The 69591-nt window shown below is 48.1% G+C and overlaps 3 protein-coding genes across 22 annotated transcripts; all 3 read left to right on the top strand.

Annotated features, from left to right (window-relative positions):
- The first annotated feature begins 19616 nt into the window (after positions 1-19616).
- FAM193B (family with sequence similarity 193 member B) lies at positions 19617-52600 on the top strand. 19 transcript variants are annotated; one of them, XM_041748652.1, is made up of 12 exons: positions 19778-19916; positions 20401-20982; positions 23071-23260; positions 34672-34914; positions 35744-35972; positions 37179-37566; positions 40866-41067; positions 41974-42213; positions 48209-49220; positions 49371-49446; positions 50243-50340; positions 52229-52600. In XM_041748652.1, exons 2-11 carry the CDS (start codon positions 20870-20872, stop codon positions 50337-50339), a joined length of 2790 nt encoding a protein of 929 aa, XP_041604586.1. In that variant the 5' UTR covers positions 19778-19916; positions 20401-20869; the 3' UTR covers position 50340; positions 52229-52600. The 19 variants fall into 19 exon arrangements, with proteins under 19 accessions (XP_041604592.1, XP_041604597.1, XP_041604596.1 ...); XM_041748653.1 differs by having other exon boundaries at positions 19781-19916; positions 20543-20982; XM_041748656.1 differs by having other exon boundaries at positions 19794-19916; positions 20800-20982.
- A 2410-nt stretch (positions 52601-55010) lies between these two features.
- Positions 55011-60378, top strand: DDX41 (DEAD-box helicase 41). Of its 2 annotated transcripts, XM_041750920.1 has the most exons (17): positions 55030-55202; positions 55284-55394; positions 55649-55808; positions 55886-55960; positions 56092-56152; positions 56274-56410; positions 56772-56844; positions 56970-57123; positions 57200-57336; positions 58147-58309; positions 58484-58615; positions 58894-58965; positions 59103-59199; positions 59338-59487; positions 59568-59639; positions 59755-59865; positions 60031-60378. In XM_041750920.1, exons 1-17 carry the CDS (start codon positions 55176-55178, stop codon positions 60165-60167), a joined length of 1869 nt encoding a protein of 622 aa, XP_041606854.1. In that variant the 5' UTR covers positions 55030-55175; the 3' UTR covers positions 60168-60378. The 2 variants fall into 2 exon arrangements, 1 of the variants encoding a protein (XP_041606854.1); XR_005987037.1 differs by lacking the exon at positions 60031-60378 and having other exon boundaries at positions 55011-55202; positions 59103-59206; positions 59755-59824.
- Positions 60379-61541: 1163 nt separating this feature from the next.
- Positions 61542-67687, top strand: DOK3 (docking protein 3). Its single transcript, XM_041749442.1, has 5 exons — positions 61542-62410; positions 63392-63697; positions 66282-66381; positions 66492-66664; positions 66782-67687. Exons 1-5 carry the CDS (start codon positions 62345-62347, stop codon positions 67478-67480), a joined length of 1344 nt encoding a protein of 447 aa, XP_041605376.1. The 5' UTR covers positions 61542-62344; the 3' UTR covers positions 67481-67687.
- The last annotated feature ends 1904 nt before the right edge of the window (positions 67688-69591 follow it).

Genomic DNA, 69591 nt, shown 5'->3' with positions numbered 1-69591 from the left:
TCTACAAGGGGAGAGAAGAAAGTTTACATGTAGAAAAGAAAAAAGAAACCAGTTGATTAAGTGTCCAAATCTCAGTTTCAGCTCAGGTTGTGGTCTCAGGGTCTCATGTCTCCGTCTCAGGATTGTGAGATAGAGCCCCACTTTGTTCTCCATGTTTGGTGCAGAATCTGCTTGAGACTCTCTCCCTCCTCCTCTGCCCCTCCCCCCTGTTCATGCACTGTTTCTCTCCCTCTCTCTAAATAAATACATAAATAAATAAATTAATAATTAATAAATAAAATATTTTTAAAAAAGAAAAGAAAAACAAAGAAACTACATTACAGCTGGTTTAGACGGTAACTTGGACCCTTGACTATTTTCTTAAGCCATACAATTAGAAAGCCAGCCCTTATTAATCTCTGAGGTATGGAAATGAAGGAGTGCTGTGCTTCCTACATTAAATAAAACTATCTTTTTGATATGCAAGAGGATTCGTGAGGGTTTCTTTGCTTTTTGTCCTGATATATGAACAATCTTTGTTCTAAATACTTTGTCCTAAATGAACAATCTTTTCAATGTCAAAATCTCCCCAAATTGGCTACTGCAAATCCAACAATCACTAGTGAAATTGTACCACTTAGAGAACCAAGCGTATAAGTTGGTGGTATTACAGTGAGAAAACATACAGGAAGTAAGTGCTTGACCTGGAGTAGGCATAGTTTTAAATGAGAAAGAAGCCATGGAACTGAATGGTCCAAAAAGATGGCGTTGCACGTGCTGCGGTAACATGATCAGGGTCCTGAGGATAAGGGGATGAGGAAAATAAAAGAAAAGTAAAGAGATGGAGACAGGCAGGATATAGTGGATGATGTCCAAGCAGTGCCAGCTTTATTCAAGGGTTTACAACATTTTATAGCATGAGCAAAACAAAGCTAGGAAGGTGTTTATTTTTAGCAGGTTTGTGAAACACTCCAAAGTTCCCCTTTCTCAGCATGCAAGACAGACTCACAGGTGCCAGAAGACCTTGGTAAATAGATAAGCTTGTTGCTCCAGATGTGCATACTTCAAAGGAATATTAGATATGGTAAACAGACCAGCAAGGACAGCACAGACCCTTATTTACATTTATGACCAGGCCAGAATAAGTTGTATCTATTGTGTTATGTGGGCGATCATGTACAAGCGAGCCCTGAGAACCATTGCTCAAGCCCTTTCTCAAGCATCTACCAACCACTCACCCTTTAGGCTCCCGAGCCTTTTGAGTGAATGAGGGATGCAAGTCCAGGCCTGGTTTGGTTCAGTTACTCCCGCTAGTCCGTGGTCGCCCACAGGATGGTACATGTGTAACTCTATTTTTCTGGAACTTAGCCAGAGGCCTAACAGTTATCACCCACCAGGGCCAGAACGAACTTCCTAAATTCAGGTGGAATAAACTGAACAAAATAGTTCTCTGCAACATAAGGAACAAAGAAGAAATCCTTTAAGGTTTTAAAATGATGACCTAAGACAAAGTATGTCCAAAGGCCATGGGGCCAGCTAGAAAACAGGTTAATCTGGTTTATGCCCATTTTTCCCTTAAAAATGTTCACCTTCAGGCAGCCCGGGTGGCTCAGCAGTTTAGCACTGGCTTCAGCCCAGGGCCTGATCCTGGAGACCTGGGATCGAGTCCCACATCAAGCTCCCTGCGTGGAACCTGCTTCTCCCTCTGCCTGTGTCTCTGCCTCTCTCTTTCTTTGTGTGTCTCTCATGAATAAATAAATAAAATCTTAAAAAAAAAAGAATTTTCATCTTCAAGAAACAATAGGTGCTGGTGAGGATGTAGAGAAAAGAAAACCCTTGCACACTGTTGGTAAGAATGCAAATTAGTGCAGCCACTATGGAAAAGAGTATGGATGTTCCATATGATCCAGGAATTCTACTACTGGGTATTATCTGAAAAAAAAAAGAAAGAAAGAAAGAAATAATTATCTCAAAAAGAGATATCCACACTCGCATGTTCACTGCAACATTATCTACAACAGCCAAGACATGGAAACAACCTAAGTGTCCATCAATGGATGAATAAATAAAGAAGATGTGGTATATGCATACCATGGAATATTATTCAGCCATAAAAAGGAGGAAATACTGCTATTTGCAACAATATGGATGGACCTAGAAGGCATGACGCTGAGTAAGATAAGTCACACAAAGAAAGACAAATATCGTATCATCTCACTTATATGTGGTATCTAAAAATACCAAACTTGGGAGCCTGGGTGGCTCAGTGGTTGGGCCACATTTATTTATATTTAAATATAAATAAATAAATAAATAAATAAATAAATAAATAAATATTAAAAAATAAAAATACCAAACTCATAGATAACAGAGAACAGATTGGTGTTTGCCAGAGGCAGGGGATGGGGGTAGGCAAAATGGGTGAAAGTGATCAAAAGGCACAAACTTCCAGTTATAAGATAAATAAGTCCAGGGGATATGATGTACAACATGGTGACTATAGTTAATAATACATACTTGAATACATACATACATATAGTTAATTGCATACTTGAAAGTTGCTAAGATAGTAGATCTTTTTTTAAAAAAGATTTTATTTATTTATTCATGAGAGACACAGAGAGAGAGAGAGAGGCAGAGACACAGGCAGAGGGAGAAGCAGGCTCCATGCAGGGAGCTGGACGTGGGACTCGATCCGGAACTCCAGAATCATACCCCTGGCTGAAGGCAGATGCCTAACCGCTGAGCCACCCAGGCATCCCTAAGAAAGTAGATCTTAAAAGTTCTCATCACAAGAAAAAAAATGTGCAACTATGTGCAGTGACAAATGTTAACTATTACTGTCATGGTGATCATTTTGTAATATATACATTTTTCAAGTTACTGTTGTTCATCTAAAACTAATACAATATTATACATCAATTTTATCAATTAAAAAAAAAGAATTTTCATGTTACAATATCAAAAAAAAAAAAAAAAGAATGTTTCATGGTGTCTCAAGACACCAGAGAGATAGACCACAGAATAAGTATTAGAAGGCTAGAAAACAATTTTACCAAGGAATGATACAAATCAAATCAGATAACCAAAACAATCCTAAGAGGCTTTATTCCTAGTAAAACAAAAGAAAGTCAGTGCTGAAGGGTTTCAACAAAATAGCAGAGCTCAGTGCAGCATGAGCTTGCCTCCAGCACATAGACAGGGCAATACCTCAAGCAGGTAGACACAGGCATTTCAGATGTGCACACTATTACTGATTCAAGGGTCCTGGTCCAAGGTAGTGAAGACTTCCGTTGAATCTTGGTGAATACCCATTTCTGTCAATGTGCTCCAGCCAAAGACCACCAGGAGCTCAACTGCAATTGAACAAGTTGGGTTTATTTCTTGTTGCTGTGAGGAAGAGCACACATCACAGGGAAACCATGAAGCATCTCAGTAAGAAGCAGTTGGAAATAATTTATTATGAGATGTGGGTTCATTGATAGGTGTTCGGGAGGAGGGTTCAGAGCTTTGCTCTGAATTGGAAGCAGGTATAATTCTATGACTAGGTATCTCAACATATGTTATCTATAAAACAGGATGAAAGAAAGAAAGCTAAAGTCAAGATTGTTAAAGAAACAGCAGTCATTCATATGAGCCAGGTTAGAAGATCATTTGGCCATTTTTGGAGATCTGGACAATGCTCATGTCTTTGTGGCCAAACCTGAGTAGTGAGTAGGGTCTTGTTTACTTGACCTTGTCTAATGTTGATGTTCTGTGAAATTGGTCACATTCAACAGAGCACTCCAGCCTAACTGTGAGTGCCAGGCCAGCACCCAGATGTCAAGGGCTGTTTTTCTTTCTCATAATCTGACTTAATACAATGGTATGTAAATAATTGCCCAGTTATTACTGTTTAGTAAATTAACCGATAGGTAAATTTGAATGAAACCAAAACATCTGTCATATGATTCCACTCCTATAAGTTAGCTAGAAAGTCAAACTCACAGAGACAAAGGGTAGAACAATGAGTGCAGGAGCTGAGGGGAGGGGAGAGAGAGGAGTTACTGTTTGATGGGTACAGAGCTTCAGCTTTTGTAAGATGAAAAAGTTCTGGAGATGGATGGTGGGTATGGGTGAAAAACAACATGAATGGACTTAATGCACTGAACTGTACACTTTAAAATGGCTAAAATGGGATCCCTGGGTGGCGTAGCGGTTTGGCGCCTGCCTTTGGCCCAGGGCGCGATCCTGGAGACCCGGGATCGAATCCCACGTCGGGCTCCCGGTGCATGGAGCCTGCTTCTCCCTCTGCCTGTGTCTCTGCCTCTCTCTCTATCTCTCTGTGACTATCATAAATAAATAAAAATTAAAAAAAAATAAAATAAAATGGCTAAAATGGTAAACTTATGTACGTTTTGCCATGATTTTTTAAATAAATAAATTTAAAACATCTATAAAAGTATGAGGCAACTACTATATCATACCACTGATGTAATGTTTTATTGACTCATTTTTTATTTTTAAAATAGAAATTAACAATTTAAACACAAATACCAAATTCAAAGATATTAGTCAAATTCACTAAAATATTTCATTTATGAACTACAATTTGAACAAACCAAACAACAGTGTTATATCTCTGGGACTTTTGAGTGGCTCAGTGGTCGAGCATCTGCCTTCAGCTCCAGGTGTGAACCCAGAGTCCCGGTTTTGAGTCCTGCATCAGGCTGTGTGGAGGGAGCCTGCTTCTTCCTCTGCCTATGTCTCTGCCTCTTTCTGTGTCTCTCATAAATAAATAAATAAAATCTTAAAAAAAAAAAAAAAAACAGTGTTATACCTCACTGTTATTTCTCCCTCTTACTGTTTTATTCTATCAAACGGAAATAAATGTGGTCACATGTAGGACGACAGAAATGAAATAACTCAAGTTCAGTTGGTCTTTAAAATCATTAAGCTAAGGCAGCTCCTGGTGGCACAGCGGTTTAGCGCCGCCTGCAGCCCTGAGCGTGATCCTGGAGGCTTGGGATTGAGTCCCACGTTGGGCTCCCTGCATGGAGCCTGCATCTCCCTCTGCCTGTGTCTCTGCCGCCCCCCCCCCCCTCTCTCGCTTCCTCGCTCTGTGTCTCTCATAAATAAATAAAAAATAAAATCTTTAAAAAATAAAATCATTAAGCTATCATTGTTTATTTGGAATCTTCTGTTTAAACCCAAAAATAAATACTATCACAGGGGGCTGAAGATACAGATTGCTCATGAATGTAGCTCCAACAATTCCAAACTGTTATGGTATTCCTTTTGCAAAGAAGGCTTGTGGGCTTGAGCTTGGAGGGGAGCAGGCAGGGCAGGATGGCTGTTATTGTGATGGTGTAACTGGGAGTTCTCTCAATTAACTTCCATGTAGAACACAGTGTTTCTATTTATTAGAAGATAAGTAATACAAACATGCTGATTTGAAACACATATACATATCATTAAAACAATCAATAACCACAATATTTGTTTAGAACTTAGATCTACAGATTTTTGGGGGTGGTAGTACTTTATGTGACATCATTTAGAGTTGCCAGCATGACGATGATAAAAGGCAGACTGACTTATAACTGGTGGTACTGTGTGTGTGGTTTTTTTAAAGGTTTTATTTATTGATTCATGAAAGACATAGAGAGAGAGGAGAGACACAGGCGGAGAAAGAAGCAGGCTCCATGCAGGGAGCCTGATATGGGACTCCATCCCGGAACTCCGGGATTATGCCCTGAGCCAAAGGCAGATGCTCAACAGCTGAGCCACGCAGGCATCCCAGTGTTACTGTTTTTAAATTATCTGCGGACACACCCTTCATTGACTACATTCTGGGTGGGAGCTACCATCATCCATCCTGTGGTCAGCCACCACATTTCTTGCAGAAAAAAACAGCACATGCAAAAGCCCTAAGGTGGGAGCATGGAGAGTAAGGGGCCAAGTGGTTGGAACAATGCCAGCAAAGGGGAGAGGAGGGGCTCAGAAGTAGAAGAGGATCAGGTAAGGCCTTGTAGACCATACTGAGGATTTCAGCTTTCACTCTGGCTGATGTGCAGAGGTCTAGCTGAGGATTGACATGTCCTGCGTTTATCTGAGGAGCTAGGAGAACCAGAGGACTTACCCATGGGAATTAAGGATATCACCCATATAAGGGAGGCCCAGAGAATAGGCAGTGGTTGCCAGATGAGGCAATGAGAAAATGCCTTCTCCACAACCCAAGATAGCTCTCTGAAAAGCTATCTTGGATGTAGAAATCCTCAGCCCTGGATGATGAGGCTAGAAGTGTAGTGCATTTCTACCACAAGGTACCCTCCAAGAAAAGATTTCTCGAGGGAGGTTGCCACCTTTGTAACTAATTGGAAAGACTGATCTACAGAGAAGAATGTAGCCAACTTAGTTTCCTCTCATCTCCCCAGTGGATGTCCCACCTCTAATATAGGAAATGAGAGTGGATTTTGGAATGGAGGGAAAGAAGTGCCCCAAATTCAAGGCCACCAATGTGTTCCAGCCAAACATCAGAGTCTCTGGAGGCTCTATTGGAGAAGAACTGGCTTTCCCCTCAAGGAGATGCCCAGGGTGAGCCAGATCCTGGACTTTCCCACTTTCTCTCCTTCCAAGAGCCACTGATGGTACAGAAGTGGTATCAGTCTGATGGATGGTGGCAGAACCCCCACTTCCTAAGAGAACTCCAGACCCCAGAACAGATTTTCCCATCCCTGGTGGACTCTGGCCACACATTAGAGCTCTGCAGCAACAGCAGCCAGAAAAAAACAGGGTGCTTCTGGAGATTCCTCAAGCTTTCCAGAGTCTTATACTGCAAACAAGTTTTCTAGGGTCTTATCCTGCATCCAAGACTGGCCAGGACAGCCAAGTTGTAGACCTACTATGGGAAGGAAGACATTCTTGGGATGATGAATAGGGCCCCAAGCCAATTAATAGGAACATTAAAAGAAATGCAACTTTTTTCTTTATGGGGAGAAATCTGAACTATTCCTGTCAGCATGATGTCATCCATTTAGTAGATCAGCATGATGCCCTGTAGGTCAAGGTTGCTGTGTCCTAAGTTGCTACCCACAGACTGGATATATCCTATGACAGCATGAGGTCAGATGTAAATTCCAGCCCCTAAAGTTCATTCACTCATTGTCATTCACAGGCTTTCAAGGCTTTACTTGCTACAATGATGTGCCTCTTTCTCCTGGTACTGAAGATGCCTCTTCCTTCTTCTCAAGCTGAACACAAATTTACATTTCAATAATACTTTGTGTTTGGATTGGGGGACTTCTCTTATCTTCTCCATCTTGGTAATCCAAGGATGCACAAGACAGCAGGCCTGTGGTAGCCGCCTCCAAGATGACCCCTAATGATTCTTCCTTAGTGTATTCATGGTCCTGGGTAGTCCCCTTCTCCCACTGAACAGTGCTGATCTGTGTAACCAATAGGATGCTGCAGAAATGAGAACATGAGACTTCCACGGCAGGCTCATAAAGGTGTTGCACTTCTACCTTGCTCTCACTTGGATCACTTACTTGAGGGAAGCCAGCCACCAAGTGAGGAAGACACTCTGGCAGCCCTGTGGAGAGGCTCACATGATGAGGAACCACTTCCTGCCAAGAGCCAGATGAGTGAACCATCTTGGGAGATCCTCCAGCCCCATCAAAGCCTTCAGATGATGTGGCCCTAAGGGACATCTTGACTGCACCTCACACTAGACCCTGGGCCAGAACATCCAGCTGATCTGCTCCAAATCCCTGAACCAAAGAGAAATGATATGAGATAATATGTATGTTTGTTTAAGCTTTGGTGTAGTTTATTACTAAAACAGTCCCTCTCCCCAATTAACTTCTCTGAAGAAGCCACCTTCTTACAGATCAACTTCTAACTGGTGTTACTATTTTTTAAATTCTCTACGGACACACCCTTTATTGCCTGCATCCTGAGCAGAAGCTTCCATCACATACCTCTGTGGGTGGCTACATAGAAGTCACCCTGCCTTAACTACTCTTCAAGAAGCCACATCACCTTCAAGAAGCCAATGTCTTGGGCATTGTGGATGTGAGCAATGTAGGATCCCCACTCCCCACAGACTCCAATCCCTGAATGTGGACTCCAAACCTATTGGAGTTCACATCCCTTGCAGACTACTAGTTCTTTCCTCGGCTGGCCCCATTGTAAACCAAGAAATAACAGTGGGACTAGGGAGTTGTGAGAGTGGGCTGCCCCCTAAAGACTCCCCATCTACACTCTGCCCTAATCTGAATGATTCCCTACCACTACTATATATTCTCAAGAGTGTGGATGAGACCTTTCCCCATTTCCAGTGATGCAGAAGAATTTTTCCTATGACTTCCATTTGACTCTTTCAGTAGGAAACCAGGAAGAGCATAAATCAAAAGTCACTTTGGAAAAGAAAATTACTAAAACACTAAGTTACAACATTATCATACCTATTAGAAAATTCTCTCTAGGGCAGTGGGTGGCAGGGGGCTGGAGGGGCAAACTCTGAGTCATAGTGCACTGTGGTGGAGCTATTACTGGCCAACAGAATGGTGATGACCTCATTATTGCTTCCATAATAAATTACTGTATTAGCTGACTTCTGCACGGCAGGCTATATTAGTTTCCATAGTATTTCTTATTAAAAAAAAAGATTTTATTTATTTATTCATGAGAGCCACACAGAGAGAGAGAGGCAGAGACACAGGCAGAGGGAGAAGCAGGCTCCAGGCAGGGAGCCCGATGTGGGACTCCATCCCAGGTCTCCAGGATCAGGCCCTGGGCTGAAGGCAGTGCTAAACTGCTGAGCCACCCGGGCTTCCCAGTTTCCACAGTACTTCAAGATGCCTTAGCCTTTAACTCTCTCTTGGCCAAGGCCTTGTTAGGACACCTTTGCTTACAAATACCCTATGGTATGTGTCAGGCTCTGTGCTGAAGGGCAGCAGAATATACCACCCCCAATACATGCCTCTCTGGCATAACAATTATTGAGCTCAAGTCCCCTGAAAAATAGCAGGTACAAAAAAGGAACTTTGACCTCCCTTTTACTTCCTGAAAGCAGAAGAGAAAACTCCCATGTGAAAGATGGTCTCTCTATATATATCAGGAGGAGAGAAATATTATCACCAGAAAGAAGGAGTCAAGGCCCAGAGAAATACGAACAAGTAGATTTTGTTAAAATAATTCTTTAGTGTCCTCATGTATTTTAGCTATTTTTCCACAATTGACTCTCTTTGTTCAACCTAGTATATAAACACTTTTCTCGGGATGCCTGGGTGGCTTGTGGGGGCTCCCATGCACATGTAAAAATCTACATGTTTTTCTCCTTTTAATTTGTCCTATGTCCATTTAGTTCTCTGGCCCAGCTAGAGACCCTAAGAGGATGGAGGTGAAGTTTTGCCTGCCTCCAGTGCTAAGGACTGTGATCATATATCACAGCCCCATGGGACACTATTTTTATCCCCATTCTCTACATGATAAGACTGAAACCCAGAAAAATGGAGGGTTTTCCTGAGGTCACATAGCCAGTAAGTGGCAAAATCTAAGTCTGTCTGAATCCCACATCTTTCTGCTACAATGTACAGAGGAGTGAGTCAGATGGATTCAAAGAAGAAGAAACCCTTGGACTGGCCCTCTAGTGATCAGTACAAGTTTATCAGACTCAGGAGGAATAAAGGAGAGAATACAGTGCTGAGCATATCAAGGCTGTAAGATAGGGTTGAAACCCAGGGTTCAAGGGAAACAGTCGTGAGGGAAGAGGCTGCTATAGGCAAAGGCCAGCTCACAAAGGGCCCTAAATACCAGATCTGGGGACTTGGAACTTACCCTGAGGGTGGGGGGGCCCCTTGGGTTGTTCTCAGATAGGGAAATATAGTCAGACTCAGTGTTTGAAATCAGGGGACGGGGTGCCTGGGTGGCTTAGATGGTTAAGTATCTGCCTTTGGCTAAGGTCATGGACCTGGGGTCCTGGGATCAAGCCCTAGATTGGGCTCTCTGCTCTGTGGGAAGCTTGCTTCTCCCTCTCCCTCTGCTTGCTGCTCCCCTTACTTGTGCTCTCCTCTTTTTGTCAAATAAATAAATAAAATCTTTTTTTAAAAAAATGAAATAGAAGGACAGCATGAAGGCTGAATTGGAACAGCAGTTCCCAGCATGGGTGTGGATTGGAATCATTCAGGCTACTCATAAAACACACCTGGAACTCACATTCAAAGTGTGTGAATCAGGGCAGCCCGGGTAGCTCAGCGGTTTGGCGCCTGCCTGCGGCTCAGGGTGTGATCCTGGAGTCCCGGGATTGAGTCCCACATCAAGCTCCCTGCATGGAGCCTGCTTCTCCCTCTGCCTGTGTCTCTGCCTCTCTCTCTCTCTCTGTGTGTGTGTGTCTCTCATGAATAAATAAATAACATCTTAAAAAAAAAAGTGTGTGATTCAGCAAGGCTGGAGAGAGGCCCAGGGATCTGCATTTTAACATTTTCCAAGGGATTCTGATATGAGTCATCACTTGAAGAAACACCAGTAATCCAGAGGGAGAGAAGCAGTAAGGAGACTAATGATGAGGTTGTCACCAGAGACAAATGATGAATCCTGAATTCCAACAGTGGTAAGGAAAATGGAAACAGCCTCACTGCTATGGCAGGATAATGTTTTTATAATGTTACCCTTTGTTTTGTTTTGTTTTGTTTTGTTTTCTGGTAATTCATCCACCCACCCTGTTCAAATATCTAGTCCATTATGTGTTCACTGCCCCTCGGGAGCGGTATGTGACAGGACAGAAAACAAGTCTTTCTGGTATGATGTATTGGGCTTGTTTCAATTAATACAGGAGTTGGGGTGGGAGTGGGGGGTGACAGATGAATCAAGATTGGCGATGAGTTGATATACTGTAGAAGGTGGATGATGGCTGCAAGAGATTCATTATAGAATTCTGTCTACATTTGTCTGTTTTTTAAGTTTTATTTTAAAAATTTTAAGTATTGCTATATATGGTTTCAAAAAGGCCTTAGGGACAAGGAGAGAAACCTCAGACATAGCCAAAAAGTTTCAAGAAACTTCATAAGCAAAAGGAGATAGGGAGGCTCTGCCAGAGGATACTTCTCTGCCTAAGAGAGAGAAAAACTCATCTGATATGTGTATTTGGGAAGAATGCAGTGCATCTGCTCAGTTCTCTTCTTCTTAGGATCTGCCACATCCACTGCCCCTCCAGGGGCTCCGGAGGAAGACCCACCCAGCTGAGCACTGCCATGACTGGGGGCAGGGAATGTCTAACAAGCTCAGGGGTTCAGTTGCCCACACTGAGCAAATGCTCCACCCTGGCCTTTGTCAGCAGTAAGGCAATGTACTGGCCTTCACCTGCTTCTCCTTTGCTTCATTTTCCAGTATGTTTAGAACCTTAGTCAGTAAGACTAGTGACACAGTGCCAACTACTGGGGGTCCTCCAGAGACCTCAAAATGAGGGCTTCTGAGGTCTGGAGAAAAGGGAGTGCAGAAGAGGAGGATGGACAGAAGTGATGAGAGTTCACAGAGGCTGGAGTACAGGGCAGAAAACCCAGGAGCAGAGGGGAATGTTGCCCTGGGAAGCAGCAATGCCTATCACGGAGATGGCTCTGAGGCATGTCTAGCCAAAAAAAGGACCTTAGCTAACCACAGCAAGATTCCCACAGGCAAGAGTGGCATGCAGCAGGAAGAAAGCTGGGGTCTCTACCAGACGTGTGAGAACAGCCAGGTCTCAGCAGCAACCAATGGGACCAAAGACATCTCCACGAGTATCTGTGTAGGCAGATGACATTGAGAACTAGATCCCCCAGGGACGCATGAGTGGCTCAGTGGTTGAGCATCTGCCTTTGGCTCGGGGCATGATCCCAGGGTCTGGGATCAGGTCCCACATTGGACTCCCTCCAGGAGCCTGCTTCTCCCTCTGCCTGTGTCTCTGCTTCTCTGTGTGTCTCTCATGAATAAACAAATAAAATCTTAAATAAAAAAAAAGAACTAGATCCCCCCAATACATACACACACATGTGCACACACACACACGCACAAACTCCCACCCAAATACTAGATGAAGCTCCAGAGCCTTAAACACAAGCCTCGGGGAAGGGGTAAAACCCTCAATTAGCCAAGATGAAGTTTCTGTCACTCCAGCAGAATGGGAGTTCAAAATAGAAATTAAGTTATTAAAAAAGTTTAATTATATTTCTTGCACAGGTGAATTTATGAACAGAGATTTCTCCTTGCTGGAATAGATATTTTAGAGGCAGAATCAACAAGACTTGGAAGTCAGATGGATGATAGAGTTATGAGGAGGAGGAAGCCTGTCCTTCCTTTGAGAGATTTGTTTCCCAAACACTCCAGGCTAATTCAGGTTCTTCAACACCATCTGCAAATTTTTCCCTCCTTCCCCCATGGTCTTCTCTCAGGGCCCTGTAGCATAGGTTCAATTGTTCTTGCCCACTTAGGATTAGGAACAATAACCAGCTGCTCTAATAAAGTGACCTACTTCACTAGCCATTTTCTATTTACCACCTAGAAAAAGTGTGTTAGAATTGCACCATACAGATTCTACTATAGTCACTGTAACAGTGAGGCCCATGACAGCTTGGGAAGGATCACGGCAATGTACTTCTGCTCCCAGAGTGCCTCACATTGACCTTCTGTTTCATTCTTCCTCTGTGCCAAGGCTCCACCACCTTCATGAAGGTCCAAATCTCAACCTGGGATTCAAGACCTTTCACACTGGACCCTCTCTCTCATCCTCTCCAATTTTATTCCTTCTCCTCTCTCTCTCAGGGAAAGTGGGGAGAATCAGTCCCAGGCCCTCCTCCCCAAAGGTACAAACCCATTCTCAAGTTTAGAGTGAGGAGGATTGAGGGAGAGGAAGAACACTCTCCCTCAAAAAGTGCCAAGAAAGTCCTTAGTTACACTGAGGCACAACTCCAGAACTCAAGGGGAAGAGGGGCCCTGATCTCCTTTCCTCCAGTGGAACCACTTCTCTGGACAGCCAGCCAAGATGAGGGTGGTGAGCTGGGTGGGACTCAGTAACTGCATTGGGGCAAGCTGAAGCCCATATCTGTGGAAGGCCCACTGGTGCCAACAATACCCATGTGGATGGGAAACAATGCCAAGATAGCAATCTAGTTTGCACTGCCCTTACAATTTCCCCTGCCCTCCTCTCCACTCAAACAACTAGTTAGTTCTGCTCCCACCACAATGGGTAGGAGGGGAAGTAAGTCACAGGGTAGAACTGACAAACTGAATTTTGTGTTCCACACCTGAGCCCTTACAGACCTAGGTGATGAGGTCAGTGGCCTTCACACCTTTGACTGTATGCCCCATAGAAGTAGTTTGAAAAACTTGGGCAGCCCCTGTGGCACATCGGTTTAGCGCCACTTGCAGCCTGGGGTGTGATCCTGGAGGCCCAGGATGGAGTCCCAGGTTGGGCTCCCTGCATGGAGCCTGCTTCTCCCTCTGCCTGTGTCTCTGCCTCTCTCTCTCTCTATCTGTGTGTCTCCATGAATAAATAAATAAAATATTTTTAAAAAGTAAAGATTTAAAAAAATAAAATAAACTCATTAAAAAAAAAACAAAACTCCACACCCTCTTGCACAGGACCAGCTAAATAAATTGTAGCACCCAGTGCAAAATGAAAATGTGGGCCTCTTGCTCAAACCCTATTAAGAATGTCAAGGGGAGGGGCACCTGGGTGGTCGGTTAAGTGTTTGCCTTCAGCTCAGGTCATGATCCCAGAGTCCTGGGAAGGAGCCCCACTTTGGGCTCCCTGCTCAGCAGGAGTCTGCTTTTGCTTCTCCCTCTGCCCGCCTCTCCCCCTGCTTGTTTTATCTCTCCCTCTCTCTCTCTCTCTCTCTTTCTCTCTCTCTGTCAAATAAATAAGTAAAATTTAGAAAAAAAAAAAGAATACCAAGGGAATTAAGGAGTACACCTATTATAATGAGCACTGAGTAACATACAGAATTATTGAATCACTATTTTGTACACCAAAACTACTCTAACACTGTATGTTATCTATACTGAATTAAAGTAAAAATCTTAATAAAATTTAAAGAAAGAATTTAAAGAAGACAAAGGCCAGGCATTAAGCCAAGCTCAGAGCCCTTCTGAATGTGGTGCTCCAAGTGGCTGCACAGGTGCATCCATGAAGCTGGCCCTGACTTCATACATTTTTAAGTTAGCACCTAAAAAAAAAAAAAAAAAATATATATATATATATATATATATATATATATATATATATATATCTCAGTTGCAAAAGATATAATTTCAGTATATTATATACTTGATTTAAAATTTTTTTCTTCCAGTTTTCAGAGTAGCATAATAAGCTAATTTAACATATAAGAAATATCTGTTCATGACTACTCATCAATGTTGAATGGATAAGCAAACTATGGTACTTCCACACAATGGACTACTAGCCAGCAGTAAGAAAGAATGGGCTATGGATACACTCTATAACATAGATGCATCACAATTATGCTGAGGGAAAGAAAGAACTCAGGCAAAATAGCTCATATTGTATGAAATGCAAAATATTCATAGAGACAGAAAGCAGATCAGTGGTGGCCTGGGGAAAGGGGATGGAGTGGGAGGGATGGGTTACAGTGATGGGGAGCCATGTGGCTAACATCTCACCAACGAATGTGAGTGAAAATGACATATAGTCATTTCTGGGAATTGCTCATAAAAACATCCCATGCAACCCTCACTCTATCTTCTTCCCCATCCCCTAGATCAATGGAGAACATAGATGAAAGGACAGTCACAAGATAGGAGAGGACTGGATTCCTGAATGACTGTATGAAGTAAATTCCCTTTGACAGTCATGGGACTGTGACATGAACAAGAACTAAAATATTATGTTATTAAACCCCTAACATGTTGGGATTGTTTGTTAGAGCAGTTGGCCAACCCTAACTAATACAGAGTCCAATGTAGCTGGCTAGTCTCCTCAGAGTAAGGTTCCACCCTGGGGGCTTAGGCTGGTTTCCTGGGACTGACAAACTGGACTGAGCAGTTAATAGTGGCAAGGCCACCTGTGAGAGGGAGTCCGTGTTGCCAGGCCAGTTTTGTCATAAACCTGCTGAGAAAGTCCCAAAATGGCAGAGGAAGGGGACTGCCTGATAGTCACAGGGGTCATACTGCCCACCAGGTATAAGAGTTTCTTCCAGGGCAGCCCAGGTGGCTCAGCAGTTTAGCGCTGCCTTCAGCCCAGGGCCTGATCCTGAAGACTGGGATCAAGTCCCAGGGCCTGATCCTGAAGATCTGGGGTCAAGTCCCATGTCCAGCTCCCTGTGTGGAGCCTGCTTCTCCCTCTGCCTGTGTCTCTGACTCTCTCTCTCTCTCTCTCTCTCTGTATGTCTCTCATTAATAAATAAATAAAATCTTTTGAAAAAAAGAGGTTCTTCCATAGTGAAGACCATTTGGTGAATGTTCATCTGAGGCACAAATCACTTTATGCTCTGAAGCTCTTCTGGGCACTTTATGCACTTTTATCTTCCTCAAAATTTCCTGTCATTAACCTTCAGTCTGCCTCCTTCCAGATCTCTGACCAAAAGACTAATCCATTATCCAATGCCCAGGAATCAGTGTGTCTATACTTTAGGGCTTCCAAGCACACTTCCCTTTCCTAGGTCCTTTAGGCCCTCTTGGAGGAAGACTGGGAATCTTCAGCAACCACTTCTGGCTGAAGTCAACATACTGTGCAGTCATCTATAAACTGGGCTTTAGATTTTTCTTCCTCCAGCAGTTCATCATAAACAATTCTCCATGAGACCATGGATATCAGTAGCAGGAGAGGAATGTAAACAACTTGCTCAGGGAATCTTTTTGTGTACTTGTAGGTTTGCCTGTACTTGTGCCTTTAGGGCTTGCATGGACCCAGGCCATATATGTCAGTCCCCATGGCAATGGAATGCTGCTGACCACCCCTGATTTTATGGCTGAGTAGATCAGATAACATGGTAGCTCAAGTCACATGATAACTTGGTATGCCATGGTCAGGCAAGCAATTTCACCAGACCTTTGGAGCAAACCAGGAGCACCTCAAAAGGAGAATAACTATTTGCCGAAGGATGGCATAACTTTGTTCCAAAATCCAATGCCTAAATATAAAAATCAAAGGTAGAACTACTTATTCTGCCATCTGATCCAATAAAAAAAGCTTCCCTCCTCATATGATCCCCCCTTAAAGTTGACAACTTTCAAGTGAGCCAGTAATAGATAAAAACAATATGCCTAAATATAGCATATTTTACCACTTAAGTCTAAAGAAGCCCAGAAAGTACTGTACTTCTTTATTAGTGATAGGGAGTATGATTAACAGCAACTTGTCCTTCATTTTATAGGAAACATCTCAATATATCCCAGACCCCTGGATAGTGCACCAAGTGGACAGACCATTGTATATATATATTCTTATTTATTTGAGAGAGAGAGTGTGTGGGAGTGGGCACGAGTGGGAGGGGCAAGAGGGAGAGAGAGAGAGAGAGAATTTCAAGCAGAATCCACACTAAATGCAGAGCCCAAAGCAGGGCTTGATCTCATGACACGGAGATTACAACCTGAGCCAAAGCCAAGAGTTGCAACACTTAACTGACTATGCCACCCAGATGCCCCCACAGACAGACCACTGTATATTTGTGAGATCTACTATCTGCCTTTTAGCACACACATCATGCTTACCAAGTCATCTAAGGCATCTCTTATTTCCTGTTCTCGGCCCATCAGGATGATGTCATCAGTGTCACAGTAGCACCTAATAGCCAATAGAATGGTGATTTGGTCAAAGCTTTCTGTAAAATAAGTGTGTTCAGAAAGTGACATACCCCTGAAACAAGATAGTGAAGGTTTACTACAGCACCTTCCAGAGGAACACAACTATTCCTGAGGTTTGGTGTAGAAGGAAAGGTATACTAGACCCATAGTTGTCTATTAGAAACCAGCAACAGCACCCATGAGCTCCAAGAACAACCACTCTGAAAAAGTACCAGCAACTGGAGTCCTTACCAGAATAAGTTTGCCATAATGCTCTCTCATTCTTCAGGACCATCTATCTTCTCCATCAATAAAAAGAATGTGGCATATACATATGTATATGTATATATGTGAAAAAAACACATAAAATACCAAAGTATAAGAGTATACATTATATACAAAGCGTCTGAATATGATACATATATAATGAAATATTATTAATCCCCCCAAAAGAAGGAAAATCTTGCCATTTCCAACAACATGGATGAATCTGAGGGACGCCTGGGTGGCTCAGGGTTGAGCATCTGCCTTCGGCTCAGAGCGTGATCCCCGTTTCCGGGATAGAGTCCCACACTAGGCCTTTGGGGAGGCCTGCTTCTCCCTCTGCCTGTGTCTCTGCCTCTCTGTGTCTCTCATGAATGAATAAATAAACAAAATATTTTTTTTTAAATGGATGAATCTGGAGGACGCTTTGCAAAGTGAAATAAGCCAGTCACAAAAAAAACGAATATTACATGATCTTACTTCTATGTAGAATATTAAAAAAAAAAAAGTTGAACTCATAGAAACAGAAAGTAGAATAGTGGTTATCAAAGGCTGGTGTGGAGAAAAAGAGATTTTTTGAAAGTAGAATTGTGGCGGGATCCCTGGGTGGCGCCGCGGATTGGTGCCTGCCTTTGGCCCAGGATTGAATCCCATGTCGGGCTCCCTGCGTGGACCCTGCATCTCCCTCTGCCTGTGTCTCTGTCTCTGTGTGTGTCTCTCTCTCTCTCTGTGTGACTATCATAAATAAATAAAATCCTTAAAAATAAAAAAAAAAGTAGAATGGTGGTTGCCAGGGAAGGGAGAATGTGGAGTTATTTAATGAGTATATAGTTTCAGTTTTGCAAGATGAAAAGAGTTCTGGAAATGGATGATGATAATGGTTGAACACAATGTGAGTGTATTTAATACCACTGAACATACACTTAAAAATGGTTATGATCATTAAGTTTTATGTTAGGCATATTTTACCACAATAAAAATAAATGGGAAAAGATACTATCTATCTTCTGGCCAAACTAAGAAGTAATGTTCATGTAGTGGGAATCACCGTGAATCCTTTAAATCTTTGATGATGGCACTAATCCCTATAATGAGATGAAGTATTTTCTTTTTTTTTTTTTTTTTTTTTTTTTTTTTTTTTGAGATGAAGTATTTTCCATTTATTCTTTGGCAGTTAAGGAAAGCTCCAAGGCCACGTAGTCTTTCTTCTCAAAATAGCCCTGGTTCCCATTAATTAGGCTCATGTCCTAATTCTGGCCTGTTGATACATATAGCAACTCTACATATAAGGACATATAGTTTCAGGGTACCACTGGCCCTGGCATAAGAGATTGCACTCAAAACTTTTTTCAAAAATTTGTACCATTTGCATGTCTCATATATTCAAAAAAGGAGAGAGGGAAAACTCATTTTAACAATACACAATTGGGGATCCCTGGGTGGCTCAGCGGTTTGGCACCTGCCTTTGGCCCAGGGCGTGGTCCTGGAGTCCCGGGATCGAGTCCCGGGATCCAGTCCTGCATGGAGCCTGTTTCTCCCTCTGCCTGTGTCTCTGCCTCTCTCGCTCTCTGTGTCTCTCATGAATAAATAATAATAATAACAATACACAATTATTACATTTTTACTTTTTTTAAGAATTTTATTTTTTTTATTCATGACATAGAGAGAGGCAGAGACAGGCAGAGGAAGAAGCAGACCCCATGCAGGGAGCCCGACGTGGGACTTGACCCTGAAACTCCAGGATCAGGCCCTGGGCAGAAGGCAGACGCTCAACCCCTGAGCCACCCAGGCGTCCCACAATTATTACATCTTTAAATGTTCCTTTTGCATACCACTCAAAATCCTCCCTGCACAAACCACTTTTGCGGAAACACTGATTATGTGCCCCAGTCATCTCATCTTCATCGCACTGGTTGTAATTGTGTACTTAATTGTCCTCTTTCTCCGCCAGACTGGGGCAGAAGCGGGGTCTGGGCTCTGCTGTCCAAAGAACCGAACGCGGGACTCCCAGTCGACCGGACGTTGCAAATAAAGACCTAGACCTATCAGTGAGGGAGACAGAACACGAGAGACCCCTAACTCTGGGAAATGAACAAGGGGTGGTGGAAGGGGAGGTGGGCGGGGGGGCGGGGGCACTGGGTGTTATGCTATATATTGGCAAATTGAACTCCAATAAAAATAAATTAAAAAAAAAAAAAAAAAGACCTAGACCATTCCTTCTCCCTTTCACTTCAGACCAAACCCGAGCCCATACGTTCTAGCTGGCTGATGTAGAGCAGCCACTTAGCCTCGAGAGCAGCCTCGACTTTCTCCGCTGCAAAATGGGAACGACACGGTGGTGCATGAGGAGTCAGATGGCGAGTGTGAAAGTATTCTAGAAATTAATCTACTCCTCCATTTAACAGGCAATTCTTAAGCGCCCAGGGCCGTGGAGGATGGTTACCACAGTGACCACCCTTCCCTGGCTCAGGTCGCTTCCCGCGAGTCCACTCGATTCTCACTCTCACAGAACTTTAGGTAGTGACCTTATTCAAAATGGCGCAGGCAGCCTCGGGGGCTAGTGCGGCGGCGCGGACGCCGCGCCCTATGACCTGCTGGCAGCAGCAGAGCGGGGAGCCGGGCGCCGCCATATTTGCTGTTGTCCTGCGAGGGGAGCGGCGGCGGTGGCGGCGCGAGTGGAGCAAGGGAGCGGCGCGAGCAGCAGCATGACTCGGAGGCGGAGCAGGCCGAGCGGCGGCGCGGGTCGGCGCGAGCGGATGCGGGCGGCGGGGCAACAGAAGCCCCAGGCTCCTGAGCCCCCGCCGCCGCCGAGCCTGGAAGCGGGAGCGGGTGCAGGGCCCCCGGAGGCGCCCGTGGAGCCGGACCGCGACGGCCCCAGGGAGGAAAACGAGCCCAAGTTGGCGCCCGGACCGCAGGTAGGAGCGTTCGAGGCGAGTCCGGCTGCTCCGGCACTTTGACCTCCCGGGAGCGGGGCCAGGGTGAGCTTGGGGATGGATGGACCATCCTCCTCCAGCAGCTGGGGCTGAGGCTATCTCCCCCGAAGCGGGAGTGAAGGCTGGACCCTTCTGGACCCAGGCTGAAGCGTGGTCCATCCTGTTCGGTGGCCTCCAGGCTGGAGCTGGGGCTAAACCTTCTGGTCGTATACCCACACTGGGACTGGGCTCTGCTCCTGAGGCCACAGCTCAGCAATCTGCCCTCCACCTCCCCCTGGGCCCACCTGCTCCCCCACCTACCCACAGGCCAGCCTGGGGCGCTGTGGCGTTAGGCTGCAGGCTTTTCCCACTCCCCGTCCCGGGAGCGGCCCCACCCTTTCCCCTCACTGCCTGCAGTCACTACCCCCTCAGCAGCTGTGTGCCCTCAGCATATGTCGCTTAGGGCCTCCCTCCTCTCCCCACCCAGCTGAGCAGTTGGAACAGACAGCCAGGCTGCCCAGAAGACTATTTAGTGCGGCTCCTGGCCTGAAGTGTAAGCCTACTAGCAAAGCCTGCCCTTTCTTCCCTCTACACCCCTGACCCACAACGTGGCCCTCCCCAACCCTCAGATCCCTGGGTTTGGTGAATCCTGCTGAGAGTGAGCAGTAGCAGGACTCAGCAAAGCTTCCAGCTTGTCACCTGGAAGGTCACTTTCTTTTGAGCAAAGGAGATTATGGGAGGTACCCTGCCAGTGTTCACTGAGAGACGGGGGTGGCATGAGCCACAGTTGCTCTGGGAGGGTTGTGGCACCTGGGGCTGGGTGGCTCGCCCTAAGCTTGCTCTGACAAAAGAGTTTTGAGTTGGTCTTTTGGCTGAGCCTGCCAAGGAAGGCAGGCTCCTGCAGGAGTCTTGGAGGGTCGGATTCAGCGCCGGATGAGGATGAGGCGTGGCGGAAGATGCGTTTGGCTCTGCAGACACTGCATCGGGCAGCAGGGGACTCTGGGAGGCTGGTGCAGCCAGAAGGCATGGCTCTTGACAGCCTTCTAGTAGAATCTCTGGAATTGTGCATGTGAGTGGGGATGCCATTTGGGGTACCATTCCCAGAAAGCCTTCCCTACCTTCCCCATTGCGTGAGGTGCCCCCTTTGTGCCCACAGCCCCCTGTGCTTCCCTTTGCTAGCACCCTCCATTCTTCAGTGAGACATTCTGTTGATGTATCTGTTCCCTGCACTGCACTGTGAACTCCACAAGGGCACAGACTGTCATCTATCTCTGTTCCTTCATGCCTAGCCCTGGGCCTTGGTGACACGGAGTCAAATAACTAGGTGAATGAGAGAGAATGAATCTGTTGAGAACCTGTGCTTATTATAACCCAGTTTTGATGCTGATCTCCTTTGTGTTTCAGATCACAATAAAATTTTTTAATTAATGAAAATGTCACCACTTATTGAGTGTCAGAAGCCCTACCTTCACCCCCACCCCCTACCCTGAGAGGCAACTCCCCAGGTTGGACCCCACTGTTGCCTGATCTGACTTTAGACTCTGAACCTGCTTCTCCCTTTGGCTTTCCTTTCTCTTCTGTGGGGCACCCTGGGAGTGCTGTTATCCAAAAGCGGAGTGTTAGGGTAGGTCCTCTCCTTCCTATTCACCAGCAACACTTTAGTGTCCCCTGCCACTTAGCTAAGCTATAGTACTCATGGCCAGAATTTTGGGTAATGGCTTAACTATTTAGTTTTTATTCAGGACACAGCTTTCTTAAGAGCTATAAGCTTCATCTCCACTGCTTGACCTGCCAGTTCATTAATTTATTCATGCCAGACACTTTACATACCATATTTCTAATCTTCCCACCACCCCTGTTCTTTCCTCAGCATTTAGTACAAATGTGATGAGTTAACTCATCACATAAACCAATAATTATTGGTTTAATTATTAGTCTGCTTTTACTACATAAATTCTGAGAGTGCAGGAACCATGTCAGTCACTTTTGTACCCCTGTGCCTGGTGATTAACAAATGTTGATGAATGAACTGAAGGATATAAATACTATTACCCCATTTTTCAGATGAAGAAACAGAAACTCAGAGCAAGTAAACATTTGCTCAAATAACTCCCACTGTAGATCTCAGGTGTCCCCCTCCCCCAGTGCCAAAAAAGGACACTCTTGTATACTGTATGGGATTTAACAAAGCTTTTTTAAAAAAATTTTTAACTATAGCCACAAAGAGGTGAAATAAATGACAAATTCCTTTCTGATTATATCCTACATCTTCACTGGGGTGGGGATTTCTGGATACCAGAAGCAGCTTTTGCTCCCTGATACAACACACCCACTGAAAGGGTTGGGGTCCTTGTTTGGCCCACCAGTGTGCCTTTGGTGAGGATCTCTGTCTCCCGCTGCTGCTTATAATTCTGTGTGCACAGAGTGAATACATAAAGTGAAACTCAGTGTTGCATGCCAAACTGAAGCAAAAGACAGCAAATAGGACCATTTCTAGTCCACACAGACAGATTCTAACATACCAAGTCACACATTTTCTTATTTTTGTTTTGATTTGAGCCAATTTTTTAAAAACCAAAAGATTCCCACAAACTGGATTTGTGCCTTAAAACTAAAAATTTGGTGTTGCTGTGCCCACATTTTTGCAAGGCAGTAATGTGCAGTCTGAATAGTGTCTGCCCATGATATGAAGGTCACCTTATCTGTGCCAGGCCCTGGGCTAGCTGGGAATGCGAAGTGAATCTGATGTGGTCTGCCCACAAAGGGCTCACGGTCCAGAGAACGTGTATACAGTAATTGTAGTTAGGCTAGAAGAGCCGTGATTCCTCTGAGTTCAAGTTTGACCATTCTGATTCCATCCCAGTCCCTTTTGTGCATTTACAAAACTCATTCACATTTAAATGCAGAACCTTGAGCTAGCCCAAAAGTCCTTAAGTTGTTCAGGTCACTAAACTCTATTGATCTGTTCACCAAAATGCAAATCCTCACTTACTAAATAAGACTGAAACAGTTACCGCCTTATTAGCAAAGGAAAAAAACATACAAAGCAGATAAATAAGACTGTTTAGTGTTTAGTTATTCCAGACTTGGGATGAACTCCCAAGTTCAGTTTCTTTCTAGCTTTGTGACCCTGGGCCTGTTTTTTCCTCTCTCTAAGCCTCGTCAGCAACATCATAAGAGAATGTGGAGCAACCCACGTAGCACCGAGTACATCGAGGCTCCTCAGGCAAGAGCAGGAGTCAGAGATAGTGGGAACTGTGCCAGATGGCCATCCAAAGCCTGAGTGTTCTCACCTGCCAGTTCTGCTGTCTTTTGGTCGCTCTTGGACCACTGAGCCTGCAATCCAGGTGCACACTCAGTAAACCCTCAGGAGACTTGCCAGACTGTAAGCCAGCATTTGGAGCTGGTTGAGCTCAACCTGCCTTTCCCATCTCTCATCTTTCATCTCTCTGCGGCACCCGCTAAGACCTGCTCAGCCCAGCTTAAAGAGACTCTAGAGACCTGGTTCCCCACTGCTCAGAGTTAAACCTGCTCTCTCGAGAGGCTGGAGCAGAGGATCAGTCAGTGTCTATTGAAACCATTTCATTATGTTTAATCCACTCAGTAAGCATTACGACCTCTGTGCCAGGGCCTTTATTTTGGACACAGAGATGAATAAGATAGTCCCTATACCTGGGAACCTCCCCTTTAAAATCACTGCCCACCCAGCCTGACCACTTTCATTGTAAGTAGTAGGAAATGATACCAAGCAGGAGATCTCTGCCACCTCTGTTTCTTCTCTGTAAGCCAATAGAGATTCATTATGTAGAAATGCTAAAAGGCCTTTGAAGATGAAGACTTACTTGCTAAGATTTTTAATTTTTAATTTCCTTAAAATGTCCTAGAGCTATAAACTTAATATCTGATATTAGATGGACTGTTAAGATACTGACATCTTTATATACTGAACCTAGAATTTTTGAGAGCAGTGGCTATGTTTTAATTCATTTGTGGGGTATTTATTGCACATGGTTCTTATGTGCTCAATAAGTGGCTGTTAAGCCAAATTATAATAAAAGAAGTAAAAGTTAGATTTTTTTCCACTTTGTTCTTAGAAGCCTTTACTGCTGGGCCAGGCTGGTAGTCATTCATTCATTTAGGCCCATTATACACACACCACACCCAGACTCCCTCTCACCTGACCTGGTACTAATTTATTCTACAAACACTAATGGACATCTGATCTGTGCCAGGCTCTGGGCTAGCTGGGGATGCAGAGGTGAATCAGTCTCTGCCCACATGTATATATTATTTGTAGTTAGGCTAGAAGAACATCACGTACTCTGAGTTAAGATTCAAGTCCTAGATCCTGGTATGAAGCCTTTGGAAGAGTTTTAGCCTTCTTAGTTTGTTTTCGCACATCTATGACAGTGATGCCAGGCTCAGATTAGGGTAGCAAGTACTGCATGTCAAGCACTTAGCCCAAGTGGTAGCCACGATTATTATTACAGATATTTGGTATTGAAGATGCACAGATATGATAGCCTATAGAAGACTTCTCAGAGCTGATGCTTCAGGGTTGAGTAGAAGTTCCTTTAAAGGAGAAGGTGGGAGAAAATATCTAAACAAAACAATATAGATGGGACACCTGGGTGGCTCAGCAGTTGAGCGTCTGCCTTCATCTCAGGGTATAATCCTGGAGTTCCCAGATCGAGTCCCACATCGGATTCCCTGCATGGAGCCTGCTTGTCCTGCTGCCTATGTCTCTGCCTCTCTCTCTCTCTCTCTTTCTCTCTCTCATGAATAAATAAATAAAATCTTTAAAAAAAAAAAAAAAAAAAGCAATATAGAGACCCAGAGGCAAAAACTGCCCAACTCAGGCAGAGTAGCATGAGATCAGGCTGGAGAGAGATTAGCAGGGTTCTAGAAAGCCACACCAAGTTTGGGCTTTATTCTGTCGGTAGTGAAGAATCAATGAAAGCTTTTTTTTTTTTTTTCTTTTTTAGACTTTATTTCTTTCAGAGAGAGAGACAGCACTAGTGGGAGGGACAGAGAGAAAGACTCCACAGTTGAGCATGGAGTGCAAAGCAGCGCTCAGTCCCAGCACCCTGAGATCATGACCTGAGCCAAAACCAAAAGTCAGATACTTACCCAGCTATGCTACCCAGGCGCCCCACAATGAAAACTCTTAAATAAGAAAGTGAACATGGGGATCCCTGGGTGGCGCAGCAGTTTAGCGCCTGCCTTTGGCCCAGGGCGTGATCCTGGAGACCTGGGATCGGATCCCACGTGGGGCTCCCTGCATGGAGCCTGCTTCTCCCTCTGCCCGTGTCTCTGCCTCTCTCTCTCTCTGTGTGACTATCATGAATAAATAAATAAAATCTTTAAAAAAAAAAAAAAAGAACGTGAACATGTTGTTTTTGGGTAAATTCTCTGATAACATGAGAGGAAGCAATCTCAGTGGAAGAAGTAGCTGTGATTACTTGATTCTACCTCTCCCTCAGCCCAGCCTAACTAATCAGATCCCCTGTATTGCTGGACCCTGTCCCATACCTACAGAATCAGTCTCTAGGTCTGGAGCCCAGGAATGTATGGTTGTAAAACTGCCCCAGGTGGTTCTGTTGCATGGCTGGGTCTGTGAACTGCTGAGTTGAGGGTCGCAGAGCTTTGTGGAAGCCTAATATATTCTTCAAAGAATGGACTTCCCAGAGAGGGGAGCTTTTCCATAAGCAGGAATAGAAAGAAACATCTTTAGTTTTAAAAACAAAAAACAGACTTCTCCAGTTGTTGCCCTGTTAATAATATTCTCCAACTGCTAAACATTGTGTATCCAAACGTTTCCCCATATCCACTTGGTGCTGTCATCTCTGTTTGAACGATTGGGATGCAGTGAGTCATGGGACACAGGTCCTGCTTCCAGCATTCTCAGTGTTATAGAGAAGACAGATTTCAAAAACTGTGATACATGATAAGTATTAGGGCATCCCAGAGCACAGCATAGTTAGTTCTGCCTATGGACTTAGGAGAATGTAATACCCAGACTGCCTAAAAAGAAAGAGGCAGTGAGAACAGCATGAGAGCAGGTGTGAGTGCTTTATGAATTTGGGGAAAGAAACGGATATTAGGGAAAGGAGTGGGATGTGCAGAGCAGAAAAGGACTAAAGAGATCTTGCATCCCCGAAAAGGCCCCATGTTTGTACCTTTTGATTCTGTGCCCATGGTCCTACCCTCATCCTTCAACCTGTATGTGGATGAACATGCTGCAGTCCTAGGCCATCTCCCTTCAGTCCCTCCTCAGGGCTCTCAGCTCTCCAGCTCCCTTTGTGATTCCCCCTCCATTCTGAAATGAATAGATCTCTTCATCTACTCTGAAAAAGTGATATAGGGAATCTAAGGCAGAAACCAGGGCCCCGAAACACTAAAGGGTCTTACTAGGAAGTGGTAGCCAGAGATTGTGGATGGGGGGGCATACAAAGGGGCCTTGAAGGTCACCTGTCTAGTTCTCTGTCCCGTGCTTCAGGTAATAACTTTGGATTGGTTAAGTCTCACTTAGTAAGTTTCCCTGTCATTTCTTCCAGGACAGAAGAGGAAAGAAACTAACGGGTATTGAGCACCTACTGTGTGCCAGGCCCAGGCCAGGTACTTTACATAATTTATTTCCTTCTGTCCTCACAACTCTGTGAAGTATGGTTTTATTCTCATTTCATAAAAGAGCAAATTGAGGCTCAAAGAAATTGAGTAATAATCCAAGATCATACTGAAATGGCAGAACTGGGATTTGAACTCATAACAGTCTGTCTCCAAAGTTTATACTCTTCTACCCATGAGAAATCTGTGCTGGGGTGACAGAATAAGTAATATGATTTGCCTGAAGTTCTAGGTTAATGAGCAGTAGTTTAGGCCTTCCTGTGGATGATTGTACCCAGGCTGCAGGTTCAACAGATGAGCTAGCCTTAGGGTGGAAGGCTACTGGGGCCAGAGACTCTCTGCCTTATTCTTGACTGAGCTTGTACAATCAGAGTGAATTCTCCGTAAACCAGCTAGTGTAAAACAGCTGTTCTTTCAGGAAGGAACTGAGCCAACAGCCTGAGTGGGAATTTTGGGTGAAAGCTCCAGGGCACTGAGGCACTATCACCTCTTTAAGAATTAACTATAGCTCTGATTGCCAGCATTAGAGTGGTCTGAGATTCTTAGTACTGGTACCCTTTCATCAGCGACCCAAAGTGACAGAGCTATGCCTTTAGCATAGCATATCCAGGAAAGGGCTAGTTCATCTGTGTCTTTAGATTCTATCCAGGGTCTTAGTACTGATACTATCAGTCTTAGTACTGATACCCTTTCATCAGCGACCCAAAGTGACAGAGCTATCCTTTAGCATAGCATATCCAGGAAAGGGCTAGTTCATCTGTGTCTTTAGATTCTATCCAACTGAAATGGAGCTAGGTGGGCTTTAGGCATTTATTCATGTATTCAATGAATGTCTGCTATGTGTCAGATCCAAGCCAAGCCTAGGTTCCTGGGCACACTTAAATGACTAAGATGCACTCCCTGCCTCCAAAGAGTTGTCATTCCACCAGGGACTTGGGGCAGAAAGAATTAGTTCTACTTAGTGTGGTCCAGCAAAAGCTGTATTAACCTTTGACCAAGATCTTAGGGCATGAGTGCAAACTTGCTGAGTAGAACTGAGAAGCTGAGGTTTCCAGGGCAAGGTGTATTAAAGAAGCAGTACGAATAGAACCTAAGATTGTCAGGTATTAAGCACAGAAATGAAGCATGAGAGGTCAACTGAGGCCAAGTCATGAAACTCAGGGGCCAGAGGTGCCATGGTAGTGAGCTTAACCAGAAAGGAGCCAGGAAATTAAAGAGAGACCAAAGTAGGAAAGAGGACCTAAAGGAAGGAGATCCTCAAACTGGATAAGTACGTGAGAAAGGACATTAAATAAGCTTACATGAAGTAGAGAAGCCCAGGGTCCTGGTTGGTTGGTTGGTTGGTTGGTTGAATGTGTACATTATTTTGTCACATTAACTTTAACTGTGTGTTTTTTTAATTTGTGTTCCTGCCCAATTCTCCAAAATGAATATGAGGCATCTAGGAGTTTGGGAGCATTGACAGCCTCATGCATGAACCTGCCTTGTTTAAGCATGTGTTCTTGAGGCAGGGATTCTATATCATTTGGTGTTTCCCAGCACTTACCACAATGAGAATGGGCTCTGAGCATGTTCATTGAATGAAGTGAATGGAAGAATAAGTGGCAGTGACTGGGCTGATGAGTTTTGCTAGACTAAGAATTAATCTTTTTTTTTTTTTTTTTTTTGGCTTCTGGAAGGGAATTTTAACCGTTTCTGTTGCCCTCATTCTGCCTTGGTCACAGGGGTTGGGTGCCTTGAGAATAGGGTACTCTAATGGGGTCATTTCAGAATAGGATTTGGAAGCTACTGAAGGGCCACTGGTTAGATACAACATATCTCTTAGATATCTCTTAGAGATATCTCATATCTCTTATCCATGCTTGTATCCTCTACAAGCATACACAAACTCTTGGGATTAAAAGGAATCCATAAGAGGAATCAGAGCAGGTTTAGTGCTGGATATTAGATCCAGCTTCAAAGCAGACCTTGAAAGCTGCCTGGTCTGGTGACCTTGATTATTCCCGAGCAATTACCAAATTGTGGACAGAAAGGTGAGGTGGAAAATTTATTCATGCCCCAAAAGCTATCCAGATATGCCATGAACTGTATCATTGTTAATAATCACTTTGCTTATTGTGCACCCACCAGATGACAGGCACCAATAGAGGCTTTATGTTAGCATTTCTCAGTGTTTAGTCTTGGGACCCTTTTATACTCCTCAAAATTATTGAGGCCCCAAAAGAGCTTTCCGTTTTTGGTTTCATCTATTGATATTTATTTATTGATTAATTAAGTATTAAAACTGAGAAAGCTTAAAAATGTTTTGTTACTAATTCATTTAATAATATTAAGCCTATCATGTTAACATAAACAATTTTAATGAAAAATACATTTTCCAGAAAAATAGAAAAATGGTCTCATTTTTATTTTCACAAATTTCTTTGTCTGGCTTAATTTAAAAAAAAAAAAACGGGATGCTCATATATGTTTCTGTATCCCATCTGTTGCACTACATTGAAGCATATTTTAAAAATCCAGCCCCAGGGCAGCCCTGGTGGCGCAGCGGTTTAGCACCGCCTGCAGCCCAGGGCGTGATCCTGGGGACCTGGATCGAGTCCCACGTCAGGCTCTCTGTATGATGCCTGCTTCTCCCTCTGCACCCCCCCCCCCTCTATGAAAAAATAAATAAAATCTTAAAAAAAAAAATCAGCCCCAAACAGATAATGTATTTTAATAGCCTTTCCAAGTGATTGTTGATATTCTTTGCAATATGGAATCTGAGACCATATCAATGGATTCTTTATACTCATTTACATTAAAATGTTGGTTTATCTTAGCACTTTGAATGAATTTTTTTTTTTTTTTTTTTTTTTTTTACCAATGCATGATTCTAAAACATCATGCTTTCCTCATTTGGAAAATAGGTTCACAGAGTTATGCAGCTCTTCTAAATGTTTTTCCATTTCATTTTATAATATCAAAAGACTACATGTGTTACTATCACCACTATTTTCGCCAGAAAAGTCTTTTAAGTATTGGGAAGTTCGTGATGGTGGATACAAAATTCTAAATTCCAAATTTCCAGAGTTCTGATTTTTGCCTCAAAGCTTGAATTTTGTCATTGGCCACAAACAAAAAGTTGTTTTCCTTGAAGTGACAGGCTCATTTTGTTCATTTTTTGGGAAAATGGCAGTTTCCAAGTCTGAATAAGTAGTTTGTCATTCTTTCAAGTAAAAATGATGTTCATGAGAAAAACTGGCTTTCTTTTCCTTTGATTTTAACTATTCTTATCCAGGAAAATCTAGAATACCCTAGCATAATGTTTCTCAGGCCAAGACAGAAAAGTCTTGGGCCTGGTCAGGCAATTGAGCAGAGAGAATGATTTTAATGACTGCACACACCAGCCCCCTTGGGTGGGAGTGGCCACAGTCTAGAGTTCTTGACTGCCCTGGAGATACGCATGCTAAAACTTGGATCCCCTGTGTGAGTAACTTCACACTCTCCAGAGATGCTGATTTTGCCTAGAGTGAAGCAGAATTTAATCTTGGAACTTTTTTTGAGCAGATCCCAAATCTTAAAAAAAACTCCTAGAACCTTTCCTTGCTCTTCCTCCATCTTTTACCTAGGACTAGACCTTTATCTGAGAGGCTCTGAAATTTAAACTGAAGTGAGAAGGAATGATTGTTGCCCAGGGCTGCTAGGTTTAAGGACCAGTTCCCTAGCCTTTGTGTTAAGAAAAATGGTTGTTTTCACTCATTTGATAAACATTTATTGTTCATGATCTCGTGTGGAAATATTATGCCTGATGCAGCTTGAGAACAGCTAGTTGAAAGCCTGAGTTGACTAAGGGACATAAGGGGTCATGATTGCCAGGAATTTGAAAAATGGCAGGAGATTGCAGTCAAAGGGAATTCTGAACCAGGAGCTTTTCTCTACCAAAGCAAAAATTTACAGAAACAATGATAGTATTGACTAAATATAACATCTCCAGGGCTTGGGATTTTCACCGCCTCCTGGCAGTAGTAATGAAAATGTCAGAGAAAAAAGTGCCCAGGCCCCACCAGGCATTGTATTCGGGGTCAGACACCAAGGCTTAGAGTTAAAACAGCATTGGGGGGAGCCCCAATAATTGCCTGGCCCAGAAAGAAAAACTTAAGTATACCAAACTCAGGACAGTGGATAATTAGGTTCCAATGTAGCTTTATTAAGAACAGAACAGCGAAAGGGTCTAGGTAATAGATTTGAGTGTCTACTGCATGGAACACTTGGGGCTAAGCTTTGCATCACTGATGTCACTTAATTCTCTGGGCAACCAAATGCAGTATAGGTGGTGTCATCCCTGCTTCAGTTAGGACCTAATTAGCTTGCCAGGCCCTATGTTTTCTTCCTTTAACTGGAAAGATAGCCTGTCCTGTAAATTCACTTCTGTTGATGGCTAAAATTTATTATGTGGGCCAGTTTGGCTCTAGGAAAAACCACATTATTTCTGTGAATGAGGCCATCTCATTGTAATCCCCAAGGAATGTGATCTTCCACTTTTCACACTTGAGATTAGAACCATTCGAGTGAAGGTCCAGCGGAAGAAGATGGCCTTTCCCTGTGAGAAGCAAAATTTCAAAATTTTAAGCAATGTCTCACTAAGCTGTATTGCCATAGTGATACTTAACAAATCTGATTTAGCCACTATCTGCCCAGCTGAGCCTATGCCCTGTGCTACACTGTGAGAGATCCAGACAAGAATCAGACCTGATTGGGGATCCCTGGGTGGCTCAGTGGTTTAGCGCCTGCCTTCAGCCCAGGGCATGATCCTGGAGTCCCGGGATCAAGACCCACATCAGGCTCCCTGCATGAAGCCTGCTTCTCCCTCTGTCTGTGTTTCTGCCTCTCTCTGTGTGTGTCTTTCATGAATAAATAAATAAAATCTTAAAAAAAAAAAAAAGAATCAGACCTGATCCTTGCCCTCTAGGAACACAACCTAATAGAGGGACAGGAAATGCACATAAATAAAGTGGAAGGCACAGATGCTATAACCAAGGCATAATATGCTATGGAAATATGGGCAGGAGAGGTGAATTACAAGAGAGACTCTCTGGGAAAGCTTGGATGAAGTTGTATTTAAGCCTTGCCTAGTTACTTACTGGTAAACTTGGGAAGGAAGGGGATTTGAAATAGAGGATCCCCTTTAGCAAAGGCATGAGGTAGGAGTAGGAGAGTACAAAGAATATTTGGGGAATGATTTCATGGGGTAGTGGGCAGAGATTAAGTTATCTAAAAGTCACCTTAAATTCATTGCCTGTGAAAGATGCCTGTATTATAAAATATAGTGACCATATTTTCTATAGTTTTCAAGCCTAGTCCTGATTTTAAATGTTTCCTATCACTCCCCTCATGTTCATAATTAGTACTGTATGTTGAGCAACCTATTTTGGGCCTGGCACTGTTCTAGGTGCTTTGTCCATTTAATGTTCACAGCCAACCCTACAAGTTAGGACTTAATCCCATTTTACAGATGAAGAGACAGAGACTAGAATAGAACTGGCCCAACATCCTACAGCCGGTAAGTGGTGGAGGCCCAAGATTAGTGGCAAAGCCAGCATTATTTCCACTGTACCCAGTGCCTCACACAGGTACCTTGGCACTAAGTACAATCACACTGATCATACGTTTAACTTAAAATAATTCTATATTTGCTTTTAAAAGAAAAAAAACCCACTTATTGAACATTGTCATATATGTTATACATTTGATATCTCGGTTGTGCCAAAACTATATATTATAGTACTTCACAGTCCATACAAAGAATTTCAGAATAGTTTTGCTTACACAAGATTTTTCTCTTATATAGTAACTTTAGAACCTAGTACCCAAGTGAAATGAAACTCTCTTGTAGTAAAATTACATGTCCTAATGTTTTTCTTAAGAATATGGTCACCATCAGTGGAAAGAGGCTTGGGTGTTGGCCTCACCTCCTCCCTCTGGAGTTACTATGGTACCTTATAGCTATGAAAAGTTTCCTGGGGAGACTTCTCAAAAAGGCCTCTTTTGGGCAGCCCGGGTGGCTCAGTGGTTTAGTGCTGCCTTCAGCCCAGGGCCTGATCCTGGAGACCCGGGATTGAGTCCCACGTCAGGCTCCCTGCATGGAGCCTGCTTCTCCCTCAGCCTGTGTCTCTCTGCCTTTCTGTCTCTGTGTGTCTCTCATGAATAAATAAAATCTTAAAGAAAAAAAAAAGGCCTCTTTTGCTTCAACTTCTCTGAATACCCTCCTTCTCCATCAACCTCCCTTCCTTTCCATGAGATACCACCAGTGGGTTAGAAGCTATATCCTTTTACAGTTACAGTTAAGCAGCTGCCTTGTCCACTCAAACGTTCCTTGACAGAAACCTTTTAGGCAGTATCTCACATAAGTTCCACGTATAAGATTTCTCTCTCTCTCTCTCTCTCTCTCTCTCTCTCTGGTACTCTTTCTAAAGGTGCTTTTTCTTCCCCAAATGTTTCATTATGCTCCTAGCACTATTACTTGGTTCCTTTCTTTTTCTAGAAACCAGAGACCCAGGTCAGTGTAATTGTAATATTACAGATTTAAGGATACCCTGATGCCATATTGTGAGAAGGTGATTTTATTCGAGAAAGATGATGGCATTTATTTTCTTGGTAGGATGAGGATGATACCCTTATTCCTTTGCTTAGGCCTCTGCAAACACCTGTTACCTAGTGGTGGGTAAGTTTGGAAGGTTTATCAGCTAATATAACTATTGCATGTAACACACCACCCCCAAAACTTAGTGGCTAAAAACAACACCATTTATTATTTCTCAAGTTTCTGGGTTGACTGGGTATTTCTGCCAATGGGGCTGGCTTGGCTGGACTCACTCATGTATCTGATCCACTGGCCAATCAGCGAGGAAAACTCAGATTTCTCCACATGTCTCTCACATCCTGCCAACAAACAGCTAGCCTGGTCATGCTCTTATAGTAGGCATAGTTTCAAGAGCGAGCAAGCCCAGCCATGCAAAGAAGCAAGTAGAAATGCATATACACTTTTCAAGCTTATGCTGGCAGCAAACTTGCTAACATCTCATTGGCCAAAGAAAGTGACATAACAAACCCCAGTTGCAGAGAGTGTTCTACAAAGTTGCAGAATAGTCCTGGAAGTAGTGACATTGGTGGTATAGTGGTGAGCATAGCTGCCTTCCAAAGTTGCAGAATATAGGAAAGCCACTAATTGGGATCATTAAATGAAATCAGTCTCCCAATCAGTACCCCTCAATGTGACATAAAAATCTATAGACTTCTATGTCATTTGTCCTACAAGAAAAAAAAAGTCCAAATAATAATTACTGTGTATTGGGCCTATACTTTGAGCATGCACAGGGCTAGGCACTTTCACTGTTTATGCACTGAGTCTCACATCAACTCTGCAAAGTAGGTAGGAAATAAGAGCTCAGGAAGTCAAATAACTTGCTCAAGGTCACCCAGCTAATGTATGCTCAGGCAGCCATTAGAATGCGGGTCAGGGTGACTTCCAAAAGCCCAGGTTCTTTTTCACCATACCTCAGAAGCTCCACCACCTCTCAGAAGCTCCAAGGTCTGCTTTACCTTCTCTCCAACTCTGTTTTCTACTGAATTGATGCTTTCTGATTAGCTCTACAAACCCCTTCTCCAAAATGCTGCTGTGATCTTAATGGAATTGTGCAGCTTTCAGGAAACCCATATGTTCTCCCAAACTCAACATTAACTGAAAGGGTCTCTCCTACCCCCAGGGTCTGTGGACTGCACAGACAGCCCAAGAATTGTGGCCTCTCCCAGACATACCAGAGAAGGAAGAGGACCGTTCTTTAACCTTCAAGATTTGGAGATATCCTGGCATTTGAGCACGAGCTTTGCAGTCAACCAGGGTTCATATCCTAATTTAGCCACTCAGTAGCTCTGTAACCTTGGGCAATGTACTTCTTGAAATGTTTCTTCATCTTAAAAAATAAAATAAGAATAACACCTAGTTTGCAGAGCTATTACAAGGACTAAAATTATGTATAGAAAGTGCCTAACCCAGTGCCTGACACATAATAAGTGAAGTTATTAGTGTTGTTATTATCATTTCTAAGCAGAGCCTTTCCCTTCCTGGGAAACCCTGTTTCTGTCTGTTGGACAGGTTCCCCCCACCTCCACCCAGTCTGTGCAGACTTGCTGCCTGCTATGTCATCGGGAACGCAAAGGCTGGGAAGAAGGCCCTTCCCAAAATGGACTGGTGTTGCAGGGTGAGAAGCTGCCCCCTGACTTCATGCCAAAGCTTGTCAAGAATCTCCTAGGCGAGATGCCTCTATGGGTCTGCCAGAGTTGCCGAAAGAGCATGGAGGAAGATGAAAGGCAGACAGGTCCAGAGCATGCAGTGGCGGTAGGTAACGGCTGAGAAGGGGGTCGCTGAATGCAGAAGGGCTGCCTGCCCAGAGACATCAGGCTCTTGATCTGTTCCTTCCTTCCCTGTTCTCTCTGGCGGCTCTCCTCCGGCAGCCGCTGCACCCAGACCCTGAAGGGCTGCTGGGCTGTATCCACACAGCAAGTAGCAGCTTGGGCACTCACAGTCAGGGCAAGAACAGAGAGGCTTCAGGCAGCCCCCCCTTGCCCCTGAGGAGAGCCTGTGCAGTGTGAGGGCCTGTTTACAGGTACTGCTGCTGGAGATTCTGCCTGTTTTCTACGTCACCATGCTGCCTTCAGCTCTGTGGCAGCTTGAAAGCCAACCAGTGTGATGCAGAGGGCAAAGGTTGGTTTGAAGGTCTATTGTGGGCCTTAAGTTAGAAGGCCTCCAAGATGCCCAAGAGCCATCTAAGTGGCATCTCCTGAATTACAACAGTCAGACTTTGTTTCTCATTCCCCTCTAGTCCCCCTCTTATACCCCAGGATTGTGTCAGCTTCAAGACTCTTGACCCTTCCTTTCCTTGGCAGCTCTCAGGACTCCCCAAAGGCCCATAGTTTACGGGCAGTCTGTATCTCTACCAGAGTCACTCTCACCAGTATCCACACACTTCACTTTACTGGGAGCATCACTGCTCCTCCCACAAAGGCCTGATTCGTGTCTGCCCTTGCACCTGGAGTTGTGGGAATTATACTTTGGCCATGGCACAGGGCCTGGAGGAGGAGGTGCTACTGAGTAAGCTAAGGCAGCAGAGGGTTGGCTCTGATGTTTGCTGTTTTACCATGAGCCTTTTCTTCCCCCCTCTCTCCAGATCTCCTTGTCACACACATCCTGCAAATCACAGTCTTGTGGGGGTGACTCTCATTCCTCTTCGTCCTCCTCTTCATCGTCCTCGTCCTCCTCCTCCTGCCATGGGAACTCAGGGGACTGGGATCCCAGCTCCTTCCTGTCAGCACATAAGCTCTCGGGCCTCTGGAACTCTCCGCACTCCAGTGGGGCTGTGCCGGGTAGCTCACTCGGGAGTCCTCCTACCATCCCTGGTGAGTTTCTGAGCTCGGGAGAGAGCCAGGCCACATAAATGCAGAGAGCCATGTTTCCCTAACCACCTCACTAGTCAAATCAGGTCAGTTATTAAAATAAGTAAAAGGGGAGCTGTTCTGATGGAAGCGGGGGTACCTAGCCCTTGGCTGTCTCCATGGCAGTCCTTTCCCCAGAACTCTGAAGTTGAAAAATATTGTCATTGGCTCTGATAGCTCCCTTCAGATGCAGGAGGGAACATGGTAAACACTAGCTGAACAGAAAGTGGAGTCTGGGAGTGTCCTTAAGGAGTTTGGACTTTAGCCACCTAACATCTGCAGGGAGGACTGCACAGAGGACCTAGCTGCTTTTGCCATCCTAGGCCTCCTGTTCTCCACCTAAAGGACAAATATAAAAACATTGTACTTCTATCCACAAGAAGTTGACAGTGCAGGCTGCCAGGATTATTAGCCAAGTTCACAGCTATGTAAGCCTTCTTTAGACCCTTGAGATAACCCTTAGAGACCCAACAAAAAAAGTCTTGGGTCTTTGAAGTATTGTGTACATATTCATTACTGTCTCTTTCTAAATTGAGGACCTGAAACTTGTGTAATGCCATATGTTAACTATGCTGGAATTAAAACAAAATTGAGATCTGAGTTCTCCAAAAGGGTGCTGCTCCCAGTATTGTGAGAGTTGAGTAGAAGTTCATTTATTCTGATGCATAAGCCAGATAATCATCAAAGCCTTTCCTACTTCTCTGAAATCTGGGTTACCCCAGAGTTTGGCATACCCTGGCAGCCTCAGTCCTCAAGGCCCAGAGGCAGAACTTTGCCCTGCTGCTCCACTGGTTTCTGTAGACCCTTTCCTGTACCTGAGGAATGCCTGCAAGCAATAAGTCCTAGAGAGACCCCAAGAGACAGAACACACAGCCCCTGTTTGTGCCACAACCAAGGTGATGTGGTCTTCCATAGGGTGGGCATTCCTGGTGCCTCCTCTCTCAGATCTGGCACCTTGAGTCTGTCCAGCCAAGTTGCTCCCTGCAGGGAAAACTCTCCAGCCTGAGGCACTGCTAGACTTTCCCAAAAGCTCACATGTGCTGAGAGGCTGTCCCCAGACAGGTTCCCTGTGGTTAGAGTAAGCAGGATGTTGTGGCAGTGAGTCCTTGGGCTTTCCTTCCCAGGGTCTTGGCTCTCACTCTGACCCCCTTCTTCCCCATCCATCCACAGGTGAGGTTTTCTCTATCTCGGAGCACCACCGGCACTCAGACCTCACTGCTCCACCTAACAGCCCCACCGGCCACCACCCGCAGCCAGCGTCACTGATCCCATCTCACCCCGGATCCTTTGGCTCACCACCCCACCCACACCTGCTGCCTACTACCCCAGCAGCACCTTTCCCTGCCCAGGCTTCAGAATGCCCAGTTGCCGCTGCTGCCGCCCCCCACACCCCAGGGGCATGTCAGAACCCTCACCTGCCCTCCACCAGCATGCCGCTCCTGAAGATGCCTCCACCATTCTCAGGGTGCAGCCACCCCTGTAGTGGGCACTGCAGTGGGCACTGTGGTGGGCCTCTCCTCCCACCTCCCAGCTCTCAACAACTCCCTAGCACTCACAGGTAAGTGAGCTGTGTGAAGGGCTAACTCCCTGCTAACTTCAACTTTGAGTCCTAAGAAGCTTTACAAAGCATACCTTTGGGGTAGAAATTAAAAGGTAGATTCCTTGGGTACTGGCGTGGCTCAGTCGGGTGAGTGTCTGACTCTTGGTTTCAGCTTGGGTCATGATCTCAGGGTTGTGGGTTGGAGCCCCACATTAGGCTCCATGCTCAGTGCAGAGTCTGCTTGAGATTCTTTCTCCCTCTGCCCCTCCCCCACTCACACTCTCTAGGATAGATAAATAAATCTTAGAAAATAAAAAAGGTAGGCTGTATGTCTTTTTTTGTTTTTTGTTTTTTGTTTTAAAGATTCTATTTATTCATTCATGACAGAGAGAGAGAGAGAGAGAGAGGCAGGGTCCCCATAGGGAGCCCAGTGTGGGTCTCAGTCCCAGGACTCCAGTATCATGCCCTGGGCCAAAGGTGGGTGCTCAACCACTGAGCCATCCAGGCATCCTGACTCTATGTCTTTTGTATAGTTTTTACAATCATAAAAGAAGTAGATGTTTATTGTTTTTTAAAAACTTGGAAAAATTCAGAGATGTCTAATGAAAAACAAATTTCTTTACAACCTAAAGATAAACTTTTCTTTTTTTTAAGATTTATTTATTTTGAGAGAGAGCATGTCCACATGAGCAGCATGAGGGGCAGAGGGAGAAAGAGAATCCCCAGGCAAGCTCCCCAATATGTGCAGAGCATGATGCAGGGCTCAATTTCATGACCTTGAGATCATGACCTGAGCCAAAATTAAGAGTCAGAGGTTTAGCCAACTGAGCCACCCAGGAGCCCCTAAAGATAAACTTCTAACACTGTGGTATATTTTCTTCCTGATGTCTCTATATAAAGTAGGTCCATGTTTATACATTCTTGTATAGTTATTTTTTAACATTATAGATCACTTTCCCAGTTAAAATTTGTTTTTAAGGTTTTATTTATTTATTCATGAGAGGCAGAGACATCGGCAGAGGGAGAAGCAGGCTCCCTGTGGGGAGCCCAATGCAGAACTCGATCCCAGGACCCTGGGATCACCACCTGAGCCAAAGGCAGATGCTCAACCCCTGAGCCACCCAGACACTCCCATACCCTCCCCCTGCTGTTAAAATTCTTCAAAAAACTTTCAAGTGACCAAAAATGTTTTATTACATACTTCTAGCATAATTTATTTCATCATTCTCCTATCCCTGGACATTTGGGGATTTTTAGTTTTTGGCCATTAAGAGCAAGGCTGTAGTAAACATCCTCACACCGAAATCTGATGTAAGTCCAGAATTATTGGCTTAAAGATTCCCTGAAAGTAACTCTAAGTACTGAGAAAGTTTATATTAATGTATATATGGAAGATAACATTCTTTGGGGAATATAAATATGTGTATTTTTGTATTATAAATCAAGTCTGTGTTTAATCTGCATTTATATTTTGTCATTCTAAAATCCCACCACCCCAGTACTAAGACTGTTAGCAGTTTTCCCTACAGGTCTTTCCCACACAATGGTGGTGGTGTCCATAAAGTTTCCAGTTTTTCATTGTCCTGTTTCACTCAGCATTCATTGTTTGGCTCCTGTGTGGTCTTCTGGGCCTCAGCCGAAGGCTGGAGAATATTCTGCATAGTGTAATTCACTGTTCTCCAGTTACTTATGATTGAAGTCATTCCAGTATTTTAACATTGTGTAAAAATTCTCTCTAAAGATGTTTTTGCCTAAAGCTTTTTCCCTTTGGGTTTTTCCTCCTTGGAATAGATCCCTCAGAATGAAAAACGTTCTCAGTTTAAGGAATGAGAGGATGTTTTTTGAGAAGGATTCTTAACACATTGAAAATTTGCTTTCCAAAGGGCTCTCCAAATTGATGTAACCACCAATACTAGAGTGTTAGTTTCTTCATATTCTCAGGAGCACTATTAAAATACTCAGGTATTTTAATTTTGCTAATGTGAGTGAAGAATGGTCAATTTGGATTAAGCTTCTCTGAGTACCACTGATAATGGTTCATGCCCCTCCATTTCTGCTCCTTGCTCAACAGACTACCCTGGGAGCCAGACCTCCTCACTGCTCCTCATCCTGCCCTTTCTCCTGGCTCCCATTCCATGTCCCCAGCCCCCAAGCATTCCAGCTTCTGATAGTCAACCCAGGGCTCTTGCTCTCCTGGCTCCAGTTATGGTACTTTGTGGGCCTAGGTTCTTTCTTACCCTGGAAAAATAGTCTATATTACATGATATCCCCAGTGCTTCCTAAAGTCCAGAGGCAAAGCAGTACAATGGGAGAGCATGAGCTTTGCACACAGGCACAGGCTGAGTCCTAGCCACTCCTTGGGCAAAGCAGTTAAGCACTCTCTCCCTTAAGTTATTTCTGCTGCAGGATGGGAATAGAGAACAACATCTATTTTGCAGGACGTGGGAGACACTTAGAAATAATATGCTAACATACAGTATTGCACCCAGCGCTCATCTCACCACATGCCCTCCTTAATGCCCGTCACCCAGTGATGAGCATTGGATGTTATACTATACATTGGCAAGTTGAATTTAAATAAATAAATAAATAAATAAAAAGGAAAAAAAGAAATAATATGCTAACCAGAGTACCAAGCCCAAACAGTAAAGTAACTCATAGAGTCTAGCCCACTAAGCATGTTTACTTTCCTGACTTTAAGGCCCCATGGCTAAGGCTGCTCCACCCACTGGGGCAGACTCCGTCTAAGGACCTTAGAGGATGAAAGGAAATTGACCTTGTCGACCTCCTTCGGATGCTCCAGGAGAGCCATCAGCCCTCTAATCTGTTTTCAAACACCTACTTTCTGAATACCTGCTGTGTATACTGTTATGCTGCACATGCACACTGGGACCCAAAAATAGAAGTGGCATAGTCCTTGCCCTTAGGGAATGCACAGTCTGGTCTGAAAGACAGGTGGGCAAACAGATCATCACAGTAAAGTGTGGTATACAACAGGATAGAGAGATATACACACGTACTATGTGACCCTCCTTCAGAGTCCAGGAGGGTTACTCAGTGGGTATGGGCATGGGAGGCATGAGGTTCCTACCTTTCCAGAATAATGCCATTGAGCTGGGCCTTAGGGACAGTCAGGGTGTTGGCCCTGTTCTTGTGAGAGGCACTGATAGGGTTGACTGCCTTGGGCTTTGTGTGGGATGAGACAGGCAAAGGGTAGTCAGGACAGCAGTGGTGGGGATGCTTCCCCCAGGCTCCTGCTGCAGCTTGCTCCTGTCGTGCCTTCCCTCATCTGTGGGCTTATCTTTCTCCCCCAACAGCAGGGATCCTGGGTGCAAAGGGCACAAGTTTACACACAGTGGCCTGGCCTGCCAGCTGCCCCAGCCCTGCGAGGCAGATGAGGGCCTGGGTGAGGAAGAGGACAGCAGCTCAGAGCGCAGCTCCTGCACCTCATCCTCCACTCATCAGAGAGATGGAAAGTTCTGTGACTGCTGCTACTGTGAGTTCTTCGGCCACAATGCGGTGAGTGAGCCTGCCCAGGCCAGAGGGCTGGGGGCCAGTCAAGGTAAACCAAGGAGCACTCCTCTCCCCAGAGGCCTCCCCCTTGCTCATGGGGATAATAACCACACTGGTACCCTCTGAGTCCTCGCAACCTGCGTCCACTAGCTTGATCCTTACAGCACATTTGTGAGGCAGGGATTTTTAAACACTTTGCTATCTTTGCTTTTTCATGGTTTCTCTTAAGATTGACTTTTTTTCTTAGGCAAAAGGAAAGGAAATGGCAGAGACAAAGCTGTGATTCTGATGAGCATGCATATGTATAATTACAGAGAAGCGAACACTTGTGTGTGATGAAGGCAGAATGGAAGCAAAGGCTCTCAGTCCCCCAAGCGTGAGAGCTAGCAAGGGACAGGCCATGAACACAGACGGCACCAGGCAGGAGGCTCAGGGCAGAGTACATGCTGTCTCCAGACAGAGGGCGAAGGCAGCTCAGAAGTCTCGTAGGGTGAAGAGGAAAGGGCCGCTGACTAGGGTAGAGCAGTTGAGGACAGAACTGGTGAAAGTAATTACACTGTTGGTCACTTTTAAGCCAGGGGGTTTTTTTCTCATTTTAGAGATGACAAAATCGAGGCACACAAGACTCAGTGACCTGCCCAAGGTCATACAGCTTGCAAGTGACAAAGCCCGGGCTCAAATCTGCTTACCTGGCTCCCAAGTCAGTGTGCTCAGAATGCTGTTACGTACCTCCCACTCCGCCCACTGCTGCCTCAGCTCTGAGCCTGGCCAAGGCTGAAGCCACTTGGCCTTTGTGGCTATGGTAGAAAGAACAGTTGTCTCGCTTCTTGCCACACATTCGGTGCCAGCGGGTGGGAGTGCTCCGGGCTTCCCAGGCCCAGGGTGTAACGTCAGCACCTCCCCCTCCCCCAGCCACCCGCTGCCCCGACGAGTCGGAATTATACAGAGATCCGGGAGAAGCTCCGCTCGAGGCTGACCAGGCGGAAAGAGGAGCCGCCCATGAAGGGGGGCGCCCTGGGCGGGATCCCTGGGGAGCCCGCCGTGGACCACCGAGATGTGGATGAGCTGCTGGAATTCATCAACAGCACGGAGCCCAAAGTCCCCAACAGCGCCAGGGCCGCCAAGCGGGCCCGGCACAAGCTGAAAAAGAAGGTGGGTGTGGGGGGGGAGCCTAGCTCTACCGCCTCTCCTCCTTGAGGAATCCCTTGCCCCTACCCCCAGGACTTTTGGGGCATGGATGGTGCTGGCTGCCAGAAGCCTTGGCACAGCTCACTGCTATGGGAAGGTCTGAAATAGTTTGGGAGGCGTCAGGGTCAGAGAGCCTGGGGCTAGGGATTGGAGGAGAGACGAGTCTTGGCCTCAGAAGTGCTTGCTGGATTCCTCAAAGCAAAGGACTTGCTTCGGTCAGTCAGTTGTGTATTCATTCAGGAAACACTTCTGCAAGTACTGGGAGCCAAAGCATGACACAGTTTAAGTTCTCATCCTGGAGAAACTCAGTCCAGTGGAGAGACTGACATAAAACTGGACGAGCACATTAGCAGGTGTCAAGCCCTGGCATGAGGGAAGCCCCCCATCCTGCCAGGGAATGCTGGAAATGGCTTACCAAGAGGCTGACTTCAGAGTTGAGTTGTAGGGAGTGAGTTGTGAGTTCAGGTTCATCTGGAGAGTTGTTCTGGCAGCAGGCATAGCACATGCACAGCAGTTTGGGGTAGCCAAAACTCAAATAGAAGAGAGGCAGAACAGCTAGTAGAGATGAGAAAGGGTCTCATAGGTCCAGCTGAATAGTTCTGACTTGATCCCATAGCTGAGGGGACGTCACTGCAGGGCTTTTATCAAAGGATTCACTTGATCAAATCTGTATCCCACCATGACTCTTTGGCAATATGGAAGGTAACTTGGAGGGGTGACACTCTGGGAAGGAATACAGAGGCCCAGGGAAAGCTGATGGATGGTGGGTCTGGAGCAAGGCAAGCAGACATGACTGGCTCTGGTGACCTGATTATGAAACAGAGATGAAGGAATCAGGGATGTCTTCCAGGTGTTTGCTTGGGTGACTGGCAGGATGGTGTGCTATTCGCCAATCAAGGATGGCATTGGCAGAAGATGGAATTCATTTGGGGCACATTGGCTCAGAGATTCTCAGGAGACACCAAGGTGGAGATGGAGGTGTGGGGTGGGAGTTGCCAGCTTGGAGATATAATTGAAGCCATGGGAATGACCCAGCCCATGGGCTGAGTGAGCTCCTCAGAGGGCTGAGGAAAGAACCCAGTGAGCTATTCCTGGATAGCCCTGCTCCCAAGCAAGCCCAGGGCTGGGCGGCTCCTCCCCTGCTACCTCATTACCTCTTCACCTGCCTGCCCCCAGCTGCATCTGCACAGTGCCACACTCAGGAGCCCAGCAGGCGAAGATTTGGGTTTGACAGACAGCTAGCGCGAGGTCCTGGGTGGTCAAACAGCCCTGGTGCTCTGGAAAGCAGCAGCAATTCTACATCTTTTTCCACCCCAAAGGACAAACCAGGAAACTTTCCCTGCAGCCTGAAGTAGTAAGCCAAGGGGTCCCACCACTGCCTTCAGAAAATGGTCAGCAAACTTTCTCCCATTCAGTGTTGGCTGACCAGAAGTGTCCAGTGAGCAACAGTGGTCTCTAGCCTTCCTTGGCTTTTTAAGGCAGTGGTTCCCAGTTAGGTCCCAGCGAGCAAGCACACTTTGAAGTTCCTAGGCCTGTTACACTTTCCATAAATCTCTGCCCACACAGCCCTAACCCTTTGATGGTAATGCTGGTAACACTCTTCTCTCCCCTCCTTTTCCTCCTGGCAACTTCCTTCCAAGCTCAGACTTCCTCAGGTAGCTCCTTCTACTGTACTGCCACTCTACCTTGCACATCTCTCTCAACTGCCATTTATCACACTACTCACTCATTCAGAACCTTACTGCACAGCTTCTGCCTATCCAGTCCAGTCTAGAGACCAGAGTACAGCAAGGCACCAGGCAACTGCAAGGTCATGTGATAGGCAGTCATGGTCAGTATCTGTTTATGCTTCAGCCTCCTCTTCGTTGTCCTTCTCCTACCTCTCAAACTTAACCATGATCTGGCTGTCCACCAAAAATACAGCTTCCCCTGGGAGCCATCCAGTGGAGACTGCTCATTCTCTCCCATCTCAGGAGACCAATAAAGCTGAGTATCTTTCCACTCCCTTATACCATTTCCAGACCATGACTGTCTCTCATGTACTAACCCCTGCTCCTTTGAAACTGATCCTGATTCTGTTATCTACAATCTCCCGGCCACTCCTCTTCATCCACTGAAGGCTGTCACCTGCCCCTTTCTCCACTTCCAAGGCCATAGAGATCCTCTGACCATCATTCACTCACTGTCTTACCAGTACTCTCAATTCCTGGGCCTGTTGCCCTTCCATTACACCCACTCAGAAACTCGTAGCCCTCAGTTTGACCCCTCGCTCCCCCCTTTTACACCTCGAGGAAAGTGCTCAATCCCATCTGTCTGTGGTACCCAGGACACCTGGTCTCCCACTTGCCTGAGCCCTCACATTGCCTAGCAGGCCTCAGGTAGCCCCTAGTCTACTTGTTCTTCATCACTTCTGTTCACCATAGCCCCTTTGTCAGACCTCCAAATTCTTCTCAAACCTCCAGGCATTCCCCACCACACTTTTCTTGTTAGATGACCTCACTTCCTGTTTCAACAAGGAAAAAGCCAGTGGACAGGCACTCTCTCAAACATCTTACCACTCTACCTGAAGACTCTCTTCTAGTCATGAGAGAAGAGTTACCCCTTCTGCCTAAGGCCATGCCGTCCTTTCCTGCCACCTCCATCTGACCTCGGCTTCCTGGGCTGGCTCCCATCATCATGTCACTGTGTCCTGAGTGTACGGCCTCTCTCTCTCACTCATCTCAACTCTTTACTCCCATCACAGCTAAATTTCTTGAAAAATGTTGTGTGCATTAACTGGCTTTCCAGTCAGTTCATTGCAAATTGTTTTCCTCTACCTCCCCTCCACAGAACCACCAGTGACATCTTTGTTAAGTCATACTCTCCTGTCCCATCTTCTTTGTCCACTAGGCAACATCTTACCTTTTGTATTGGTTGTCCTTTTCAAATATGGTTTCTTTGGCTCCTCTGTCCTCAGCCAGGTGGGGGCAGTGGAAGAACAGCGGGAATACTGTGTCCTCCAGATTTCTCACCTTTTCTGACCTCTCTTCTATCTCCTTCTTGGACTCTTCTTCCTTTCTCCGACCCTCCCCCTCAAGGCCCTCTCCCTGGCAAAGAAAAGCTCTCTAGACAGTGTTGTTCCTGGTTCACTATGTCTACCTTTTCCTCCCCACACTTCACATTGACAGCTTCTGCTGTCCAGCTACTGAGCACCTCCTCCCAAATGTCCTACTGGTACTCAGACTGAGCACATCCAACACTGAGCTTGTTCTCTCTCTCCAAGGAGGCCTGCTCTTACTTCTCTGTTGTCTGTACAGTTAATGGCACCACCATCCACCCAGTGGCCTGAACCAGAACCCAGGGTGCCATCCTGGGAGGAATGCATCGTGGTGATCAAGAGCAGCGGGTCTTGGAATCGGACCTCAGTTTGAAACCTGGCTCTACCACACTTGATGGATGACCTTGGGCAAATCACTTCACCTCTAAGCCTCAGTTTCTTCATCCACAACATGAGAATAACAGTAGAGCCTAACTCAGATGGTTGCAAGGAATGAAACAGTGATGCACAGAAAGGCTCAACAGAGTGAGCGCACTTGGTCAGGGAAACGGCAGCGGCACCAGTAGGCATCAGTGTTGCTTTTGTGACTCATCCCATTTTTCTCACCTGTCACCGAGTCCTGGCCCTGTGACCTCCCAAAAGCTCAAACCACCCACTTCCCTCCACCCTACTGCTGCAACTGTAAAAGCCTTCAGTGGCCACACATTGCCCTCACTGTCAAACCCAGACTTGAGCTTGGCCTGCAGGGCTCTTCAGCCCCTGCTTAGTTTGCCCACTCCATCTCTCTCCCTGCTGGCCTTCCCACCCCTCATTCCTAAAAGAAACCTGGGATCCAGCTCTCCCTGTGCAAGTTTGCATTCCCTAAAGATTATATGGGCCCATTCCCCAGTCTTTACACTTGCTCCTCCTGCTGCCGAAAAAGTGCTAGTCTCACTTTCCAGGATTATCCCAGTCACCTTTCAGGACCCAGTGAGATACTCCCTCCTTTGGGAAGCACCCCTGATGGCCCAGTCTGGGTTCCCAGAGCATCTTGTGCTTCCCTGTAGCTCTTGTCACTGTCACTCAGAATTCAACAGCATGTTTGCATGTTAGTTTCCCCCAGCAGACTTCTCATGCACAGCTGAATTCTGCAGAGCCCAGCCCAGTGCTTCACAGTCAGTGATCAAGAAGTGATCGTCAAACAAGATTGAAAGACCTAGGAACTGCAGATCACACCTGGGTGTGCTGAGCCAGCTCTGCCACTTTTCTAACTGTGTGACCTTGGGCCAGGTCTTTATTTGTTCCAGAGTCAAGTGTCCTCATCTGCAAATTGAGGATAATGGCACAACAAGGGCAGTTGTGAGGATTAAATGAGATGTGAGAAGGATCAGGCTCGTGGCGCATAACAGAAAGTGTGTTCTATGTTCTCCTCTCACTACCAAATCGCATGTGGTTCCACGTCACTTCCTCTAATTTGTTGTTTTCAGACTTGTTTAGCAGCAGAGCTCTTTTTTTGCAATTGAAATCCTCCACGGAACCTCCAATCTTAACAGAATTGGCTGTGCTGGTGTAGGGGAGGAGTGATGTGGGGGGCCTTCCAGTCCTTCGTTCTTCCCTGTGGCCTCATATCTCTGCCGTGGCCTTAAACTCCATGGCACAGGGCTGGAAACACTGCTCCAGACCGAGCTGCTTCCACACCTGAGTACCACAGTGCCAAGTCACAGCCTTGTCAGCACCTGGGGGAAGGGACATGCTCTCTCAGGTGTCCTGGCAACACTGTGAGGTATAGGTAGACCATTTTTCTCCCAAATATACCAAGGGGGACAGTAAGGTTCAGAGAGAGTAAGTGATTTGTCCAAGGTCCCACAGTGGTGGTACTAGTCCATCGCAGAGCCCTGCTGGGGCACAGGGTCACCCCTTTAAGTTGACTGTGAGGTGGTGGCAAGCCTCTTTTCTCTCCCCAGTTTCCTTTTCCTCCCCCTCCATTCCCAGATCAGCTAGAAATATGTAAAATGGTGAAGTCATCCAATCCCTGGCCCAACCAACACCGCTACCTCCTTCCCATGGGCTTTTGACATCTGTCTCCCGTCTCCCTTGAAAGGCATCCTTGGCCTGCTGGTGTGTGGAGGTTGGGCAGAGGGGTGGGGTGACTCAGAGCCCACAGACTTTCCACTTTCATTCTCCAGAACTGGGTCTGTCAACACTGACAGAGTCTGGCCTCCCAGTTCTCACCTGGGCAAGGAGGGGGCTGCTTTTACATCTTGCTGTGGGGCCCCATGTAGCTGTCCAGTGTATGCCGTCGGGCTTGATGACTTGACACAGCTGAATGGTGAGTGGCCTTTGTATGGAACTTCTCCCTCTTCCATAGAGCCCATACATACATTCCTGCCACCCAGAGCAGTCTGACCTACCCTGGTGGTCTCACAGCCCCAACTTACTTCTTGAAAGGCCTCCCATGATGTCACAGCTTTTTTTTCCCTACTACCAGCAGAATTGGAGAGAATGCCTCTATAGCAGCCATCTCCCTCACCTGCATCCCCACTTTGGTCTTCACTCCAGAATTATTGTCTGCCTTTTGCAGATGAGTCCACTGAGACTCAGCAAATGAGTGAGTTGTTTTAGTTCAGGCCAGGAAGGCAGGTGCAATTAGCTGCATTCTTATCCCTTTGAGTCCTAGTGGTCTTGGGCCCTAAGATTGACACTGGGGCTCTGAATGAACAAACTATAAAACCTTTCCTCTGTGAGCTTAACTGTCTCATCCCCAGAACATGTACCTATCTAATTGTATTTCATCCTCACTCCTGCAGGGTGGGTGAGCAGGCCTGGATGACAGGACCTTGCCTTTAGCCAGTTGTAAAGCCAGGCCCCAGGCTGATGTGTCAGGTGTCACATTGTGCCTGGCAGCTGCCAGGCCCCAGCTGAAACTGCTGCTTATATTGGCAGGAAAAGGAGAAGGCCCACTTGGCAGCAGAAGCTCTAAAGCAGGTGAATCGAAGTGTTTCTGGAAGCCGGGAGCCAAGGCCTACCAGGGAGAGGCTCTTGGAGTGGCCTGACCGGGAGCTGGATCGGGTCAACAGCTTCCTGAGCAGCCGTCTGCAAGAGATCAAGAACACCGTCAAGGACTCTATCCGTGCCAGCTTCAGTGTGTGTGAGCTCAACATGGACAGCAATGGATTCTCTAAGGAAGGGGCTGCTGAGCCAGAGCCCCAGAACCTATCCCCCTCAAACTTCAATGGCTCATCAGAACAACGGCCTGACATTAACCTTGACCTGTCCCCTTTGACTTTGGGGTCCTCTCAGAACCACACGTTACGAGTTCCAGGTGAGCCAGCCCCACCATGGACAGAAATGAGAGGCTCTCACCCACCATGGACAGAGGTGAGGGGGCCCCCTCCCGGTATCATCCCTGAGAATGGGCTGGTGAGGAGACTCAATGCAGTGCCCAACCTTTCCCGGGTGATCTGGGTCAAGACACCCAAGCCAGGCAACCCTAGTCCTGAGGAGCCAAGCCCAAAGGAGGTTCCCAGTTTCAAGCAGGAGCTGTCTGAGCCTGTGGCCTCAAGTGGAAAGCCGCGGAAGGGCAAGAGACAGGGCAGTCAGTCCAAGAAGAATGAGGCGAGCCCAGCCCCCCGGTCCCCAGCTAGCCTTGAGGCTCCCAATGCCAAGGGCCAGACCCCCAGCTCCAAGCAGCCAGGCAAGGCCCCAGAGCCTTCCAAGGTGGGCAGCTGTGCTGAGGCTGGAGAGGGGAGCCAGCCAGGACCAGGCTGGGCTGGCAGCCCCAAAGCTGACGAGAAGGGCAGCTCCTGGCGAAACTGGCCAGGTGAGGCCAAAGCACGGCCTCTGGAGCAGGAGTCTATGCAGCCCCCAGGCCCAGCAAGGCCACAAAGCTTGCCGCAGGGCAAGGGCCGCAGCCGCCGGAACCGCAACAAGCAGGAGAAGACGGCCGCCTCCTTGGGTGAGTGCACCAGGAACTGAGTGGTTAACCCCCCACCCAGCCAGGCCACAGGGTGGAGGGTAGACCTCGTGTGTGGGCAGTGCTGCCCCGAGAGCATGACCCCAGAGGCCTGGCCGTGGGCACTGAGCCCTCCTGGCTGTGTCTTCCTAGACGATGTGTTCCTGCCCAAGGACATGGATGGGGTGGAGATGGATGAGACTGACCGGGAGGTGGAATACTTCAAGAGGTAGGTGTGAGGATGCCTTCTCGCCTACCCTCACTCAGCCTGACACCCTGGAGAGGCTCTCCCCCAGCAGTCTATCTGCTAGAACCCAGGTATCCACATAGCAGGGCACAGCATCTGGGAAGGTGTAAGGGACAGGGAGAAGGAGGCATGTCAGACCCCAAGAACCAGAGCTTTCTCTAGCTTTGTTCACTTTGTTTATTCACTTGCATATCCTCTGCTCTGCCTGGGCTGATTTCTGGGCTGGAGGCAAATCAGATAGTCTAACAGGGAGAGAGAGCCGTAAACACACAGTCCAGCAATAAGTGCTGTTGGAGGAATAAGGGCATGGGGCTGTGACGAGACAGCTAGAAGTGGGGCTGCAGACCAAGCTAAGATGTAGGAGTACTCCCAGAAGCACTCCCAGAAGAGGTGGGACCCAAGCTAAGACCTGAGAGAGAACAAGGAGGCCAGGTAAAAGAGGGCCTTTGTGGCAGAGGTTTGTGGCTGAAAGCAACACACAATAACCTAGGGGAGAAGAAAGCAGCCCAGTGTAGCCAAAGGAAAATACAGTGTGAGGAGTGACTCTGTATCCTGAGGCAGTGTCAGTCTCTTCATAGATTGTTCCCTAGGCTCGTGGACACCCTGTCCAGAAAGCCAGCAATGCTCTCATAACCTGCTAGATCCTGATACCCTGGAGCCAGGGAGGCTGTACAGAGCTGACTTGGTTCCTTTAGTGACCAGGACACATGGATCTGTGGCTCCAGCAGGGAGAGGGGGAACCTCTGATTATGCTTTTCTGGTGTCTCAAATATAATAGGTTCTGTTTGGATTCTGCAAAGCAAACTCGTCAGAAAGTTGCTGTGAACTGGACCAACTTCAGCCTCAAGAAAACCACTCCCAGCACAGTTCAGTGAGGTATGGAGACCCTCAAGTGTTGTTCTGTACTCCGTCTCCTTAGGTTCTGTCATGTTCACTGTCCCCATGCTGTGGGGCACATAGAGTTGGACTAGTGGACTGCCAGCCCTGACCCCTGTACCTCCACAGTGACAGCTACCCTCTCTGAAGATACAGGCCCCATCTCTTCTCCTGTGGCCACTCACCCCTAGGCCTCTGTCTTTCCATCTCTCCTTCCTGGGCCAGACCCTCCTGGTACCCCTCCTGCCTGTGTTCCTGAAGGACCCTTCCCACACTGCCAACCCAGGGCTATCTCCATCAGGCCTCTACTTCCCTTACCGTCTGCCTCTCAAATGGCTAAGCAGCCTTAATCCGCAGAGGACTACCATCACCCCTGACATTATTAGCCTCAGGGATGAGTCTTACTTGCCCGGCCTAGTAGGCCACTTGCTACCAGGTTGCTTCCCAGCTAAAGCTGTACAAGAAGAAACTAGCCCCAAAGGATCAGTAAGAGGATAGATGAGCTAGACCAAGGCTTTGGCAAGGTCACTGAGGAATGGAGGACTTGGTAAGTGCTCTCCCCAAATAGACAAGCCCCATGAATAAATTAATAGCTAAGCTGCCTCCTGAAGAAGAGACCTGGGCTCCAGCTGGGCTCGGGGCTCCTCTTCCAACCACCTATACAGGTCCTTTTGTGTGAAATACTGACATACCAGATGATGTTCTGGACTGAGAACAGAAGACCGAGAACCATAATGCAGGAGAGAAGGGTGGCTGGCAGGCAAGCAGGCCTTGATGGTGGGTTTGCAACCTAATGGCTGTGCAATGCCCTATCTTAACCCTATGCTCTCCCTGGGATCAGGCCTTGCTGGCTGGCAACCACAAAACTGCCCTTAAGGCAACAAGAAACCAGGGCAGGCGAGCTGAGCTCAGGAACCCCCAAGATGTCCTCACCTGTCTTCCTCCTGCTCCTCTCTGGGCCAGGGCAGTAGACTTCCCAGACCCTCAGCCGAGTCCCCTTGTCCTTTCTTGGGTCAGGATTCCCCAACCTTGATGCTGGCCTCAGCTCCCCAGGAACAGCCAGAGAGCCTGAAGCCAGGGCAGCCTGGAGCTGGGCTCCCTATGGCACCTTAGGTTGCCTGGAGTCAGGTCTGTCTTTAGATTCACTTCAGTCCCTCTCTCTGAAGGGACTAGGCTCCTTGATCTTTTGCCAGCTGAAAAGTCCACATCCTAAGGAGCTTCTGCCAAGGTCAGGGTGGCCTCCTGCCTCTTTTGTCCACTTCCATAGGATCCGGGAGATATGGGAACCCCAGGCACTTTCATTTGTTGCCTATTTTGAGAGAAAAGGGGGCACACCTCCTCCCACAGCCCAGTGCCCCACTCAGCCAGGAAACCTCATTGGGCCATCTTCTCTCAGGGACTCCCTCTTTGGTTGATCTCTTTCCCAAGACAAGAGATGTTCCCTCCCTGCCTCACCCCAACATAAGGGCTCTCCATTGACCTTCCCCACCCTCCTCAGAGTGAGATTGGGAGCCCTGAGAGTGAATGAAAAAGCAGTGCTGGCACAGATTCAGGACCTAGACTGGGCTGTGTACCAGAGCCTGAGGCAGGAGTCAGAGTGCTTATGCTGCCTCTCCCCTACCTGTCAGTAGGAAACCAAAGTCCAGAGTCTGGGCTCTTACACTACCCTGCCTTGGAAAGATGCATTACAGGGGAGCTGTTCCTGGCAGAGTCTTGACCTGTGTCCTCTGCTGTAGGTAATCAAGGAAGTCTATTCAGGATGCTCAGCTTGAGGAGCAAAAATAGCTGGCAGCAGTACCTGCCCATGGGGACCCATGGAAACCCAGAGCCAACACAGGGAGACTAGGGCAAAGACTCACAGTGTGGCCATACTTTCCTGTTTTCTCAGCCCCTGCCGGGTCAAGCTTCTTCAGGGTGTCCTGAGACCCCAACTGCCAACTGAAAGTCTACAGTTTCTTCTTCCACATCCCTACGCCCCTGCCCAAGATCCTTCCTGCTCCTCGCCATCTTGGACCAACCAAAAGTTGAATGGATGCTGTGCTGTGCTGGGGCCTCTCAGGACCTCCGCAGAGCCGCTTCCTGGTGCTATGCAGCCTCCTCACTCAGAGCCTGGGGGCTGGACTGGCCTGTGGGCTAGGGGCTGATGGTACTGCTGGCCCAACACTGCTCTCTTTGTGTTTGTTTTTGTTCGTTTTTCAATTCTTTACTTTTGATACTGTGAAGATCTTTCCTGCCGAAAGATAAAACATTTGGACACAGAGTCAAGTGTGTTGGTGGTTTTGCTGGGCTGGGGCAGGGGTGAGGTGAGGAATGTACTCAGAAGCATGGGATCTGCCTTGGTCATTAGTCTCACTGAGCACATACTTTGTGTCAACAGTTTGGTAGTTTCCACTTAATTCTCACAGCGGTTCTAAGTGGGACTGTTATCCCATTTTACAGATGAGAAAATTAAAGCCAAGACAGGAAAGTGACTTTAGTGCACTCATTTTGGCTAAGAGCCTGGGCATGTATAACAGCAGCATCTCTGCACTTTGCTCCTGTTAGGAGGATTCTGGTATATGACCTGGAGCAGCCCCTTCCCAGGCCGTGTCCCCTCTGCAAGATAGAGGAGTGAGACTGTCTTGGCAGCTGCTATGAGAAGGGATCTGGGAAAGGCTTGAGGCCTTTACAGACTGTACACCTGTAGCCTGGGTTATTGACCATTGTCAAGGGAAGTTAAACACATGGAGTTTCTATCAATTGGATCTGACTTTCTAATGGAAATGAGACTTGTAGCCTAATTAACTTGAGAGTTGAGGATGATGAACCCTTCTATAAAGTAAAGCAAACTACTCATTCCTATGTCTCATCTCCTGCAGTGGATCTGGTTCGTAAATTCAGATTTTAATACAATAGATTTGTTTATAAATACCTTGCTCACATTTGTGCTCTAGCTCCTTGCCCCCATTTTCTAAAACTGGCACTTAACCTGAGCTTATGTGGGGAGCAGTGGAGGCTGTGGCCACACAGTTACTAAGAGCCCTTTATAAGAGTGTCAAGAGCAGGATCAGAGACCATTCCCTCCCCCTTCCTTCCTCCCAGGTTGAACCTCACCATGGGCAGTCAGTGCCAGCTTCCTCTTCTAAAGAAGTTAAAAAGCATCACCCACAGGCTCACAATTCCTGGTCTCTGGCCTTTCCTAATCCCCAAGGAAGTATGCATATGCCCCTGTGAAACCTGTCTCTATATGTATTATCTGTGTTCCTCTCTCCCTTCAACTCTTGCACCAGGCTCCTGCCCTGCTGCTGAACTGGCATAAGTATCTAAAATTCTGCCTCATTGTTCAAAAATTGCATGTCTGATCAAGGAGCTGCTTTACCTACAGAGAAAGACCTGTGGGTGGTATTCAAAGCCATCCATGCCTGGCCTCCCAGCACTTTACTCCAGCCACACCAGATGACCTCAGTCTCCTAGGCCTAGCACCCTCAGGTCTCCTAACTTCTGCTCACATGTTTCCTTCTTTGCAGATTACCTTTCCTTCATTTCCTGCTTATCCTTCACATTCCAGTTGAAAGGCCATTCTTACTATGAGAATCCATTTGCCTGCCTTGTGACGTTTCCAAAAGTACTACTTTATCTGTCTTAGAATATTTCTCCTTAACCTCAAGACCCGTTATATTTCTGTCTCAACTAATCCATAAACTCACAAGCCAGGTTTGTGTCTTCTTCATCTTTTATCTGTTTCAGCACTGTGCACAATACCCTGTACATGCTCATAATAAATGCATGAATGAAGGAAAAAATTGTAGTGAGGGATCACTCCTCTTTAAAAGTCCCTAGTGATGGGTGCCTGGGTGACTCAGTCCTCAGACTCTTGATTTTGGCTCAGGTCATGATCTCAATGTCATGAGATGGAATCCCGCCTCAGGCTCCATGCTTGGTGTGAAGTCTGCTTGAGATTCTCTCTCTGCCTCTGCTCCTCGTTCCTGCGCTCGCTCTCGCTCTCTCTCTCTCTCAAAACAGGCTCTGGGGCCAACCTAACCCATCCAGCGTTAGCCCTGGCCACCACCACCCCATAGCAGTTGGCCACACGATCAGTTTGTTCCTTGAGGAATCTGCACTTGCACATGGCCAGACCCTCACTCCTGCAGGACGCTCAGTCTGAAAGCTCTCCCTTTCCTCCACTCCCTGTTCCGAGAGTCTATACCTCTGGAAGCTCAGAGGCACGTCTCTCCAAAGCCTTCTCTGGTTCCCCAGGCAGTGAGCTACTCTAACCTCTGTCGTAGCACTCACAATAATAATCGCTCCGTATGTATGTACACAGACCCTCCGCGAAAAAACAGTCACTCGCATTTATCCCTCAACTATTCTGGATCTGTGTCGTCTCACACTGACGAGCTTGCCAGTCAGAGCTGCGGTGTAAGTCGATTGATTTTTCCACAAGCCACACACGCCCCACCCCCCGCGCCCATGCCCGACGTGGAGGCCTAGGCAGAGTCCCGGCTGGCCGGTCCCGGCACGTGCCGGATGGCGTCAGACGCAGATCAGCGGTCTCCACTCAAGAGACGACCTTTCCCTAGGCTTGGTTTGAGCCTTTAGCGCATGCTCCAAATCACCCAGCGTCCCATAATGCATTGGCTGACGCCTTGCCCTCGCTCCTGGCAACAAACGAGCCGCCGCGCTGGGGTACTCTGACAGCGCCCTGCCGGGGCCTCAGGGGAAAGTTTGTCCCTCCGCGCGATCCGGCACTCCGAGGTCGTTGCTAGGCGCCCACGTTCCGCTTCTCCACATCTGATTGGGCTTCACTCAAAAGTTGAGGCGGGGTTTCACCGGAGCGCGCATGCGTGCAGCGAAGAATGGAGGACTCGGAACCCGAACGGAAGGTAGGAGCGAGGCCAGTGTCCGCGCGGGTGGCCAGCGGCAGTGAAAGCCGGAGCCTGAGCCTTCCTCATGTATATCTGCAGCGGGCTCGCACCGACGAGGTGACTGCTACCGGAAGCCGCTCCGAGACGGAGGATGAAGACGACGAAGAGTACGTGCCTTACGTGCCTTTGCGACAGCGCCGGCAGCTACTGGTGAGGGCCGGGTTTGGAAGAGGAATGAGGCATGGGATGGCGGGGGGTGGCCACCAGTGGAGCGAGCTGTCAGTACTTGGGGCCGTGACCCTGCGGCTAGGAGGGACGAACACCCTGACCTGAGGGGTAGGGCAGCTCCACGTCGCAGGGTGCAGGTCCTTCTCCCAGAAGCCAAGATCCTGACATAGGGCCCCTGGGCCCAATGCTTCGTTGTGTCTTGGGGTGGTCTCTGAGGGGCGCTGGTGGAACCTCAGCTCCAGAAGCTACTGCAACGAAGGCGCAAAGGAGCTGCGGAGGAGGAGCAGCAGGACAGCGGCAGCGAGCCCCGGGGAGATGAGGACGACATCCCACTGGGCCCTCAGTCCAACGTCAGCCTCCTGGATCAGCACCAGCACCTCAAAGAGAAGGCTGAAGGTGAGCTGGAAAGCAGCGGGGACGCTCAGCTTGGTGCAGTGCTCTGGTGCCTCTCTGACATTTGCTTCTTTCCTCAGCCCGCAAGGAGTCTGCCAAGGAGAAGCAACTGAAAGAAGAGGAAAAGATCCTGGAAAGTGTGGCTGAGGGCCGAGGTATGTTTATAGCCAGGGCAGGGTGGGGAGGTAGACTGAGCGTCCTCCCCCAACCTCAGGCATGTTAGTTAAATTTGAAGGGCATGCTCTGGGAAGCAAGACCCAGCCCTGAGCCACATCTGTCTCCTCAGCCTTGATGTCAGTGAAGGAAATGGCCAAGGGAATCACATACGACGATCCAATCAAAACCAGGTATGTTTTTCAGTCTGTAGGAAGGCAGTCACTTTTACTTGGAATGGTATATGGCTGAGGCTGGCAGGGACACCCCAGAGCCAGCTGTGGGCCTCTCTTGACCCCCACCACCTACTCACAGTTGGACACCGCCCCGTTATGTCCTGAGCATGTCTGAAGAGCGGCATGAACGCGTTCGGAAGAAGTACCACATCCTGGTGGAAGGAGATGGTATCCCACCACCCATTAAGAGCTTCAAGGAAATGAAATTTCCTGCAGGTACCTGGGAACTTTGGTAGTCAAACAACTGTGAGGTTGTGTCCCAGCCCCCCACTGAGCTCAGCATCTGCAGTGATGGGTCTAGCCAGTAGAAATAGAGGGATTTAGGTTTGAATTTCAGTTGCCCCAAATGTATCTGTTCTCTATCTTCTGCCATTAGGGAGCTTCAGTGGGCAGGTGACATTGGCCTTAAACAGACCTGGGTGCAAACCCTGCCTCTTCTTATGCTAGGTCTTGGACAAGTATTTTTCTCTCTCTTTCTGTGGGGTAACTTGAAGAGGGTAGTGGTAATGTTACAGTTCTACAAACCTGATAAACTATCTGTGAGACACAAGGATGATACTGAAGTTGTTTTCCTTAGCCATCCTGAGAGGCCTGAAGAAGAAAGGCATCCACCATCCAACACCCATTCAGATCCAGGGCATCCCCACCATGTGAGTATGGACCTGGGGGCCCTGAAGAGGGAGGTGATAGGGAAGAGCAATCACTAGGTGTCCATCTGGAGACTCATTCTCTACATTCTACTGAACCTGATCCTCAGGCCTGTTCTCTCCAACAGTCTATCTGGCCGTGACATGATAGGTATCGCCTTCACGGGTTCAGGGAAGACCCTGGTGTTCACATTGCCTGTCATCATGTTCTGCTTGGAACAAGAAAAGAGATTACCTTTCTCCAAGCGTGAAGGGCCCTACGGACTCATCATATGCCCCTCAGTAAGATAGATCATGGTTGAGGGCAGGGCAGAGACAGGACTGCTTTCTGGTGCCAACCTCTGCCCTGTGCCTACAGCGGGAGCTCGCCCGGCAGACCCATGGTATCCTGGAGTATTACTGCCGCCTACTGCAAGAGGACAGCTCCCCACTCCTGCGCTGCGCTCTTTGCATCGGGGGCATGTCTGTCAAAGAGCAGATGGAAACCATTCGACAGTGAGCACAAGCACCCCTACCCTGTGGGCTTCTCCAGAGCCCCTAGACAGGCTTTGTTTTAGCTACTCCTAAGACCCTTACAGAAGACCTCTGTGGACCCCTTGTCTTCAAGGAGTTCCTCATCTAATCAGTTGGGGTGGGACAGAAGGCTGTGGTAATGTACTGTGGGAGCACAGCAGATGGAATGAGGTCATCTGGGAGGTCATGGGTCAGGACATTCCTGGCAAAAGACAGAGTTGGGGGACCCAGGGCGTCCAGGAAGGTCAGGGTCATTCCGTGTGGCCCATTATGGAGGCTGAGGCACTAGGGCAGGGCTGGATCCATGGCCTTTCCACCTGGTACAGTCCCCAGGAGACAGTGCCAAGGAGACACTGCCCTAGACCAGGCTCTGAGGTCATGGACAGACCAGACGCAGGTTCTTCTTTCCAAGGCATTCCTGGTCTCAGGGACAATTCAGATACAGAAAAGATTAATTTAGCCTACCAGAAAAGCGAACCCTTCAACACCTACAGAGGGAGCTGTGAGAGCACCAACTGTGGCCTATCTGGAGATCAGGACAGCCCTCCTTGGGGGCAAGGGGAATGACCTCGAAGAGGGAAAGGTGTGCTAGGCAGAGATGATCATTGCTGGGGAGGAGCTCTGGAAGACTGCAGCCTCTTCCAGAAGAGCTGTGTTTTGCAAGTAGGGGAGGGTGATAGAAGTGATAAGGAGAGAGGAAGGAGGCCAGAGGGCAAAATGAGCAGAATGCCAACCCTTAAGTGCAGGGATGGGCAGGTAGCCCTGATCTCAGGGCCTCTTCTTGATCCCCAGTGGTGTACACATGATGGTGGCCACCCCTGGGCGCCTCATGGATCTGCTGCAGAAGAAGATGGTCAGCCTAGATATCTGCCGCTACCTGGCTCTGGATGAAGCTGACCGCATGATTGACATGGGTTTCGAGGGCGACATCCGCACCATCTTCTCCTACTTCAAGGTGCCCATCCCAGCCTGGCTGGGGCCTCCCTGCCCCCAGCACAAAACATTCAACCATGGCAGGCCCTGAGGCCTGGCACTACCCACCTATTGGCCCTGCACTGGGGGGCTTCATCCCAGCTACTTGGCCTTCCCAGGCCTTACCTGCCCTCAGTTCTAGCCCTCTCTTCCTCAGGGCCAGCGTCAGACCCTGCTCTTCAGTGCCACCATGCCTAAGAAAATTCAGAACTTTGCCAAGAGTGCCCTAGTAAAGCCTGTCACAATCAACGTGGGGCGTGCTGGGGCCGCCAGCCTGGATGTCATCCAGGTGGGCAAGCGTTCCTGATGAGTAGAGTCTCGTGAGGGTTGGATCTGGCTAGATCTCATAAAAACTCTTGGAGTAGGCTTGAGGGGCCACCTTGTGGGCACCGAGGGTTTCATTCAAAGCCCCAGCCCTTAGCAGGAAGCATTCTTAGGGCAGCCAGCCCTTTATAGCAGGAAGCTTCCGGTATCCTACCGGCCAGGATTGGGGGCCCAGGCGCTATGACTGAGCCATGGCTGGTGAGCCCATTCAAGGCCCACCTGACCTGATCCCTGTGGTGGCAGGAGGTGGAATATGTTAAGGAAGAGGCCAAGATGGTATACCTGCTTGAGTGCCTACAGAAAACACCCCCACCCGTAAGTGCAGCCAGCCAGCCTGGCCTAGGACCCCTGGGATAAGGGAGAGGGGGTGGTGGGCGCAACATGCTGGAGAGAAGGTCGGGCATGCCGGGTTGGAGTCCGCCCTCATGACTGAAGCTGGCCTACTTGGACAGGTGCTCATCTTTGCAGAGAAGAAGGCAGATGTCGATGCTATCCACGAATACCTGCTGCTGAAAGGGGTCGAGGCAGTGGCCATCCATGGGGGCAAAGGTCAGGGGTTAGTGCATTCCTAGGCATAGGTTTTGTTGCCATTGCTTCCCCTCACCTAATCCCTTTCCCTGCCCAGTGGGCCTGCCACTACTCCCCAGTCTCCTGTTACTCTAACAGCTCCTGCCTAACCCTCCACAGACCAGGAGGAACGGACAAAAGCCATCGAGGCATTCCGGGAGGGCAAGAAGGATGTCCTGGTGGCCACAGACGTAGCCTCCAAGGGCCTGGACTTCCCTGCCATCCAGCATGTCATAAATTATGACATGCCTGAGGAGATCGAGAACTACGGTGGGGAGCTCGGGGTCAAGGGTGTGGGCTAGGCCCCCAGACCCTGGACAGTAGGCCAGAGGCTCTATTCCTCTCTGCAGTGCATCGTATCGGCCGTACTGGGCGCTCAGGAAACACAGGCATCGCAACCACTTTCATCAACAAGGCCTGTGGTAAGGCTGCCATCAGGGCCACCTCAGCTGTTCCCTGGGTCCTCTGCCTGTGGCTACCCAGGTCCTGGCTGCAGGCCACAGAGTCGGGCCTGATGGTTCCCTAATACCCCCACAGATGAGTCGGTGCTGATGGACCTCAAAGCCCTGCTGCTGGAGGCTAAGCAGAAGGTGCCTCCTGTGCTACAAGTGCTGCACTGCGGGGATGAGTCCATGCTGGACATTGGAGGTGACTGTGGGCCGGGAGACGCTGGTCCAGTGGGGGTGTTAGGGGGAACACCACAAAACAGGTCCATGCTGCACATCATAGGACTTGGGGGAGGGATCTAATGGGAAACCAAAGTCTGGGGTGTGGTGCCTGCAATCACACGGACTCTCATCCTTGTGTCCCCAGGAGAGCGTGGCTGTGCCTTCTGTGGGGGCCTGGGCCATCGAATCACTGACTGCCCCAAACTCGAGGCTATGCAGACCAAGCAGGTCAGCAACATCGGCCGCAAGGACTACCTGGCCCACAGCTCCATGGACTTCTGAGCCATCCATCGTCCCTTGTCTCTGAGAGGCTTCAGTCTCCAGCTACCAACCACATACACCAGCCCCCTGGACAAAAAGCCAGTATCCTTGGCCCAGCTGGCCTGGGCTGGGCCAGGCTGGGCCTGGCTGCCTGCTCCCTGTGTCCCCCAGAATTACTATTTTTGTTCCCCTTTACCCCAGGCTATCATTAAAGCACAAGCCCCTGGTCTCAGCCCAGCCCTTGCCTCTGTGTTTCGCTGCCTGATCCCTGCTTTCTGGGCAGCTCTCACCCTCTGACCTCCATAGCCCCTCTAACTCAGGGAACTAGTATCTCCCACCACCACTGCCAACACTGGGCCTGCTGGTCTTAGTTGTAGGAAGGGCCATGTAGCTGGGGCCCCCTGCTGGGAACTCTGGGTATGTCCTCTGGGCTAGCTGTATTTGTGACTAAAGGAGAGACTGCATTGGTGGGCCAAGGGGAAATGGTTGGGTTTTCTGGTCTCTGGTTGGCTCTTATAATCTCCAACCTTGCCCCAGCCTCCCCCTTCCTGTCTGTTGTATGAAGCTCCTGGGGCCCCTTGGGAGGCGACTTCCTGCCTCAGCCCCCCCCTGCCCATTTGCCAGTGCACACTGCCCACAGCCCACAGACTCCCAGTAGAGAATCCTCTATTCCCCTTGCTGAGAGGCCAGCAGGCGCCACAGGACTGCTATTCAGGCCACTAGCACTCACTGACCTCACTCTGTGTCCAGCTCCCTGCTGGGCGCAGGATCCAAGCAATCCAGGCAAACACCTGTTGGGAAGCTCCTAGGTAAGTGGGAGAGACAGGAGATAGGAATAATTGGGGGTGGCAGCAGGAGACTCCTGGCAAATGTAGTAGGATGTCAGCATCTGGCGAGGCACAGGCAGAGGAAGAGCCACTAGCAGCACTTGGTCTGCAAGACCACATGCTCTATCCCAGCAGGACAGCCATTGCTCAAGTCACAGTTTGTCACTTTGTGTTTGGCCTTAGGCAAGTTACTTAATGTTTCTGAGCCTTGATTTCCTCATCATTGAAATGCAATGAGAATGCAAAGGACAGGGTGTCCTAATACTGGAGCTCAAGGCTGCTCAGGCTGCAATGGACACAAAGCCAGGTGGACAGGCCCTTGGAAAAGATTTTCTGCTGACACCCCACATGTGACCCTAAATGGTATTACTCAGCTGGTTACCCATGCTTTTGTAAAAGCAGCATTGAATGAGTGACATGAGGCTGTCCCCAGAATTCAGACTCATAGCCCCAATAGTAGCCTCTAGCAAGGTGAGGCAAAAAAAGATGCCTGGCAACAAGCAGTTTAAAAAGAGCATGTGAGCTCTCCAGGACCCACTGGGGGCATGCCACCCATACATGACCGGGCTGTGCTGCGAGAACCGGAGTTCACTGGTTGGGCCCTTGTGCTCAGCAAAAGTGAGAAAGTGGACCTCCCAGGATTAGAGGCAGCCCAGCGATCAAGTTGAACAGTGGTAAGGGGTTCCCTGGAGGCACTGGGCTGAGGCAGTTGGAGACCGGAACAGGGCACCTTGGGTGCCACGCTGAGGAGCCCAGGCTATGCCCCAGCGCAGGGGGGCAGTCGGGAAAGGCTTGGGAAGGGGAGAGATGGGTTGGTTTGGGCTCGGTTGAAAGGACCACAGTGGGACAGTGATTCAAAGGGGAAATAATGAACAGGGATGTAAAGATGGGACCAAGTGAATATTAGAAACAGTTCTAAAATAAGCAGAGCGGGACTGAGGCTCAAGAGAAAAAGCAAGGAACTGGCCAGTCTGGCTAGAGGGGGGTCCTGGGGCAGGGACGGGGCTGTGGGAATATCAGGTGCTGGGGTGTACAGCTGCCCTGCACAGAAGAGAGATCAGAGCATATGACTCACAGTCAGCTGACCCAGGTACAGGCCTAGGTCATCTTCTCTCCAGTAGTCTGAGGCCCCTGCCAGGCCCACGTGAGCACATCGGGCCTGCGGGACCCAGAGGAAGGTATATGTGACGTCCCCACCCCCTATCCTACCTCCTTTACTGAAGACGGACTCCCCTCCCCCCAGCCCTGCAGCTGCCTCTGAACAGAGGGAGGGGGAAGTGGCCAGAAGGGGAAGTGTGAGGAGTTCCCCTCTGGCCTGTCACCAGTCTCCTCAGGCCCTCAGAGTGGCAGTCCTGAGGCCTGGCAGCGGCCATGGAGCCTCTGGAGACTCCCATCAAGGACGGCATCCTCTACCAACAGCACGTCAAGTTCGGCAAGGTGGGGACCCTGGCTGCCCAGCAGCTGCCCAGGGCGGTAGGCCTCTGGCCCAGCCTCAGCCCACCAAGACCTGGGAGAATGGGGAAGGGAGTCAGGGTGGGTGACCCAACCAAGGTGCTGGGGAATAGAACAGAGCCCCATTCTCAGCTTGAGTGGGTTGGGCTGAGTGGGCCTTTATGAGAGCCAGCCCTGTTCAAGGATGGGGAAGCCAAGAGTGGGGAGGATCTAAGAATCCAAACCTTGGGGCAGGGCTGAGCTGAGAAGCTGACTGACCTGATAGCCTTCCGCCCCATGTTGTAGAGGCACCAAGGCCCCTGTAGAGAAGGCTGGAGGCTTAGTTGGAGGATCCCTCCGACCCCACCCCACATAGGAGGGCTCAGTCCCTATAGCCCTGTTATGGGACGTAGTTGGGGAGTTTACGTCTCCCCAGGCAGGAGGCCCTGCACCCTCATAGCTCAGCTGCAGCTGCTGCCCAGGGAGATAAACAGTCTATTTCCTTTGCTTTATGCTATTTGCATGTTTCCTTCCTTGCCATCATGAGACTGAGGCCTCCTTCCTGGCTCAGTCCTTGTCCCATGGTCCAAAGGGACCTGTTCTTTGGTGAGGAAGGGAGTAGGGGCACCAACATAATGATAGTATCAGGTGGTCTGCTGTAACTCCTAGATACTTCAGAGACATAATCCAGGAGAAGCCCCAACTTTGTGTACTCTTAGTTTTTTGAGATGGGGGTACTAGTGCTCCTGGAGGTCACAGGCAATTGGTGGGGTGGATTTGAACCCACAGCTGCCTGGACCCAAGCACAGACTCTTCCCCCTGCTGGTCTGACCTTGGCAAGGCCTCCTTCTCTGCGGCCCTGAGGATCTGAGGGAAGCAGAGGCCAGCCTGAGTGGCCAGGAACATTTGCTGAGCAGTTTGTGCTGAGCTGAGCTACAGGGAGAACTGCCACTCAAGGGTCTTTTCCCCCATCTTCACCTCCCACAGAAGTCCTGGCGGAAGGTATGGGGTCTTCTGTATGCAGGAGGACCATCAGGTGTGGCACGGCTGGAGAGCTGGGATGTCCGGGATGGTGGCCTGGGGCCAGCAGGCGACAGGTCTGCAGGACCCTCCCGGCGTGGCGAACGGCGGGTCATCCGCCTGGCTGACTGTGTGTCTGTGCTGCCTGCTGATGGTGAGAGCTGCCCCAAAGATACTTGTGCCTTCCTGCTCACCACCACAGAGCGAAGCCACTTACTGGCTGCCCAGCATCGCCAGGAATGGATGGGCCCCATCTGCCAGCTGGCCTTCCAGGTGAGCATAAGGCGGTTGGGCAGGGCATCCGGGGCCAGAAGTGGACTACCTGATACCCCCACCTTGTTCATCTCCATGGTCACTCACATCCTGGCACTCAGCTAGTACCTGCCAAGGACCCACAAGCCTAAGGAAATAGCCCCCTAAATCCACAGAATGAATCTCACATGGCCATTCATGCTGTGGAGAAAATGAAAGGCTGGTGGGACCAGGAATGAATGGTGGGTTGTTAGATAGGAAGGCCTTTTCGGAGGGGGCAGTAAGCCCAAGTCCTCAAGGACAAATAAGAACTCACCAAGCAAAGATCTGAGGCAAGGGTGATCCAGACACTGAGGCCTGAGGAATGTCCTGAACGGATGGAGTAGCAAGGGCAAAGGCCTTTCCCTGAAGCAGGGAAATGTTTGGTATATCAAAGAGGTGGAAAGGCCACCATGCCTGGAGGGTAAGGATTGGGGAGGGAGCCTAGGAGGAGGCAAAGTTGGAGAGTTTGGTGGGAACCAGCTGAAACTACTTTGGGCCGCATGTGGAGTTTGGGGTCTTATTCTGAGAGGAGAAGCCTTTGGAGGAGGTTTTTGGGAGCCAGGGACTGAAAGCTTTAAAGCTTCATAGAGGGATTCCTGGGTGGCTCAGTGATTTAGCGCCTGCCTTCAGCCCAGGGCGAGATCCTGGAGTCCTGGGATCAAGTCCCACATTGGGCTCCCTGCGTGGAGCCTGCTTCTCCCTCTGCCTGTGTCTCTCATGAATGAATAAATAAAAATCTTTGAAAAATAAGATAAAAAAATAAAGCTTCATAGAGTCTATTATGGACCAAAAGGAAATGAGCCTAGTTCCTCAAAAAGTTAAACATAGAGTTACCATATGACCCAGCAATTCCACTGGTAGGTGTATACCCAAGAGAATTGAAACAGGTGTTCAAACAGAGCTTGTATGAGAATGCTCAGAGCAGCATTAATCACAATGACTCACAGGTGCTATTAACTGATGAATGGTTACACCAAATGTATTCTATCCATACAAAAGAATATTACCTGACCATAAAAAAAAAAAATGAGGTACTGATACATGCTAACACCATTAATGAACCTGGAGAACATCATGCTAATTAAAAGGAGCCATACACAAAAGACCATATATTTGTGTGATTCTATTTATGTGAAACACCCAGAATAGGCAAATCTATAGGGAAAGCAGCTTAGTGGCTGCCAGGGGCTAGGAGAAGGGGGAGTGGGTAGTGACTGCTGATGGATTTTAATGTGGAATGATAAAAAAAAAAAAAAATTCTGGAACTAGGGGCCCCTGGGTGGCTCAGTTGGTTAAGTGTCTGCCTTTGGCTCAGGTCATGATCCCCGGGTCCTGGGATGGAGCCCTGAACCCTGCATGTCAGGCTACCTGCTCAGCAGGCAGGAAGTAGGCTTCTCCCTCTGCCCCTCCCCCCGCTTGTGCTCTCTCTATCATAAATAAATAAATAAATAAATAAATAAATAAATAAATAAATAAATAAATTTTTGAAAAATTCTGGAACTAGAGCAGGCCCGGTGGCGCAGCAGTTTAGCGCCGCCTGCAGCCCGGAGTGTGATCCTGGAGACCAGGGATCAAGTCCCATGTTGGGCTCCCTGCATGGAGCCTGCTTCTCCCTCTGCCTTTGTCTCTGCCTCTCTCTCTCTTTCTCTCTCTCTCTTTTTTTTTTTAAGATTTTATTTATTTATTCATGAGAGACACAGAGAGAGAGAAGCAGAGACACAGGCAGGGGAAGAAGCAGGTTCCATGCAGGGAGCCCGACGTGGGACTGGATCCCGGGACTCCAGGACCACGCCCTGGGTCGACAGCAGGCACCAAACTGCTGAACCACCCGGAGATCCCCTCTCTCTCTCTCTCTCTGAATGAATATATACATATATATATTTTTTTTTTTTTTTTAATTCTGGAACTAGATAAAGGTGACCATTGCACAATCTTGTGATTATACTAAAACCACTAAATTGTATACTTTCAAATGGGTTAAATGGTAAATTTTACATTGTGTATTTTACCACAGTATTTTACATTAAAAAAAAAAAAAAGGAAATGGACAGGAGCAAAAGAACAAGGAGACCAGTGAGGAAGCTGTTGCACGTGACCCTGGCCATACTACCATGGGCCAACATGGTTGTGGTGGAAGTGCTGATAGTCAGAGCTCAGAGAATGTGAGGGGATGAGGGGCTGAGAAGGGGAGATGGTGAAAGAGGCCTGGATGGAGTAGCCGTTCACTCACACGGGTCCCACCCCTCTATCACTCCAAGCTATTAGGGACACACACCGGCAGGCATAGCCCCTGGCCAAGCACACATGCAAAGGGCTTGTCCTCTTATGTGCCCCTACTTTACAACTCATGGCACCCTCAATGGGGAGCCTGGGGGTTTGCAGGTGGGGAAACAGAGGGGTGCCCAGGGTCATGCAGTGTGTCACAGGCAGAACTGGCAGTGGCACCCAGGTCTCTGGATGTCCTTGCTTGTCCTGGAGTCCTAGGTTACTGGCCCCGGGGACAGGATGTGGAAAGAGGAATGAGGGTGAGGGCTCTAACTTCTGACCTTGTTTCATTCTCCAGGGCTCAGGGGAGTGTTCCTCGGGACCAGGGGAGATAGAAGCTTCCAAGAGGGGCTTGGTCCCCATGGAAGAGAATTCCATCTACTCCTCCTGGCAGGAAGGTGAGTCAGAGAGGTGCAGGGGCAGCCTCAGCCATCCTGCAGCCAGGGCTGGGACCTGTGGGGAACCCACGTGGCTATACCTGATGCCCTTGCCACCCTCCTGCCTACAGTGGGTGAGTTTCCAGTGGTGGTGCAGAGGACCGAGGCTGCCACCCGCTGCCAGTTGAAGGGGCCCCACCTTCTAGTGCTAGGCCAAGACGCTATCCAGCTGAGGGAGCCCTCCAACCCCCAGGCCCTCTACACCTGGCCCTACCACTTCCTGCGCAAGTTCGGCTCTGACAAGGTGAGGTGCCGGGCAGCCACCCTATTCTGCTGGCCCTGCTTGGGAGGGTAGCAGGTTGAGGGGTGCCCAGGTCCCTCCGCCACTAACCCACCCATACCACCCCAACCCTGTGTCCAGGGCATGTTCTCCTTTGAAGCTGGACGCCGCTGTGACTCGGGTGAGGGTCTCTTCGCCTTCAGCAGCCCCCGAGCCCTCGACCTGTGCAGGGCTGTGGCCGCTGCCATTGCCCGCCAGCGGGAAAGGCTGCCAGAGCTGGCTGGCCCCCGGCCCTGTCCTCTGCCTCGAGCCATCTCCCTGCCCTCCCTGGACCCACCAGGAGAGCTGCGGGAGGCGCCCCCAGGCCTTGAGTTACAAAGCTCCCGCAGGGTGCACCTGGCTGAGCCCGGCCCCCAGAGCCTGCCCCTACTGCTGAGCCCAGCACCCCAAGATGAGCCACCATCTGGGCTCTATGCATCAGTGTGCAAACGGGCCAGTGGGCCCCCAAGCAATGCCGAGCACCTCTATGAGAACCTAGGCATGCTGGAGACAGGCCCCATGCTGCCCAGGGATAGGGACCCCGAGCAGGAGGGTCCCAGCCACCGCAGCCCCCTTGCCAGCCCTATCTACCACAACAGTGAGGACCTGGGCTGGCCTGGCCCCACCCAAGACAGCAGCCTGGAGGCCCAGTACCGGCGGCTGCTGGAACTGGAGCTGGGCGACAGTGATGAAGCTGGGGCCTCCAGTCGTCCCAGTGTTCACTCAGGCTTCAAGGCCAAGCTGGTGACGCTGTTGAGCCGAGAGCGGAAAAAGGGCCCTGCCCCCTGTGACCGGCCATGAAAGCCCTTGATGGCTCTGCGACAGCAGGAGAGAAAGGTGCTCTGCTGTCCCTGGTCCAGGGCAAACAATGGACATCCAGAACACACCCCCACATCCACTCTGGCCTGTGGGGATGAGGCAAGCAGGCTGGGGAGGACCTCTCGTGTATCCTGCCAGCCCCTCAGTGTACAGTGTACAGATTTGCTGGTAATAAAACCTCCCAGCTCTGCTCTTGGTTCCATCTTGTAGCTCACAGTATATAGCTTCTCACTTCAGCTCTTCGCAGTGGCACTCACCGATCACACAGACACACACCTTCACTCACGTGCATTGTAGCAAACATCAGTGCCCTGTACTGGGTTCTGGGAACACACACAGCCTGGATTTGACCTCTGTGACTCATGTGCTCAAGTCCACTTGCACAGATGGGTGGGATGCAGGTCATTATGACCCATGTAGTCCTGTGCAACAAAAACGACTGGGACGATAAAGCAGGAGGGAAAATTGGGCTCGCCAATGAATGAGGTGCCCTCTGAATTAAGTGTGAAGGGTAGGCAGGGCCTTACCAGGTGGGCAGCAAGCTCCAGGTCTTCCCTGGCTGACAGTGGGTTATGCACTGGCCCAGAGATGAATGGAAAAGCATGGTCACAGAGGACACCCAGGGGCTGACAGGGAGTTGGTGGCCAAGCATGAGGGTCTGACCATCCTGCAGTGAACGAGCTTAGTCTCATCCTCAGCAGAGAGAGAGATTATGTTAAGAGCAGTGTGGAAAACAAATTTGAGGGGGCCCAACTGGAGACCAAGTAGCCTGAGTTGGGGAGGAGGTAGTGGGTGGGTGGATGGGGAAAGGGGTAGGTGGAAGGGACTTCAAAGATTTGCCCCACCAAAACACCTGCTCCCCACTAAGGCTCAAAAATGTGTAGACAGGGGGCAGCCCGGATGGCTCAGTGGTTTAGCGCCGCCTTCAGCCCAGGCAGGGCCTGACCCTGGAGACCCGGGATCGAGTCCCACGTCGGGCTCCCTGCATGGAGCCTGCTTCTCCCTCTGCCTGTGTCTCTGCCTCTCTCTCTCTCTCTCTCTCTCTCTCTCTCTCTCTCTCTCTCTGTCTCTCATGAATAAATAAATAAAATCTTTTAAAAAAAAATGTGTAGACAGTTCTAAATGTGTAGACAGTTCTGGAGAACCTCAGACCTCAGTCTCCTCAACTGCCAAGGACAGAAGTCAAATTACCCACCAGGCATTCCTTTTTTTTTTTTTTTAAATTTTATTTATTTATGATAGTCATAGAGAGAGAGAGAGGCAGAGACATAGGCAGAGGGAGAAGCAGGCTCCATGCACCGGGAGCCCGATTTGGGATTTGATCCCGGGTCTCGAGGATCGTGCCCTGGGCCAAAGGCAGGCACCAAACTGCTGCGCCACCCAGGGATCCCCCCACCAGGCATTCCTTAGAGTTTTACTGCATGCCTGCTTTGTGCCAGGCACTGGGGACACAGCCATATTCAAGAGAGCAAGGTCCTTTTGTTTTTGTGTTTTGTTTTGTTTGGTTGTTTTTTAGAGAAAGTGCATGTGAGCAGGGTGGTAGATGGGCAGAGGGAGAGGGAGACAGAGAATCCTCAGCAGGCTCCAGGCTCAGCTGCCCCAACTCAGGGCTGGATCTTGTGACCCTGAGATCAGGACTTGAGCAGAAATCAAGAGTTGGGTGCTGAACCCACACAGCCACCCTGGTACCCCATAAGACTGAGGTTCTGTTCTCGAGGACCTCACATTCCAGAGGGAGATAAAGCAAGTCTCTTGAAGACTGTAGTGCCCTCGTGGTAGTCCTGCAACCATCCCTGAGGCCTCCATGCACAGAAACATCATGCCCCCAGGAATCTTGCCCCCAGCCCCTTGACCACGAGTCTGCCTTAGCGGTCCATGCCAATAGCACATCCTGAACCTCTTTATGACAGTGCCACTCCGTCTTCACCATCTTATTCCCCCCCCCCTTTTTTTTTTTACCATCTTATTTCCAAGCATTCACCTCTGGCCAGGTGAATTATTCCTTTATTCCTTCCAGCCTACTTCCTCTAGCTGGCCCATAAAGTTCCACCTCAGCTACACTGACCTCCATGACCCTTTCCTTCCCATCGGTG

Source organism: Vulpes lagopus, chromosome 3, assembly GCF_018345385.1.
Source record: "Vulpes lagopus strain Blue_001 chromosome 3, ASM1834538v1, whole genome shotgun sequence".
NCBI lineage: Eukaryota > Metazoa > Chordata > Mammalia > Carnivora > Canidae > Vulpes > Vulpes lagopus.
This window is presented reverse-complemented; position numbering and strand designations above follow the sequence as displayed.

What these genes read in the sequence shown, in the direction of transcription:
- DDX41 (XM_041750920.1), top strand. Translation starts at nt 55,176, where the DNA reads ATGGAGGACTCGGAACCCGAACGGAAG. An exon ending in GACGATCCAATCAAAACCAG is followed by an intron (nt 56,153 to 56,273) that starts GTATGTTTTTCA and finishes ACCTACTCACAG; the next exon opens with TTGGACACCGCCCCGTTATG. An exon ending in GACTCATCATATGCCCCTCA is followed by an intron (nt 57,124 to 57,199) that starts GTAAGATAGATC and finishes CTGTGCCTACAG; the next exon opens with CGGGAGCTCGCCCGGCAGAC.
- DOK3 (XM_041749442.1), top strand. Translation starts at nt 62,345, where the DNA reads ATGGAGCCTCTGGAGACTCCCATCAAGGACGGCATCCTCTACCAACAG. An exon ending in AGCACGTCAAGTTCGGCAAG is followed by an intron (nt 62,411 to 63,391) that starts GTGGGGACCCTG and finishes CACCTCCCACAG; the next exon opens with AAGTCCTGGCGGAAGGTATG. An exon ending in GCAAGTTCGGCTCTGACAAG is followed by an intron (nt 66,665 to 66,781) that starts GTGAGGTGCCGG and finishes CCCTGTGTCCAG; the next exon opens with GGCATGTTCTCCTTTGAAGC.
- FAM193B (XM_041748652.1), top strand. Translation starts at nt 20,870, where the DNA reads ATGCGTTTGGCTCTGCAGACACTGCATCGGGCAGCAGGGGACTCTGGG. An exon ending in GAATCTCTGGAATTGTGCAT is followed by an intron (nt 20,983 to 23,070) that starts GTGAGTGGGGAT and finishes CCTCTCTCTAAG; the next exon opens with CCTCGTCAGCAACATCATAA. An exon ending in GAGTCCTCCTACCATCCCTG is followed by an intron (nt 35,973 to 37,178) that starts GTGAGTTTCTGA and finishes ATCCATCCACAG; the next exon opens with GTGAGGTTTTCTCTATCTCG.